General features: G+C 39.7%; 1 protein-coding gene and 2 pseudogenes across 1 annotated transcript; all 3 read left to right on the top strand.

Moving 5' to 3' along the window:
* The first annotated feature begins 13,217 nt into the window (after nt 1-13,217).
* Nucleotides 13,218-50,897, top strand: LOC144238530 (fatty acid desaturase 2-like protein FADS2B). The gene is made up of 12 exons (XM_077772332.1): nt 13,218-13,538; nt 28,017-28,127; nt 30,913-31,110; nt 32,606-32,707; nt 37,334-37,459; nt 40,017-40,077; nt 44,702-44,778; nt 44,973-45,070; nt 46,054-46,150; nt 48,051-48,130; nt 48,755-48,880; nt 50,454-50,897. Exons 1-12 carry the CDS (start codon nt 13,218-13,220, stop codon nt 50,533-50,535), a joined length of 1,479 nt encoding a protein of 492 aa, XP_077628458.1. The 3' UTR covers nt 50,536-50,897.
* Nucleotides 50,898-62,764: 11,867 nt separating this feature from the next.
* Nucleotides 62,765-63,944, top strand: LOC144238507 (olfactory receptor 5AK2-like; annotated as a pseudogene).
* A 5,733-nt stretch (nt 63,945-69,677) lies between these two features.
* The window catches only part of LOC144238508 (olfactory receptor 5AK3-like), a 6,062-nt pseudogene continuing 3,650 nt past the window's right edge, over nt 69,678-72,089 (top strand).

The following is a 72,089-nucleotide window of genomic DNA, read 5'->3' on the forward strand; positions in this document are numbered from 1 at the left end:
ACTACTGATATCTGACTGGTTTGACATGCAAAAAAATGGAAATTATATATAGTTAAATTTAATACAAATTCTGATACGATTAAGCATTAAACAATGTGAGAGAGCAGTGAAATAGTTACATGGACCAAAGAGCTGACTTTTGAAAGTTCAACTTTTAATATTTTTTTTTTCTGGTCAGAAAAGCAATATATCAGAGAAAAATCTTTCTTTGGTAATAAATGCAGTTGTATGCAGAGGTCCAGCCTCTGCAAGCCAGGGTTGACCTGGAGAGTGAGGGTAGGAGTTTACAAAGAAGACACAGAGCCAGCCTGTTCAGGTGTACTGCTCAAATTTATTTTTCAGCTTAGGGTATTTATAGAAAATCTAATCAATCATACTTAAACAATCTGCATTTTTAGAAAGCAGTCATTGGACTTAACCTTACGAAGTTTTCTTGGCAACAGTGATTTCACTGTACATGATTTCCACTTAAACCAATAAAGTTTAACCAGGTAGTCATAACAAAGTTCTACATATTCTTTACTACGTATGGCAGGGTATCCAAGAATAAGTGAAGCATATAGCCAGAATACATGAGAACAAAGTGCCCTTTAATTGTGTAAGTTTAGTGAGCAAGCAAGAACAGGATATACTTGGACCTACAGTTATAGATGATAGACTTTCACAACCCCTTACTAAGAAAGAACAATATCAACATTTATCACAGAGGACATGTGGCATTGTTTTACATGGATCAACTAGAGTTCTGTCTCTGCATTTACAGGTCTCATTCTTTGGTCTCAGAACAATCTGTAAGTTGCCTCCCAGGCTTGAAACTGGGGGCAACAGGCAAATATTTCTCTAACACTTTGCCAAGAAAGTCCTCTAAAACTAATAAGTTTTGTTTTGTCTCTGCTTAAAGCATAATATGTAGTATTATTGGCAATTAGACCCCTACAAGGAAAATGAGTTCCAGGTCTCTCATAGACCCCATACACACCGGACTGTCCCCAATTTTGCTAATTGCTACAATATTCATTAGACAACATCTGATTGAGGGCGCGGACATGATATTTAGGTACATTCCATTTTGGAGGAAGAGGGGGAATTTGGGGCTATTCTGTTTCATATTAACCCTAGAATAGACTAACAGCAGAAGTGACAGTAAAAGGCACAGACTAAGCAGAGAAGAAGAATTCTTCAGGGGGTTCTTCTGATTGCCTTGCAGTCTTTTCCCACAGGTTTTTCCCTGGGCCTTGCCATCAGGGGATGACCCGTGCAGTTTCGGTCTCCGGCTGTTGTACAATCTATGTCCACGGTCACTCTTCTTATCCAATCTACCATCACCTCGTACCTAGATAAGGGCCACCAGGTCATCCTAACTGGTCTCCCCAATTGTATTTATTCTCCCCTCTTTCTTTTTAATTTAATATAATATTTAAGTTTATTTATTTAATTTGAGAGAGAGAAAGAGAGGGTGAGGAAGCAGGGGAGGGGTAGAGGAGGAGGAATGGAATCCCAAGCATGCTCTCCACCATCAGCACAAAGCCAAGTGGGGCTCAAACCCCCAAACATGAGAGCATGACCTGAGCTGAAATCAAAAGTCAGTCTCTTAAATGACAGAGGCTCCTGGTACCTTAACTTCTCCCCTCTTTGTACGTAGTATCCACATGAATAAACTTCGAAAACTCAAATCAGATCATGTTGCTCAACTACTTAAAACCTCCCAACATGGTGACCAGTTATGCTTCAAATAAAACCCATATCCCATCAAGGATCTGGCATTTGTTACATGTTTGATTCTCCTCATGCCACTGCTCCCCTCCCCGTCAGAGACCAGGCACACGGACCTTCATTTTCAGCTCTCCCCACAAGCCTTTTTTACGCCTGTGGCTCAAGCCTCAGAAGAAAGTTGTTTCATTTCAAGAATAACTAAAAATAATTAAATAAACTTCAACTCCATGTCAAAATGTTATTAAATGAGAGTTGTCATTACTTATGCTGCACCAGCAAAAAGCAAGGACACATACCTTTTTTATGAATCTGAGGGTAAAAGTGTGTTTACCTTGAGGTATCTTGAATTGTGGAAGATAGCTCTACCTTCTCCCCTTTGTATTCCCTTTGCTCCAATGTTTGTTGCTTTGGATTTTATGCCCAGAATCAAAATGACAAAGGGCAATTAATGAGCTGTGGTCTGGTGATCTTTCCTTGCCTCCACTCCACCTGTCTGACCTACACTCTCCTTTGGGCCTCTTTCTGATCTCTGCATGGAGGTATTGGCTGTTTAGATATCAGAACTCACTTCATATCCCCCTTGCATTCTGTAACATCATGTGCATCAATGAGTATTTATGGAAAACAGATTATGAGTTCATCTCCAAACCATATGTATATGGTCCAATATGTGAGATGAAGACCCACCTTCTAAGATTTTTTTTTTAGCTAAGTGTGTTAGGGAGAGGTGGATGAATACACAAGGAACAAAACAATGATTGGCCCCAGCAAATACTGAGCACCTGTTGAATCCATGAAAAGTCCAAAGATAGCCATCAAGGACCAAAGTCTTAACTGGCTGATCAGGTACATTGATGGAGAAGCATGAGTCTTGGTGTCAGAGGCCTATGCTTGTGTTTCCATGTCAACAGGATGTATGGGTTTAATCAAGTGCCGTTGTAAACCAGTTTTCTTAACTCTACAATGGTACCAACACCTACCTCCAAAGCCTCCTGTGGGTTGGGAAGATTAGGTGAATGTGAAAGAGTTTTCTAACTCCAAAACACGTGCTGTGATGAGGATGAGGAAGAGGGTGTGGATGACAAGATGTTTGCAGGGTGCAGGTGCTGTGCTAAACAATTTAAATACATTATTTCAATTAATCTTCACCAATGTATTTATGACTTCGATTCTATCGGAGTCTTCATTTCACAGATGAGGTTCAGAGAGGGGATAAATTTTTGTCAGGGTCACATAACCTATTTAACTGTGGAACTGACAAGAGAACTCAGATCTTCTAGCTCCATAACTAATACTCAGCTATCAGGCTGTATCACTGATCAAAACACCTTTGTCTTTGGAAAGTACTTTTATTAGAAGGTCGGTGTTCCTGGGTTAAAGACCCTGGAGAGAGCCCGGGTCTGTAACTTATTGCGTGTCTGACACTGGATAAGTCCCAGTCACCTGTTTGTGAAGAGGTTGAATTCTAGCCTCCCTCAGATCATTTAGGTCATTCTCTTTTGGTCATTTGACATCTTATGGTTTTTGTCCTAGTTGATATTCTAGATATAGTCTATCAGGTGATTAAGAATCCATGTCACTCTGGCTTTATGCCAAGGAACGAAGCAGACTACAGATACCAGGGAAGTTGAAGAGGAAGGTCTCCAGGGACTATAAAGGTAGAGAAAGCTTTTTGTGGAGGATGGTCCTGAACCATTTACTTTTTTCCTTCACAGTCACTGTATTTACAAATATTAAATTTTTATGTAACTAAATGTGGTGGCATGGCCTGGCAAAAGTGGGCAATTGAAGTCCCTTCAGTAGAGAAGAGGAATCCCATACGCCCCAGACTGAGTCAGGCAGGGAGACAAAATTGGCAGCTGCAGACTTCCTGCAGGACCACCCCAGGACAGGGACAGCATTTTGTCATCAGCTATGACTTAACTGGAAATTGTAGTCAAAATCTCAAAAGTAGCTTGGAGTTGAGTCTTCTTTCCTTCATGAGGCCTATGGGTGCTTTGTACAACCACACCATCCTTGTCGTTGTGGGAATAATCACACAAGGCAGTGATTCTTTGCTGTGGGTGATTCTGTTCCCAATGAGTAATGGAAATATCTGAAGAGACTGGATGTCATGATTTGGCAGAGGTGTAGGGGTGGCTTTCTACTGACACAGAGTGGGTAGAGGTCAGGAATGTTACTCAACATCCTACAATGCTCAGGACAGCTCCACTCCTATATACCAACCCAACAGTAGAGAATTACCTGGCCCAAAGGGTCAATAGTGCAGAGGCTGAGAAAGTGTGATACAAGGGAATGGGAATTACAGAAAATGTTCTCCTTCCCTCTCCAACACCAAAGGGGATGGAGGTACTGGGCCAGCTCATGGGAGGTTTTGGGGAAGTGTTGGGAAAGCTTTAAAATGAATATGAGGTTGATTTTTCATGACTTTTTATTTTAAAATAGTTTAAGACTCACAACAGTTGCAAAAATTATAGCACAGAGTTACCATGTACCTTCCACCTTGTTTTTCCCACTGTAGATAATGTTATGTAGCCACAGTCCATAGTCAGAACCAGAACATTGGCAATGGTACAATACTGTTAACTCAGATAAAGACATTAATTGGATTTCACCAGTATTTACATGAACTCTTTTTGTTTCTTTGTTTTGGTTTGGTATAATTCTGTAATACTGTATCACATGTGCAGACTCAGGTAACCATCATCATAATCAAGATAGATAATTATTCTATTGCAAGAAAACTCCTTCGTGTTACCTGGTAATAATCGCCGTCTTCCTTCAGCACTAATCTCTGATAACCACTGGTTGGTTTCCATCACTATAATTTTGTTACTTCAATAATGTCATGCAAATGGAATCATATGGTATACGGCCCTTCTTTTTACTTAGCATAATGCTCTTGAATGTCTTCCAAGTTTCTTGCATGTATCACTTATTCCTTCTTACTGATGAAGAATATTCCTTTGCATTGATATACCACGGTTTCTTTACCCCTTTACTTATTGAAGGGCATCTTGTTGTTACCAGTTTGGAGCTCTATTTAATAATGCTAGCATGAAATTTGTGTTAAGTTTTTTGTGTGAACATCAGCTTTTATACCCAGGAGCACAAGTTCTGTATCATTCATATAATAAGTGTATATTTGCCTTTATAAGTAACTACTAAACTGTTTTGGATTTGGATCTGTGCCATTTTAAATTCCCTTCAGCAATGTGCATGAGATCCATTTATGAGACTGAAGTTTTAAAATGGAAAGTACTGTATCTTTAGAACGGTAATGAGCCTGTTAATACCTACAATGATTGCACAGCTAAGGCATAGGACTGCAATCATATTAATGGAACTCACTGCCCACCTAAAAAAGGGAGGGTCCAAAGAGCAGAGGAGGTGACAGTTATTAAAAAAAAAACCTACAAGCTTCATCTTTGTATCTCAGCAGATAGATACTCCTCCATCAAACATTATGTCAGGAAATATTATTTTCTCTGAAAGTCGATTTCTGTTTCCAGGGCTTGTCTCTCAGCACATAGGTAACTGCCACTTGAAGCTACTGATCACCATGTGAGATAAATACATCCCAGCCACGTATAAAGAACCTGACTTCTCAGTGAGTCTTGTTGACCTTAAATGAAAAATTAGTGCTTTTAGTGAACCGGGAAGCAATGTAGCTGCCAATTCATGGTGTGGGTATATTATTAAAACTACTTAATCTCTCTAACAGATCACAAGTGGTAACAAATGACAATTTCTACATTTCGCTCTTATGCAATTTGATAATGTATATAAATCACTTAATGCCTGAGACTTAGTGAAAACTTAAACATTTACTATTCGTGGCATGTAAGTGGGTGGGATAAAAGAGACAGAAGTTTTAATTCCTGGTGGTGGATAATGCATTACTATTAAAAGAAATGTTAGGATATGGTTCAAATATTTTTGAGGCAGATTGAGTTTTTTAAAAAATTAATATTTATTTATTTTTGAGAGCAAGAGAGGGGCAGAGTGCAAGCAGGGGAGGGTTAGAGAGAGAGGGAGACACAAAGTCTGAAGCATGCTCCAGGCTCTGAGCTGTCAGCACAGAGCCCAATGCAGGGCTCAAACTCACAGACTATGAGATCAGGACCTGAGATGAAGCTGGATGCTCAACCGACTGACCTACCCATTTTTTGAGTCATTTTGATTAATGCATTATAAGAAATGATGTTTAAGAGATATCTTCCTGAAAACCTACAAGAAAAGAGACAAGCCCTCTTTCTTTAATATCTGCTCTGGTTCAGGCATTGTGTGCTGTGTCAACAGAAATGAATCCACGAGCATCCCATGAACACCTACTAGAAACTCAGCACTGCCCCAAATTCTGGGAAAGGGTGTAGTCATCAGCCAGTGAATCTGCTAGTAAAATGGAAACTTCTCGAAAGTAATCTAGCCCCAGATTTGTGACAATATGTATCCAGAGTCTTAGAAAAGTTTTCATACATTCCTTCACCTTTGTTATTATTAAACTTTTAACAAAAATGATAAGCCTAAATTCTCAAAATCAGTTTGATAGTGGTTGTCAATAACTATAAAGATAATTATATTTTTAGTTGTCAAGAACTATAATGATAGACCCTGTATTTCCCATCCAAGGCATGTTTCCTTAAGAATTAATTCACATAAATACTTATAGAAAGAGATTTTGTTCTTAGATTTGTTGAATTGTATGCAATAGCTCTCTGAAACACCCCTAATCTGTCTTGATCTCCCATTTTCTGGATCTCAGTTACCCCCACATCTTTCTTTCTTTCTTTCTTTCTTTCTTTCTTTCTTTCTTTCTTTCTTTCTTTCTTTCTTTCTTTCTTTCTTTCTTTCTTTCTCTCTCTCTCTTTCTTTCTTTCTTTCTGTGTATAAGTCTTTCAATAGAAAAATACACGTGTAACAGTGCACACATCTCTCACAATCCAGATGGTCCTGGGCTTCAGTTCTTCACTTTGCGGGGTGGCCCGTACACACTCACCAGCACTGTGTTGTCTCTTTCTTATGGCTTTAGGGTCAACTGCTCCTGGGGCTTCACTTTCTCCTGCTGCATCTTTTTCACTTCAGAGGTAAACATGACCTCAGCAGAGGGTCTGGTGTCAATGTAGTTGGCCTTGATGGAAATCACAAACTGTCCTCCAAATTACCTGAAAGTTTCACCTCCACCACCTACCTAACTGAATATATTCTTAATTTTTTGAACTCATATGGAATCTAGCTCCAGACCCCAAATGTTAGCAAGAATGACTCAAATCAAGCATTGTTAGTGCGACATCTTGTACACATGGAACAAGAGCCTCAGGGTTTACTTCGTACTGAGGGAAATGAAACAATAGTGGATGCCCCTTCTTCACGTATAGCAACACCCTCATTACTGTTGATCTTTCTGTTGCACAAAATTATTTTTAGCATCAGTATTTATTGATTCTTCCACTGTGCCATGCATTGAGCTAAATGCATTTTCTTACTCACCATAACAAACTCCTAAGAAAGGTGGCCAGTACCCTCATTTCTCACATGCCTGTGTAACTCAGAAGTCACGTACCTTCTCTGATAATCAGCTTCCTCCTACGAAGCAAGATGAAATCTCTACTCTGACATTGGATTTTTCTTCCTCTTTACTACATATAAAAATACCAAACAAGAAACTGTAGTAAAGAAGGGAGAAGGATTCCATTGTGTAACTTGGTTCTACTTTTCTGAACTGACCATGTATTTGGGTCATTTACTGGCTGAAAATAACTATTTCTTGTTCAACATACTGTGACCTTCTTGGGACCCATTGGGATCCTGAGAAATTCTCTGGACACATAGATACATTCAAAATCTTGGAGACTTCCTCATCACTCCAAGATCTTAGTTTCTGAATACAATGTCTCATTAACGTGAATTAAATATCTGCTTCCAGGGCTGGGATAAGTAAAAGTGAGATCAGGACATTTTCATGTCAGGAAGCAAAGAGTTCCAACAAGGTTGGTGAGAAAGTATCAAAAGGACAAGAAGTCAGCTTTCCTTAGCCATAATTAGAAAACTTTGCAAAATGAATATGGGTAGGAATCTAATATAAAAATAATTCATGAGTACTTATTCATATAAATAAAGATAGATAGATAGATGATAGATAATTTTCTTATACATGCATGAAAGAGATGAAGCAAAAGTGATAACATTTTGACAGTGGGTGGATCTAGATAATATGTATATGAGTGTTAATTTCTCTATTCTTACAACTTTTATTAGGTTTCTGATTTTCAAAAACAGAAATTTGGCAGAGGAATTGAACTAAGTGACTCTGTTCTTAAATGGCTGTGAACTATGGACTTCAAAAACTCTTTGAAAATAAAAGATTTCATCTCTCTTTAAAACCAAGGGCACAATGGTCACTGATCAATACAATCTCACCCTGATCATCCACATTAGTTTTGAAATTTAATGAACTCTCACAGAAGCTGTTGTGTTCCATTTTGTCAGAATGTTAGATTTGCCACCTTAATTCCTATAAAATGTAAATTATTTTGATATGATGGACAGTATGTAACTCTACTAGTAAGTTCCTAATGCTATGTTCCAAGCTGATATAATAGTGGTGCTGAAAATAAGGGGAAAATACTTGAATCCAAAATTATCAATAAATTTAATTTATACAGTGAAACCTTGGTGTGTGAGCATAATTTCTTCCAGAAACATGCTTGTAATCCAAAGAACTTGTATATTAAAACAAATTTCCCTATAAGAAACCTTGAGAAACACAATGCTAGTTTTCTTTTCACCTGAAGAGATATACTTTATAAATCTCTGAAAGGTACACAGAAAGGAAGAAAGAAAGCAGAACAGAGAAAAGCAAGAGGAGGAAAAGAAGGGGATAGTTCAAGATGAAGGAGAAAAGGAAAAGGAGAGAAGAAACATCAAGGCAATAGCTGTGGGATGGCATCTGCTTTAATAAATCAGCGTGTTACAATAACAGCTGCCCACAAACTTGAACCCACACATGCACAGGGGGAGTAGGTAGGAAGGCAGTGTTAGTACCTACAATTGTGGTTGCTGCCTCCTGGAGGCCAAATGACATTACAGGAGGTTCAGCAAACCTGGGGACCATGTCCAAACGGCTCACAAAACCACATAGTAAACTTAGATTCTTCCAACATTGAAATGAGACTGCATTGGATATTCCTGAGCAGAAAAGAAAGTTGACGGGAAGTGTTAAATAAAACTGTGGTGACCAGTATGTGAAGCCACTTGAAGCACGACCACCAAGGCACATGTTTACTCTTCTATATTAGAAAGTAGATGCAAACTATCTCCAACTTCATCACCAGTTTTGAACTTTGTAACCCCTGGTGCGGTATTTAATACATCCAATCTCTCTGAATCTGATTTCTCCTGCCTCAGGAAGAGAGCTAACAGCATGTCTCATTCTACTCTGGTAACAAGTAGGTAAACTGAGGTAAATAAACTGATGGATATGTGCAAATGCTTAACAAATGTCTCTTTTTTTCATGTATTCTCTTCACACACAATGTACGTACGGGGAGAGCCAAAAACCCCTGGGAATCCTGAAAATAAGTCCATTCTCCTGATCATTCATTCATGCATTTATCCATGTGCTGAACAAATACTTCATGAGGATCTAATACTAGGCTGGACTCTATACATAGGGTGATTTGGCATACGTTGCCTATTTAGCTATCTTCCCACTTCCTCTAGGAAAACAGAATTTCTGTATTGATGCTATATCTGGCAATCACAAGTGCTTGTTGAATATTTGCCATGGTTAAACACTATGCTAACTCAGATAAAGAGAATAAGACCAGTGGCTAAAATTATTAGAGAACTTATACAGGTCAGGCACTCCCTCCAGCACTATATGCGGGTTAGCACATTGAATCTTCGAAAAAGAAAATATATGAAGTTTCTGTATTATTAGCATCAGACTTACTTTACAAATGGGGAAACAGAGTCATGGAAAAGTTAAGGCATTAGTCCATGCTCATGGCAATAGGAGTAATAGTCCTAGATTTTGAATCCTGGAAGTCTAATTCTACCAAAAACTAAATGCTTAGGTATGGAGGCGGTGGGGAAGTGCATTTCTTTCAGTTGTGACAGAGAAAAGGAGACTTTTTCTTTTTTTGTCCGTTCCTTGTCTCCAGATTGTCTAGATGGCAACTGGAAAATAATTCAATTCTCTGTAAATCTTCGATGAATTATGTAAAGGCAAAAAAACCCTAGATGGCAGGAAGAACTTGTACAAGCTTCTGACAAGTTCCAGGCTGAGAGACGGGGGTGGGGGGGGGAGGGATGGATTCTGAAAAGCCTTCATCGATCAATCTAGCCTGCCTGACCCAGGATGGTGTCTTGAGTCTCCCAAGTAACTAAGTGCATACATTCAAATCACTGTAACTGCTACTCTAACTTCATGGAGCAATGATATCAAGAAAGACTCACATTGTATTTAAGGACTCTTGAAAGATCTGGAGGCACGATGCCAGCACATAGAATCTGCTCGATGGATAGATCTGTAAATACATCAATGACTCGCCCTCCCCTGGTAAAAGAGCTAGCATTTAGAAAACTAATTGCGGGATTGACATCCCAGAATCATATTCTTCTAGGAAGTTTGGGGTTAAGTACACCTTCTTATAAGCAGAACCATCTTTAGCATTCCCTCTGAGGTGAGGCATTTACCTCATTTTCCCCAAGGAAGACTCATAGCATGATGAGGAAGATGGTTACTGGGAGTGAACCATACACTTTCTAGGAGGCTGGAACAAGCCCCTCCAAGTTTGGGGAGGATTTGGACACAGCCACATACACCCGTATTCTGACAGAGTTGCATCCATTATGAAAAAGAGTGTGTGCTGAGAATTGACTATGCTGTTGGCTGTTGCTAGGAAAAACCTCCAACCAATACTTTCCGAGCCTTCCAGACACCTTGCACATGAGGGAGGAGAAAAGCCATGCCAATTACCTTATTTACAGAGATTCTGGTCACAACTAACAAAGGCTCATGTGTTCTCCCTGTGTGACGAGGCCAGAATAGGAAATCATTTTAACCTGTCCCCTGAACCACAAGAGATCCCTCTGGGGAGGACATGTTGATGCCAGGTGGCCAGCAGCAGGCCTAGGGCTATTTACGCACAAACTGTTCAGAACTCAATCGTTATACCTCCTTGTGAAATGAAGTACGGGCACTTGCTCTCTCCTTTCATAGACTGAAAGTTGAAGGGTTGCTGGAACTCATCAGTTTCAACATCTCATATGACAGATGAGGAAACATCTTGTATTGCAGATGAGGAAATAGTCCCATTGAAGGAGCAAGATTTGTGGAAGTTGGGGACCAAGCTGGGACTTGGTCACCACTGTCAGACGGACTTCCTATCTCTACTCCTTACCACCCATTGTTTCTTATCTACTCTATTTTTTGTCTCATATCCTTCTCTCTGTTTGACACTTTCCTTCTCTCCCACTCTCTCTTTATGTCTCTCTCTTTCTTCTACAGAATTGAGTAAAACAAAAATGGAGTGCACTGGGAGCTAGTGTCTCCTAGCCTGGAACAGAACTCCTAGCCTAGAAAGTCACAGATATTGGGCCCTTTTTGGGAGGTGGAGAAAATGGAATCAAGAAAGACTTACTTCCATAGTCAAGTACTCCTGGTCTCTTCTCCTGGGCCTTAATAATGATGGTTATTTTAATGACAACATTAATAAAACAAAAAAAACAAAACAAAACAAAACACAACAAGTAAAATCGGGGATCCTGGGTGGGTCAGTCAGTTAACCACGACTCTTGATTTCAGCTCAGGTCATGATCTCATAATCATGAGATCAAGCCCTATGTGGGGCTGTGTGATGGGTGTGGAACCTGCTTGGATTTCTCAGTATTCATTTTACAGATAGGAAAACTAAGACCCAGAGAAGTAAGGTGATTAGCATGGTGCTCTACAGCTAATAGTAGAAAGAAATATGACCCCAGGATCATCTAGCTCCAAAATCATCCTCTTTATTTTTCTTCCTTTGGGTCCTTACTTTTTCTTTAAACTGCTTTTTTCCACTAAATCATTGAGTAGCATTATTCGTTTGTATAACATCTGGGAAATAGTGTTAAAAATACAAATGGAAACATGTTTCAATGTCACTATAATCCAAACGAATGCCAACACTTTGACATTTTTATTTACAATCAGACACTATTCAGTAAATACAATTTTTAGACTATTTTTTCACTTTTTATATTGTAAACATGAGTCCATGAAATTAAAAATTCTATAAAAACTTCTTTTTAAATATCTATATAATATTCAACATATACAGAGTTCATCAGCCTTCTTCCTTTTGCTGTACATTTAGGCCATCTCTGATTTTTATCCACTATATACAGTACTAGGATTAAACACCTAGTGTATGAATCAGCTGAATTATTGATGAGTTACTTAAGACTGATTCCCAAATATGAGAATGGGTGTTTTCTATTATTTCATGCTGCTTCTTTTCCAAAATGAACACCTTCCCCACCACTTCCACTACACTACCCGAGAATCTCTCCTTCTGCCTCATTTCTAAACCACTGAGTCAAGTTATTATGTCTAGACCCTAGGTTTGGAGAATGCAGTAGAAAAAGCCAGGGATCTGGAATCAGAAAGTCTAGGTTTATGCACCAACTTACTTGTCACTGAAGTGAGGTCTTCAGCCTATGTTTTCTCACCTGGGAAATAGGGCCTTCCTCAAAAGTTTGATGTGATAAACAAATCAGATGAAACATGTGAAAAGCGCTTGGCAAATCATCATGCAATCTGGGAAAGATCTGTTGCTATTACCTTTAGGAGTGTGCCAGATTTAGACAGCTTCAAAGAAAAGAGAATAACTACTCTCTTTTGCTCAATGGCTTTTTTGGTAAATGTAAACTTTTCTTTCAAAGAATGTTGTTTAAAAAAGTGAAAACCCTAGGGAGAAATCACAGTTGCCATATAGAATATTTCCCAAGTCCACCAAGCATTCACATCATCCTGTCGATTTGGAAAGTTTTCGCTCACATGTAGAATTAGCAAACCTAAATGACTCCATCCACAGGCACAATAGAGGGCTGCGAACCTAACCCCACAAAGTGACAGTGTAGGCCATCCCTGTGACCTGAGCCTCACCCCACAGCCCTGGGGCATGTCACAACTTTCAGACCAACTCTGATTAGATCAAGCTCTTTACTAGAGGACATTTAAAGATGAAGGAGGAGGATGCTAGGACACCAGCCAGCAGAGAGAGGGAAGGTGATCCAGTTTCTATCAGGATAGAGAAGATCAGGACAGGCAGAGACATGTGAGGCTGGGGATGAGCTCACTGTCAGGTTTGTGAAGAGATAACTGGGCTAAAATATTTTCTGTGCAGGCATCACACTGCACAATAAGAGAGAAGGAAAAGTGTCTTTTTATGGTCTAATCAGAGGCAAATATTAGAAATTTAAGGAGTCGACCCAGAAAATTCAAGGGGGCAGTGATAATGAAGTTTGAAGACAAGCATGCAGGTAATGGGAGCCTTCTGGAAGAGGGTCAGCAATACCTGGGTGAGAAGTATCAAGCCAATGGGAAACCAGTGGCAAATGGGAGAGGCGAGGTCTCCGTAAAGCAGGAGGCAAATGGGAAGTGTGGCATGCCCAGAAAAAGTCTCAACGTGTACAGCTGGCAGGAGATCCAGAAGCACAATCAGGAGGCTGATCAGTGGCTGGTGATCAATCGCAAGGTCTATGATGTTACTGGCTGGGCCAACAGGCATCCAGGGGGGAGCCAAGTCCTCAACCACTGTGCTGGGGAAGACGCCACGGTAAGGAACTCAAAGCTCTGCCTTCTGTCTTTCCGCTGGTGGGTGGTTGGCTGCGTCTTGGCTCTCTTCCCAAAACCATTTTGAGTATGTGCTCAAACTCCACAATTGCCCATCTCCTCTCAAACCAATTCTTCAGGATTCCTATACAGCAAAAATCTGAAAGCAAATTAAGCCTCAAGTTCTAGCTCTTGCTTTGGGATGAGCTCAGATGTTGACAGTGGATACTGTCCATGAACTTTGGATTTGGTTTTGTTATTGGTGTTTTGTTTTGTTTGATTTTGAGTCATTCTTTCTTTCTTTAGTATAGTTGGCAGACAATGTTACATTAGTTTCAGGTGTACAGTATAGTGATTCAACAACTCTATACATTATGCTGTGCTCACCACAAGTGTGGTTACCATCTGTCAGTGTCTTTTAAGAAGAAAGTTGCAAATGGCTGAGTAAAAGCTAGGAAAAATAATATCTGTTCCAAGCTAGAAATTTCTCAACTCTTATAAATGGGGTGTGTGAAAGAAAGGCAATAATTCATCTGATAGGCATCAAACTGCTGCAAATGACAATAAGGTAAACCTACAATTAAGGATAGTGCTTTTCTAATCCAAGACACAGAATCAGACTCGGACAATGTGTTGGCAAAGATGCAGGCCTTCAACCAACTTGGAAATAACTATCAAGCTCATTCAGCTTTAGACAGCTGAGCTGATGGATCTGTAGATATTTATGATGTTGATCTCCCAGAGGTTAGGAAAAGAGGATTCAGCATCCAATTCTAGCCAACAAGGAGGAATTAACTAATAAAATAGAAATCATCAGGACTTTAGAAGAAAATACCCATACCTTGTTCGTATTCATATCTTAAGAGGAAGTATCCTAAGCATAGTTAGACGTGTACTTTAGGTAAGTAAATCCAAAATGTTCAGCAAAAAGATTCTTGTGAAGGAAGATGGTTCAAGAGGAATGGGAGGCTCCCGAAGAGTTCTGACAAATGGAAAACCCCATAGCTACTTAGAATTCAGGGAGCTTTGGCTTTCCTACTGGTTATGTGAATGTGGGAAAGTTATTGACATACTCGCAGCCCCTGTTTCATCATTGGCAAAATGGAAATGACTTTACCAATCTAACTGGATTATGGTATATGGGACTAATGCTTGCAAACTGTTTAGCACAATGCCAAACATTTAATAAAGTTTCATCAAATTTTAACTGTTATGATGTATCTCGCTGGTATCCATAGCCTCAGAGGTGTGATTATTATTTCCTGTTTACCACCAGCTTAGAAATCCTGATTATATTTAATTTCATCCTATTGGGAACAGAGGGGCCCATGGTGGAGAAGTATCATGCTCTCTAGTGAAGGAGGGCAGGACAGAAGGGACCTACAATCAGAAGCTTACTCTACAGCCTAAGAGGTGTTTGCAAGGTGTGCCCTGAAGGTGTGCTTTGGACCTAAGAAAAGGATAGTCTCTGTGAGCTGGCCTTCAACCCATGGCAGCATCAGCCCAGACGAGAGCACCATTCTTTTATTTGCATGGAAACTCTCCTCCGAGCTTCCACCCTCCTTATAAAAGGTGAATAATGATAGTCTTTCCCACGAGATCATTAATTAACTCATTCATGTAGTCAGCCATTCTAAAACCCTTGTTAAAGGCCCAGCATAATGATTAAGAGTACAGATTTGGGAATGAAAAAGGCGCTGCTGTTTCTGAGGTCTCCCACTTACTAAGAATGTCTTGAGGAAGGTGCTGAAGCTCTTCAAGACTTGGCTTTTTTATCTAGAAAGTGGGGATAATAATACTTACATGTTAGTCTTGTGAAAGTCAGTAGTATTGATGGTGTTTGGGACTGATTAGGCACTGAATAAAATGGCAGATCTTCTGTTTTATTTTCCTTAGTTCTTCTGAGATGGATTTTAATTTCTCCAAAGAAAAGATTCCATAAAACAAAATCGGTACATCAACTCCAGTTATTTCCCATCTGAGTTGTCTGATTGTTTTTAAACTATATGATTTAAAACTAAAGATGCAGTGGTAAAAATTACAGTCTTGGCCCAGTCTTCTAATGTGATGAGAGTTTTCTGGAGAAAAGCCAGAAACAACCTGTAAGTCCAAGAAGAATTGATTATATAGTTATCAATATATCCATTTCATGGGCTGTTTTGCAAGTATTAAATGAAGATGGCAAGGCATTTGAGGACAAGCCATGCATATGAAACAATAATTGGGCACAAGCTTCATGTAAGGCAATAATATGTTCCTGGACATGAAAGGAATAAATACATGCGCAGCATTTCCAGAAGAAGGAAAGCAAGTTAAGTATCCTGTGTGGTGGTCAACCCACTTTTTATCTCTGGACACCACATTCTACGTAGGACACTGAGAAACTTGAGTTCTTTCTAATGAAGGCCAAAGGTCAATATGACTGGGAAAGGATGACGACCACTTAGAAGAAATATAGAAAAGTCCATCCAGCTATTCGGAGGGGGTACCATGTAAAAGACAGCAGAGCCATGTGCATCTCCCAAAAGATGGTATGGGACCGATGGAGGTAAGGCTAGGGCAGGAGGAAGAGGGGATGTGCACATACGTGGAATGAAAATCGGATTCACGTTAGGAGTAACGACCCAGCCAGAATGAGCATCCCAACTTATTCACTTTCTTTTTAGGACAATATTGGTATGTAGCAAGTGCTCAGTGACTATCATGCCATGGGGAGGAAAGAAAGAAGGGAAAGGAGAGAAAGAAAAAAGGGAAGCAGAGGAAGGGTGTTGAAATCTGAGCCATGTCTTCTTCTTCTACTTCTTCCACTACACGTAATGACACTACCCTAGTCAGCATCCCTCTTCACCCCCAATCACCACAACAAAACCAACCTGTATTTCTAAGTATTAGTGAAAGGAAAGTAATAATCAGTAATCATTAGTTGTATCTTCTCTAGGTTGTCAACATTTCTTAAAGAATCTGGTTCTCACTGGAACAATGATTAATGCAGAAAATAGGTGGAGAAGTAGAGTGGGGTGCTGAGGTGCTAACAGGTGAAGATGGGCCATGAGGAAATACCTTCTTTCAGAAAGGCCAGCCTGGCAGCCAAGTAAAGGCTGAACTAAAGAGGAGTCAGCCAAAATTAAGGAGGGAGCCTAGGGAATGTATTGACAGTCTGAACAAGGCATTGACCACAGGAAAGGAACAGAGGGGATGGCTGCAAAGGATGTCTAGATGACACAATTTATAAAATGTGGTGAGTGACTGGTTTAGTAATCAGGGAGAAGCAGTCTGGCTGACTTGTGCATATGTGACATAGGGACTAATGGCTACATCGATGACAGGATAGGGAAGCCAGGAGGATGAGCAGATGGGGGGGGAGTGTGGAGAGAGAGAGAAAGAGAGAGAGAGAGAAACAGAGAAACAGGGTTGTAGCTCCACAGAAATTATTACAGAAAAAAATTTCACTTGGTAGAAGCTTTCAAATAATGAAAGCTCTTGAGCAATAAAATGAGTTGCAACACAAAAGTAACCCTCTGTTTATTCCTGTGGGTGAAGGGGAATCTGAATAACTTCAAGTGACCATTCTCCATTGCAAAATGGCTTTCTCCCAAGAAAAAGGGTAAGAGGGCATTCCTTATGAACTGACATATTCACAACTCATGCTCTACCCAAAAAATGCGGGGACTAGTTCTAGTCTTTGCCTTGGTTGGAGCACATGAAAAATGAGAAGGGTAAGCATAACAGAAATCACTCAAAGAAGTGAGAATGAGTACGTGGTTGGGTGCTGACTATTCTGGTGAGCTTTTCGAAGGTGAGTAAATCAAAATCCATGTTGTAGTTCTCTTGCTTTGTGACTGTGTGTATATATGTATTTGCCAATGGTGTTTTCTTTCCTGAATTTGGAAAATTTCAACCCACACCAGACAAACTGAATATAATACAAAGCATACAATCACTTATTGATTTATTTGATCTTATTTTCAAAGCCTAAACAGTTAGCTAGTATGCTAGATCCTCCATAAGGTTTTAGAATGCCAGAATTAAAAAAAGTCTTAAAAGTTATCATCACAAGAAAAAAATTAGTTACTATGTAAAGTGGTTGATGTTAACCAGGCTTATTGCGGTGATTATTTTCCAATACATACAAATATCAAATCATTCTGTTGCACACCTGAATCCAAATAATGCTACATACCGATTATACTAAATTTCGGATGAGAAAAATACCGAAACCACTAGAGAGGGGACAAGTACACAATTTCATTACAATACAATTTTAAAAGTTCCAGGGGCTACAGGCGTCTAGAAGAAATCATAAATAACTTTCCTGAGCTAGAGGGAGACAATATTAATATGAATCTTGAAGGGTGGGGAGAAGTTTTTATAGAGAGAGGATGGAGGAAGGCAGTCAAGACCAAGGAAATAGTATATGAAAAACTTCAGAACAATAGACACGCATGGAATATTTATGGAATGAGGAGAGGTCAGATCTGGTGGACAAGATGGTTCATGAAGGGTAGTGGCAGTGAAAGGTAAGCCTGGAGAGGTCGGTTGGAGCCAGAAGCAAAGTGATTCAGGGGATTAAGACCTCATGCGGAGAGACGTCATTACTATCTGCCCCGCAGATACATACTGATTTCAGCATCATCCAAACAATCTGGCATCACTGCTCTCCTGAGAGGCCTTTCAGACACAGAATTATATGTGTTAAGGCTGGAATAAACGTTTATAGCTTCGTGGCTTTTAAAATCACATAGCCTTTAGTTCAAATCCCAGCTCTACTATTTACCTATTTACTGTGGCGTTTTGCATAAGACGTTTCTCTTCTCTGAGACTTGAGATCTTTATTTTTATAGCAGAAGCAATGGAACCTCAGAGATCTAAGGTGATGATTAGGAGTTGGACCATACAGTGCCTTGTACACAGGATATACTCAACAGGCATTACCTTTATCCCCTCTCCCCTTCATTTTACCCCTTCCTTCCTTTATTAGGAATATACTTATCCAAGAGTGTCTATAACATAGCTTATTTTTACAGGTCTTTCAAAAAGAGGATTTCAGGACTTCCACAATATCCAGACTCAATTAGGAAATTCTTTTACATTGAATATCTAAAACTACATAAACTCCTTTGTTGTGCTGTTTATCAGATCAATACCATCTATGATGGAAAACTCTGTTGGTCTTCAGGATCTGTTACCACAGTGTTGCTTACAAAACTTGCTGGGAATCAGAAAAAAAAAACAAAAAACAAACCCACAACAACAATGACCTCAAAAGAATGTTATTGTCAGCACACTGTTCCAGGACTCTGCATGACTGTTCTGAGTAAAACAAAATTTCAATGGCTTACCTTCCTTCTGCACTCTTATCTTGATCCATCAGAATGTTTTCCATGCTAACATTCTCTTAGCAAATAGAGTATGATTTGCCAATATGGATTATCTTGAAATATTTTAATCACCTTTTTTTCTGTGTCTGGTTTTGTTTATTTAATTTTTAAAACTTTATTGTCAAGTTGGTTTCCATATAACACCTAGTGCTCATCCAACAAGTGTCCTCCTCCATGCCTATCACCCTCCTTCACCTCTCCCCCACCCCCATCAGCCCTCAGTTTGTTCTTGGTTTTTTGTTTTTTTGTTTTTAATTTTTTAATGTTTTATTTATTTCTAGGAGAGATAGAGAGAGACAGCGTGAGCAGGGGAGGGTCAGAGAGAGAGGGAGTCAGACTGAAGCAGGCTCCAGGCTCTGAGCTGGCAGTCAGCACAGAGCCCGACGCGGGGCCCGAACCCACGAACCGCGAGATCATGACCTAAGCGAAAGTCGGACGCTTAACCGACTAAGCCACCCAGGCGCCCCATTTTGTTCTTGGTTTTTAAGAGTCTCTCATGGTTTGCCTCTCTCCCTCTGCCCAATTATTTTTTCCCCTTCTCATCCACCATGGTCTTCTGTTAAGTTTCTCCTGTTCCACTTATAAGTGAAAACATATGGTATCTGTCCTTCTCTTCCTGACTTATTCCCTCAGGATAACACCCTCAAGGTCCATCCATGTTACTACAAATGGCCAAATTTCATTCTTCCTCACTGCCATGTAGTATTCCATTGTATAGATAAAGCACACTGTCTTGATTCATTCGTCGGTTGATGGACATTTAGTCTCTTTCCATGATTTGGCTATTGTTGAGAGTGCTGCTATGAACATTGGAATACATGTGCCCCTATGCTTCAGCACTCCTGTATCCCTCAGGTAAATTCCTAGCAGTGCTATTGGAGGTCCCAGGGGAGTTCTATTGTTAATTTCTGGAGGAGTCTCCACTGTTTTCCAGAGTGGCTGCAACAGTTTACATTCTCACCAACAGCATAGGAAGGTGCCCATTTCTCCACATCCTCACCAGCATCTATAGTCTCTTGATTTGTTCATTTGAGCCACTCTGACTGGCGTGAGGTGGTATCACAGTGTGGTTTTGATTTCTATTTCCCTGATGATGAGAGAAGCTCAATATCATTTCTTGTGTCCATTGGCCATCTGGATGTCCTCTTTGGAGAAATGTCTGTTCATGTCTTCTGCCCATTTCTTCACTGGATTATCTGTTTTTAGGATGTGGAGTTTGGTGAGTTCCTTATAGATTTTGGATACTAGCCCTTTAAACTGATTTGTTATTTGCAAGTATCTTTTCCCGTTCTATCAGTTGCCTATTAGTTTTATTGATTGTTTCCTTTGCCGTCAGATGATTTTTACTTGATGAGGTCCCAATAGTTCATTTTTGCTCTTGATTTCCTTGTTTTTGGGGATGTGTCAAGTATGAAGTTGCTGCAGTTAAGGTCAAGAAGGTTGTTTCCTGCTTTCTTCTCTAGGGTTTTGATGGTTTCCTGTCTCACATTGAGGTCCTTCATCCAGTTTGAGTTTATTTTTGTGTATGCTGTAAGAAACTGATCTAGTTTCATTCCTTTGTATGTGCTGTCCTGTTCTCCCAGAAACATCTGTTAAAGAAGCTGTCTTTTTCCCATTGAATACTCTTTCCTGCTTTGTCAAAGATTATTTGGCCATACATTTGTGGGTCCAATTCTAAGTTCTCTATTCTATTCCATTGGTCTACGTGTCTCTTTTTTGTGCCAATCCTATAGTGTCTTGATGATTACAGATTTGTAGTAGAGGCTAAAGTCTGGAATGGTGATGCCTCCTGTTTTGGTTTTCTTCTTTAATATTTCTTTGGCTATTCGGGGTCTTTTGTCTTTGCATACAAATTTTAGATCCTTTTTTCTAGTTACGAGAAGAATGGTGTTGCATTTTTTATTCGGATTGCATTGAATGTGTAGACTGCTTTAGGTAGTATTGACATTTTAACAATATTTATTCTTCTGATCCATGAGCATGGAATGTTTATCCATTTCTTTGTGTCTTCCTCAATTTCCTTCATAAGGTTTCTATAGTTTTCATCACACAGACCTTTTACACCGTTGGTTGGGTTTATTTTTAGGTGTTTTATGTTTTTTTCTTTTTGTGCAATTGTGAATGGGATCAGTTTCTTGATTTCTCTTTCTGTTGCTTCATTATTGGTGTATAAAAAGACAACCAATTTCTGTACGTTGATTTTGTACTCTTCACCTTTGCTCAATTCATGGATCATTCTAGTATGCTTCTGGTGGAGTCTGTTGGGTTTTCCCTGTAGAGTAAGTATCATGTCATCTGTGAACAGTGAAAGGTTGGCTGCTTCTTTGCCAATTCCGATGCCTTTCATTTCTTTTGTTGTCTGATTGCTGATGCAAGACTTTCAGCACTGTGTTAAGTGGTTAAGTGTGTTAAGGTGAGAGTGGACATCCCTGTCATGTTCCTGATCCCAGGGGGAAAGCTTTCAGTTTTCTCCCACTGAGGATGATGTTAGCTGACAGCTTCCATAGAGGGGTTTTATGATGTTTAAGTAGTTTCCTTCTACGCCGACTTTCTCGAGGGTCTTTATTAAGAAAGAATGCTGTATTTTGTCAAATGTTTTTTCTGCACCTATTGACAGATTCATACGGTTTGTATCTTTTCTTTTGTTGATGTGATATATCACATTGATTGATTTGCGAATATTGAACCAGCCCTATAACCCAGGAATGAGTCCCACTTGATCATAGTGGATAATTCTTTTCATATGCTGTTGAATTCGATTTGCAAGTATCTTGTTGAGGATTTGTGCATTCATATTCATCAAGGATATTGATCTGTTTCACTTTTTTGCTGGGTCCTGACTGGTTTGGGAATCAAAACGATGCTAGCTTTGTAGAATGAGTCCAGATTTTCCTTCCATTTCTATTTTTTGGAATAGCTTGAGAAGATTGGATACTAACTTTGATTTAAAAGTCTGGTAGAATTCCCCAGGGAAGCCGTCTGGCCCGTGGCTCTTATTTGTTGTGAGATATTTGATAATTGGTTCAATTTCTTCACTACTAATGGGTCTGTTCAGATTTTCTCTCTCTTCCCGTGTGAATTTGGTAGTGCATGTGTGTTTAGGAATTTGTCCATATCTTCTAGATTGTCCAGTTTTTGGCATATAATATTTCATAGTATTTCTTGATAATTGCTTGTATTTCTGAGGGATTGGTTGTAATAAGTCCATTTTCATTCATGGTTTTGTCTATTTGGGTTCTCTCTCATTTCTTTTTGAGAAGCCTGGCTAGAGATTTATCAATTTTGTTTACTTTTTCAAAAAAAAAAAAACAACTCTTGGTTTCATTGATCTGGTCTATTTTATTTTTGATTCTATGTTGTTTATGTCTATCCTGATATTTATTATTTTTCTTCTTCTGCTGGGATTGGGGTGTTCCTGTTGCTCTGCGTCAAGTTCCTTTAGGTGCGCTGTTAGATTTTTGTATTTGCGCTTTTTCTATTTTCTTGAAATAGGCCTGGAGAGCAGTGTACTTTCCTCTTAGGATGGCTTTTGCTGCATTCCAAAGAGTTTGGATTGTTTTGTTTTCATTTTCATTTATTTCCATATATTTTAATTTTCTTCTCTAATTGCCTGATTGGCTGTTTTAGTCTTTAGTAGGATGTTCTTTAGCCTCCATGTTTTTGGAGATTTTCCAGACTTTTTCCTGTGATTGATTTCAAGTTTCCTAGCATTGTGATCAGAAAGTGTGCATGGTATGATCTCAGTTCTTTTACATTTATTGAGAGCTGTTTTATGACCTAGTATGTGATATATCTAGGAGAATGTGTCATGCGCACCTAAGAAAGAGAATTCTGTAGCCTCAGAATGTAGGGTTCTAAATATATCTCTCAGGTCCATCAGGTCCAATGTGTCATTCAAGTCCATTGTTTCTTTAGCGATTTTCTGTCTAGTTGATCTATCCATTGCTGTAAGTAGAGTGTTAAAGTTCGTTGCCATAGCACATTCTTATCCATAAGATTGTTTCTGTTTATGATTAATTGTTTTATATATTTGGGTGCTCCCATATTCAGCATATAGACATTTAAAATTGTTAGCTCTTCCTGTTGGATAAACCCTGTAATTATTATATAATGCCCTTCCTCATCCCTTGTTACTGCATTTACGTAACATCCAATTTTTCCAATATGAGTATTGCTACTCCAGCTTTCTTTTGGCTTCCAGTAGCATGATAGATATCTCTCCATCCACTTAATTTCAATCTGATGGTGTCCTCAGGTCTAAAATGAGTCTCTTGTAGACAGTAAATAGATGGATCTTGCTTTTTTATCCATTCGGCTACCCTATGTCTTTTGATTGGAGCATTTAGTCCATTTACATTCAGAGTTATTATTGAAAAATATGGTTGGAGAGTCATTGTGTTCGGTGTAGGATTCATGCTTGTAGTGGTGTCTCTGGTACCTTGTATTCCTTGCAACATTTCCCTCATAGAGTCCCGCTTAGGATTCCTTGTAGGGCTGGTTTAGTATGATGAATTTTTTCTATTTTTGTATATTTTTGAAGACCTTTATCTCTCCTTGTATTATGATTGACTGGCTTTCTGGATAGAGGATACTTGGCTGCATATTTTTTCTGTTCATCACATTGAAGATTTCCTGCCATTCTTTTCTGGCCTGCCACGTTTCAGTAGATCTGCAGCTACTCTGATAGGTTTCCCTTTGTATGTGATGGCGCTTTTATCCCTAGCTGTTTTCAGAATTCTCTTTGTCCTTATATTTTGCCAGTTTCCGCATGATATGTCATACACAATATTGATTCAAGTTATGTCTGAGGGCAGTTCTCTGTGCCTCTTGGATTTCAATGTCTGTTTCCTTCCCCAGATTGCGGCAGTTCTCAGCAGTAATTTGTGCAAGTACCCCTTCAGCGCCTTTCTCTCTCTTTTTCTCTTCTCTCTCTTTATTCTGTTTGATTGTATCACTCAGTTCTCGAACTCTCCTTTTGTGCTCCTGGATCAGTTTATCTCTTTTTTTCTTGGTTTTCTCTTTTTCTATTATTGTGTCTTCTAATTCACCTATTCTCTCTGCCTCTTCAACCCGTGCATTGGACGACTCCATTTTGTTATGCATCTCTTTTATAGGATTTTTAAATTCATCACAATAATTTTTAAGCTTTATAGCCTTTGTAACAATAGCTTCTCTTATGTCTTCCATGCCTTTTTCAAGCCCATTGATTTATTTATGACTATTGATTTAAATTATTGTTCAGTTATGTTGCTTATCTCTGTTTTCTGCAATCCTTTAGCCATCACTTCTTCCCAGAATTTCTTTAGAGGTGAGTTATTCCGTTTGTCATTTTGACTAGCTTTCTTCCTCTTGTCAGTTTTTTTATAATGTTTTTTTTTTTTTTTAAAATTTCTGAGAGAGAGAGACAGCACGAGCACGGGAGGGTCAGAGAGGGAGGGAGACACAGAATCATAAATGGCTCCAGGCTCTGAGCTAGCAGCTTAGAGCCCTACGTGGGGCTCGAACCCATGAACCATGAAATCATGACCTGAGCCGAGGTCGGACACTTAACTGATGAGCCACCCAGATGCCCCTTTCTTGTCAGTTTTAAAAGATTATTATGTACTCTGTACCTGAGAGTTCTGTTATCTTAAAGGAGGCTTATTGACTGTCCACAGCCTTTCTGTTCATGTATTTCTTTTAATGGTGTCTCTTGGTGTCTCCTTTTGGGACTTTAGTTATTTTATTTCTGTACTCGTAGGGTTATTTTGTTTCTGTACTCATACTCTCTACTCTGTGTACTTTGGCTTGTTTCTTGAGGTTGTCCTCGAAAAGAACACAGACAGACAAACAGGGAGGAAAACACGCACATGAACAAACAAATCAAACCAGCAAACGAAAGGAAAAAAGGAAAAACAAAACAAAACAAACAAAAATACCACAAAAAACAAACAACAAAAATAGCAAAAGACAAAGGACAGCCTAAAAGCATAAAACCAGAAATCTCATCTACAAATGACGAGTAGTGTGTTGAGGGAGAAGCATATACAAAGAGAGAAATAACAAGTGTGTGAAGAAAGAGAAGTTGAATGTTGACCAGGCAGAGAGACTAAAAGGCTTATTTCAGATAAAGAGAAAGGAGACTACTGCAGGAGATAAAAATAAAAGAAAAGAAAGAAAAAAAGAAGGAGAAAAAAATGAAAATAATGTTACCCAGAGAAACTATATATTCTGATTATTTCAGAGAGAGAGAAAGGTAGGTAATGATGGAGATAGAACATGCATCAAGCGAATGGATTCTATATGCCTGTTTCAGCAAAACTATAACCAGAAAACCGGGCCCAGAGGAAGGGAGAAAAATGGACCGGATAAAGGAAAATATTTGTCTGAATAGCAACAATTGATCTCAAGTTAATCCAGCAATGCGTCAGTGTTGCTCTTGGGGGAGGGCTGCTTCCATATCCAGGTTCAGGTAACCAAGCAGCTGTGTAGTGCAGATGGGCATGGTTTGGTGCAAGCAGGTCTTGTTTCCACTATGCTCCCTCGGCCCTGCCTCAGTGGTTGTGGGGAGAAAAATGGCAACCCCACTCTCCACTCTCAAACCAGGCGTTGCAAAGTACTCTTTTGGGTCCGATTTCACTGTGCTGTGGACGTGGCCAAGGTGGGCCGTGTTTTATGTCCCATGCCCAGCCTCGTTTCCAAATCTTACTCAGTTTGCAATAATAATATGCCTGGGAGTATAATCCTGCAAGCCCAGGTGATTTCTACTAGGGGATCGGAGGATCGACTATGGGGCTGGCTCCTCTTGAATCTGACTGCGACTGCGATCCCCCTGCACAAGCCGAAAGAAATCTCCGTGACTAGAAGCGGGCTTTCTCTCTGAAAGACTTGCAGCTAGAGATGGAGTGATACAATTCCTCTCTGTCTCAGCCATGCTTTTTTCCTCCCTTCCAGGGACTGTTCTAAGATTCCCCAGCTATTTTATTTTCTTCTTTTTGTCTCTCCGCAGATGGGACTCCCTCCCCTCCTTGCCTCTATGTCCCAGCTAGTTTTTGTCTTCCTGAGTTCACAATCATGCACCTATGAAGCTGTCTTTTTAGTGGACTCTGTCTCCTTTCCTCCCAGCTTCTTGCGTTCAGAGTTTTTTGGCCTCAACCCTTCTTTGTTTGAAAGATGCAGACAGAATATAGCAAACTCCTGACTTCTCCGCCATCTTGCCCTCTCTTTAATCACCTTAATCTCTGAATGGCTCTCTTAATGGTTTGGGGAACTAAGTTTTAGACTTGGAGAATGTGACCGTTAAGAAATACCTTTGAAATTATATAGTGCATAATTTCCCAAGTGAGTCAGAGGAAGTATGCAGAAGCAGAATGGACAGTAGAGACTGCACTAGTTCTAGCAAATACAAAGCCCATTTTTCCTTATTGAATCTAGAGACCTTTAAGAGAAGTCTAAAGAGTTGATATTGCACCCTTGTAGTTAATGGTATTCATTATATAAATGCCGTCTTATAAATTAGGCTTCTATGTAGTTCTTAGGTGTATCTAATGTTGCTTTACACGTTGTAGATGGAAGATTCATTATATTTACTAAAATAATTCAGAGTTCATACCACATTAGGTATTAGAGTATAGGAAGAAAATCTCTGCTGTATAGAAGATAATGTAGGTATTCAGTTCTTAGCACTAGATGTATACACACAAGAACTATGGCTAATATGTTGATTTGCTTAATTCCTACAATAGCTTTATGAATTGCTTGGCTATTACCATCACCCTTATGTTAGAGAAGATAGAAGCACAGAGAAGGTCAAGAGACTTGTCCACAATTCCAGAGCTAGTGAGTATAAAACCAGAATTTAGGGGCAGGAAGACCATTCCAGGATTCATTGTCTTAGTCAGTACTATGGAACACTAGAGCTTTAGAGTCATGTGTTTGGCTTCGCATATTCAAGTTATGATCTTGGTTATATTTCCTCATTTGCAATCACTCCTGTAGCCAAAGCCACAATAGCAGAAAGTCTAGCATCTACCTCTTGGAGAATTTTCCTTTTCCAAAAATGGTTTAAATCTCTAGGAGTGAAGAGAGTATCTCTTACTTCTAAATATGAGTAGTATATGAGAACCACCACTGCTTCTCAAAGCCTCTATGAGGTGCTACTTAACATGGACCTGAGATAGGGAAAAGCACAGCTGGTCACTTGTTTGTACCTGGCTGTTACAACCCTCGAAGAGACTGCCTTAGCATTTTTGGGTTTTTTTTAGAAAGAGCGATGAGTTACCATCACTAAAAAACTTTGCCAAGAATGTGTTCTTTAGACAATCCAGACCTCAGGGGGCTATGCTCCAGTGCTATCTTGTGCATTTGTCCTACACTACCATTGTCAACTTTCAATTGTTTTGCTGTTGTTGTTTGGTTGGTTGGTTGGTTTTTTGGAAATAACTTAATTCAAAGGCCTCTTTCCTCTTGATTCTGGCCAAGAACCAAGAGGGAGGTTTAATGGGAGATATGATTTTCATAGCTACTTGTGGTTGCTTTGTGCCTCTGTGTGAGCAACTTCCACCAAGCCTGATGTTGGCCTTAAAAGATTCACCGTGGCTCATTAATTCAAGAACACTACATCTTCTGGTGCTCTATAAAATAAACCGTGATATTTCCAATGTTTAATAATATCCTGGCTGTGTTGGGGAAATTAGGGGGATCTCCAGCAAGAGGCTTTCATACAGGATTTCAAAAGGTAATTTTCCGGGGGTCTGGGTGACATCCAGATACGGCTAAGGTCATGATCTCAAGTTTTTGGTTAGAGCCCTGCATCGGGCTCTGTGCTGGTGGCTCAGAGCCATGATCCTGGATCTTGGAGCTTGTTTCTGATTCTGTGTCTCCCTCTCTTTCTCTGCCCCTTCCCCACTCATGCTCTATCTCTCAAGAATGAATACATGTTAACAGAATTTTTAAAAAATCGAAAGGTAACTTTGACTATTCAAGTTGAAGCATCAACCTGGGATTAGAAGAAATCTGAGAGTCTGCTGATTCCCAAGATGGGCACAGGATGAGGTAAGGAAGGAAACTGTTCTATAGATAAACACATGTCTCTTAAGCCTCTATCAATTCTCTGTCATTTATAGGATATCTTCAGAGCCATGCACCAGGACCTTGACCTCGTAAAATTGTATCTTAAGCCACTGCTTATTGGAGAGCTTTCCCCGGAAGAGCCCAGCCAGGAGAGAAACAAAAGCGTGAGTGAGGTCTCAGGACTCAGGAACATGTGGAGGGATGTGGACAAGAGCCAGTTGATCATTTCCTCATATACCCAGGAATTGATCATTTTCTGTGAGAAACTTGCCATTATGCCTGGGGGAGCCTGTAATAGCAAAAATGAGTAGATTTTGCATATTTCAGAACAATGTCACCCTCCTTCGATACTCAGCGTTTTAAAATCTCTGTGTAAGAAAGGAAGGAAAAGTTTGGTCTTGCTCCAAATAGAATTCCCATGTCTCTAGTACCTCCTTATGCCAGGAAACATCCAGATACAATTTTTCGCCCAGTGGCTTCTTGTAACTGATGTCTGTGTATGTGTTTTCTGCTCAAGTATGTTCCGTGAAAACAAGGAATATGTATATTTTTCTTATCTCTGTGTCCTCAAGAACCCACCTGCAGAGGATTAAGCATGTAGTAGGGACTCCATAAATAGCTCTTGAATGAAAGGTGTGATACCCCAACAGTATCCTTTTTTTACATTTGCTGAAATTATAGTTCAAGGAGAAATAATAACTTTCTGAAAGTCTCATAGGTAGTGTAGCAAACAATGGGATTCCAAGTCCTTCTTTCTGGACCCAATCCCTTAGGTATTCCCAAGGAAGGGTGCCACTCTTTCTTTCTATAATACTTGGCTACCTGAAATACCGCCTTCCAAAGTTCAGTGTCTGTTTAAGATTAGACATTCACTACGATGATTTTGCATAAAGCTTAAAGGGATTTTATCTAATAGTGAGCATTTCGTTTTTTTGTAATTTTTAAAAAACTGCTTACATTCCGTGCAATTCTTCCAAAACAATTTGTACCTAGTGCTGTCCCATGTATCATTGGGGGATGGATAGAATAAGGATTCTATTTCTGCTTCAAGAGATGAGGAAACCACCTTGTCAAGGGGCAGGCAGTATCTGAGGACACAGAACTGGTTTTGTGTAGAACTCAGACACTTAGCCTCACCGCTCAGGTCCATGTGCATCCCACACAGCTGGGTGTCAGGAAGCAGAGCTCTAAATTTGGCAATGAGGGCTCCAAGGGCTCATAGCTTAGATTCATAGCCCAGCCCTGCCACCGGTTGTATGGGTTCAGGCCAGTCCCCAAACCTCCCCATGGCTTAGTTTCTCTCTCTGTAAAATAGCAACAACAGTAGCACAACCTCTAGGAGATATTGAGGGATTCTTGAAAGAGTTAAAGGCACTTCAAGTGCTTAGGAGAGTGGAATGTAGTAAATGCTTAATAATGTTGAGATACTATCATTATCATGAACTCAGCTGTGGCACCAGAAATTCACACACCTCCCGATATGTCCCCATCATTTACAGTAGGAGGGTATATAGATTAAAAAAAAAAAGAAGGTGATGCAAAGCGTGTTTTTCGTAAAATTTTCTTGAAGGAAAAGAAAAATCCCTAATGGCTGAGAATTATAAGGCAATCATTCATATCTAAAATAATATTGGACTTTGGACTTTGGGCTAAAGGTTTGCTGTGTATTTTGTTTAATCCATGTGTGGATACTCAGGTGTGTGTGTGTGTGTGTGTGTGTGTGTGTAAATACATAATACTCAGTTATATGTAAATACATAATTAGTTTGAGCATGACACTTATGTAAGGAAGCATGGGTTGAAGTCGTGTCTGTCAATGACTTGTTGATGATTTCAAACCAGTTGCTCTTTTGGACTTGCTGACCACTTACTCTGTACAACAAATGAGTTGGAAAAGATGGTCAGGTTGGTAGGCACTCTAGAAATTGCCTCTTAAACTCATCCAGGGTCACCGACATTCCAAAGTTGATGGGGGCTTGAGAGATGACCCCAGGCAGAAGATCTTTTAAAACTTGGACTTATGAATTTTGCGATGAAAATTTTGCAGTTAGAATTTTGTTCATAGTTCTTTCTTTTTATACTGGAAATTTCTCTCCTTTTCTGTATCTTAACCATCTTGCTCTAGTTCTTACACCTTGATCATTGTGTCATGTGTCCTGGGTTCAAACTCATCAGTCACTAAGCTGAGAAATATTCCTTCCCAGGCCTTGCACTGACTCTCCAGGTCATTGGCAAGCTTGTAAACCAATGCTAGCCTTGCATGTGCACACACATGCACACATGCATGTTACAGAGACACTGGACCAGATAACCGCCCCCCCCATGCACACACATACACATCAGCAGACATTCACTAATGCCACCAGAAAGCCTACCTTTTCTAGGAATCCATCAAGTAGCTCATAAGAAAGTCACCCTTTGAGCTCATCTAAGTTGACTATATTTTTCTATGCTCATTATCTTTAATGAAAGGACTCTTTGCACAAATTGAACTGTGCTGATGTAGAAAATTCTATACCACTAAGTAGTGTAACACAGGTCCATGTAGACAACACAGTTCCCCGAGGCATAATTGATCAATCAACCTGAACCAATACTGATGATTTAAAAGGCAACTGTTAGACACAATAATCTCCCAGACACCCCAAACCCCACTGTTTCTGAGTTCCAAAACAGTTTAGGAACCATTTACAAATCATTAGTCATCTTTCTCTTCTCCTGAAAAAAATATTATCGTAACCTTTTTAAAAGGTTTTGTGTGTTCATGGTTTTTATGTTTTTAATTTTGCCCAATCAATACCCTTACATTTCTATTCATAAAATTAAGGTAATTAAATTTTAATAAAAAGTAATAAAAAGGTAATAAAAAATAATAAAAGAGATTATTAATTGTGTTCATTTGTGTTCCCTTGCGGGAACTAATTCTTTCCGTGAATATTTATTTCTCAGCCCCAGTTGGTGGAAGATTTCCAAGAACTGCGGAGAACACTAGAGGCCATGAACATGTTCAGTGTCAACCCGGTGTTCTTCTTCCTTCTCTTCACCCAGATCTTGATTTTAGAAACCCTGGCTTTGCTAATGGTGTGGCATTTTGGCAGCGGCTGGCTTGTGACAGTATTCATTTCTCTCCTTCTCGCAATTTCCCAGGTAAGCAACTGTTCTAAACCCAGGCATTGGTTTTACGGGGATGTTCAGGGTGTCTTCTTCTCCGTGTAGACCAGTGCCAGCTGCTGCCTGACACTTCCTGGCAAGCTACCAATCAGTGTCTGGCACCAGCAAGTTACCACACCTTGCTAGACCCAGACTCTGGTCTGTAGAATGGGGAAAACAATTTTTTATGGAAATATTCTCTACCAAACAAGTTAATGTGTAAAACACCTAGCACAGTGACTGGCACATAGGAAGTATATAATTTATGACAGATGCTAATCTTTGCCCAATTTTATCCATACCAGTTCAGTAACTGAAGTCATTTCTTAGCCATGTAACTCTCGTCTTTTTCTTTTATTCATCTTCCCAATCAATAAGAAGAAAGAGAGGCAAACCAAGAAACAGAATCTTAACTGTAGAGAACAAATTGACAGTTACCAGGGAAGAGGTGGGTAGGAAATGGATAAAATAGATGATGGCGGTTAAGGAGGGAGCTTGCCATGATGAGCACCAGGGGTTGTATGGAAATGTGGAATCACTATAGTGTACACCTGAAACTAATATTACATTGCATGTTAAGTAACTGGAGTTTACATAAAAACTTAAAAAAAAACATATGGATTCCACCATAAATGATCATCAACAACTGGCACATAACAGAACATTGGATAAATCCTTCTTGAATGAAGTGTGAATCTCTAAACATGGCTTTCTGTGAGCACAACGCTGTGTTGTGGATACCAAAAGAAATGCACCTGGTTCCTGCCCTTGGGAAAAGGGTCTTCCACTGTTGGAGATGGATGTTCAAACTTGTAAACATACTATGTGACAGAATGACATTGATATCAAAGAGAGGAATCAGCATGTGTTGTTGAAGCAGAAAGAGGCAATTAATTCTCATTGGAATAATTGGAGAAGTTTTTATGGAAAATTAACATCAATGTTAATTCCAGAATTTTATGTTAATTTTCTTCTTGAAAAGTCAACTTACTTTATTTTTTGAAAAACAATTCTTTTGGAAACTGGAAAGGAAAGAAACGTTTGTTTAATGCTTAGCATAAGCCAAGCGCTTTGTAGGTATTTAAGTTGTCCAATAGTCCATGAGTAAAGTATGATTATCTCTACTTATCAGACAAAGAGCTGGGGTTCAGAGGTACATTGACTAACTTGCCAGGATCTGTGCAATACATACAGGTAAAGAATGGTTTAGAACCCAAATCTGCCTGACTCCAAAGGCCATACTCTTTCTACTCCTCACTGGAGGGTTTTGCTAGTGTCAAGGAAAGTGTTCTAGGATCAGAGAATAGTGCAATCAGAGAACCCCATGTACAAAGGTACACAAGTGTGAAATAATAGAAAGTGAACTTGGCTTGGGATCAGATGAGATCCCCCACCGTTCTTCTCCAATGGGCCCTGGAAACTATGAATGGGCTCATATATTAATTTCCTCTTGACTCCTCAACTTCTCTAACAACAATTTCATCTCTTCTAGGTTCAATGTTTCTTTCTGCAGCATGACTTTGGACACCTTTGCGTGTTTACTAAGTCCAAGTGGAACCACCTGATGCAAAAAATTGTGATGAGTCATTTCAAGGTACAGGAGGTTCATGGAGCATGATGGGATTCTCAAACATCATTTCATTTTTTAATGTTTATTTATTTTTGAGAGAAAGAGAGAATGAGCAGGGGAGAGGCAGTGTGAGAGGAAGACACAGACTCTGAAGCAGGCTTTGGGCCATAAGCTGTCAGCACAGAGTCTGATGCGGGGCTCGAACTCATGAACCGCGAGATCACAACCTGAGTGTAAGTCGGACGCTTAGCTTACTGAGCCACCCAGGCGCCCTTCAAACATCATGTCTTAAGGCAGCGGTTAACAAGTTGGTTTGTGCACTCATATTAATAGAAAAATGTTTGTGTACAAATAGATGGGCAAATAAATGTCAAAATGCTAAAAATGTAGAAACTGTATGTATATATACTATATATACACATATATACTAATATGTGACATAACTTTAAATATATATGATAAAATTAGGATTTGAAATTTTTATGAGAAAAGGCTTACTTTTATTTAGGAAATTCCAACATTTCTGGAACCCCAATGAACTCTTTGGCCCAGGCCCTGGTACTCCATTAAGAAACGACCTCACAGGAGAAGAATTGTGCTTTTATAAATGAAGATGTGTTCTGTAAAATCTAAATAGGAATGTTTGTAGAAGGGGTCTGAACATTTAGTGCTGGGAACCTACTGGAAGTCAACAAGGTTGATTAGTCTTGGAAGGATAAGGTTATGAAGAAGTAAAGGGAAGGATGCGGGATAAAAAAAAGTGAAGAGAAAGAAAGAGAAAGAGTGGACAAGGTCAGGTGGCACTGTTCAAGTGTCACGGGTTGCAAATCCCAGTAGTCTACTGGAAAAAGCAGTGGTGATGATGGCAGTTGGTCATGTACCCCCCAGCCAAACTCCAGAAAGGCAGGCGCTTTGTCCTATGTGCCACTGCAGTGCAGTGTCTAGTGGAGTGTTTATCACATCATAGGCCTTCAATAGCATTTATTGAGTAGATGGATGGATACATGGACAGGTAGGCCAAGGTAATGGCACAAGACTGCTAAGGGCTGGCTTTAGCTCTGACTCTGATGGGACTCCTTGTGTGATCTTGAATGAAATATATTTTTTTAAAAAATTATTTACTTATTTATTTCTGAGAGAGAGAGAGAGAGAGAGACAGCATGAGCAGGGGAGGGTCCGAGAGAGAGGGACACAGAATCTGAAGCAGGCTCCAGGCTCTGAGCCGGCTGTCAGCACAGCACCCATCATGGGGCTTGAACCCACGAACTGTGAGATCATGACCTGAGCCAAAATTGGACGCTTAACTGACTGAGCCACCCAGGCGCCCCAAATGAATCATATTCTATCTCTGGTTCTCAGTATTCTCATCTCAAACATTAACAGCTAAACTGGATGTCTGTTTTTCTATGACATTCTAGGATTTAGTGACTCTGTAGTATGATCCACATGGTGGGAAATGCTTCTGAGCTTTCCACTAAGCCAAATCATGCATTCAAGCCAGCCCATTTTGGGAAAACTCATAAGCACTGACTCAGAGCTTATTTGTTTTGCTTTAACACAGTGGTTTTATATTGAACTGGAAGATACTTAAATTCACAGTCTTAACAACCCTCTTTCCAGCTGAGCAAACTAAGTCTAAGTAGAATAAGTAATACAAAGCTGGACCTCGATTCATATTAGAATTTTCTGTTAATGAAAATAGAATGAATAACACATTGTCATTTTATGTGATAAGTTTCATGTAACTGGAATATTCCTGTAGGTACACACTTCTGTACTGTGTCCACTAGCGCTAATTTGTCCACTAGATGGACAAATTGTGTTTGTATCCACTCAGAAATCTTTGATAGAATAAAAGCAAAGACAGTTTCTTATGTCCTGGTGAGAATTAAGCTAATGGACCTGCCCACTCTCCCAACCGTATTTTGAGGAACTCAGAGGAAAAGGAGACTCATGTGTCCTGGAGGTAACTGCTGTTTGACTTGGTGCCAGTAGATGTCATATTTCAAGCTCCACCCTTGCTGGTGCCTTAAAAAATCACTGCTTTCCCATTTGTTCAAATTTGTACACAGCTCTCTTTCTATAAATTGTGTTGCCAGAAACAGTTTTACATGAGTTGAAATGAATATAACCTTGATGCCTCATGAATAGAATAAATGGGTAGTGCTCTGAAAGTAAATCGAGAATACTCTGCATTTCCAGGCAAAAGCAGGGATTTGTGAGCAAAATGAATATGGGCTTCAGTCATGTGCAGCAGAGAGAACTAGCTGTAGGAAGGAAAAGTGGGTGAGAGGGAGATAACAAGGGAGACTATAATAGAAGCAGCAACATCACCTTCTACATACATCATAATTTTAAATTTCAAGACTTGATGTCACGCCAATTTACCCTCCCCTGTGGAAAAGCACAGATATTAAGATTTTTTTGGAAGTTTCATTCACTACATGTGCTAGTAAGTATGTATATCTGGCCTTTGCAGTGTTTGCACAATAAAAGAGCCCTCCTGCAAGCACATCATGAAATATCTGCACATATTTCAGATTTCTGTGCAATATTCAAATCAAAAAGGACTCGCTGTAGCCTATTTTTCAACTCCCCTTCCCCAACACCCAGCATGCACAGTTTGAAAACTATAAGAATCAAGTATTAGTATAGGGACAAAGACATAGAATATTTGATATTAAGGTCTGCCTTGAAAATCTGGCCTATCCTGTTTCCATGACTGCAACCTAAAATAATTTAGGGGAGAGGAGTGTCAAGCATGTTACTTCGGGTAACCTTTTTCTCATCCATTTCACGGAGGAGGAAACTGCCTAAGGCCACACATACCCAGTAGCAGGATTTGAATTCAGGCCAAAAAATGGCTTTCAACCAAAGCTTAGATTCCTTATATTGCACCAAGAAAGGACCTAGCTTGGAAATGAAGAATGACTTATGGAGGTTAGTTCATATATGCAATTTATGCAGCTGATAATCTTCACTTGCCTCTTGCCTCCAGGGCAATTGTTGCTTCCAGACCAAAAGGCGTGAGTGGAGCCAGCTGCTTTAGATCACACCCACAATTACTCTGACCACTGTTCTAAGTTCCAGGACCTTGAGCTGTCAAGATCTGCTCCCTGACCTATCATGAATGGAACCTGTCTCTCCTATTACCTATTTCCACAGATAACTGTTGACTGAGAGGCTACAGTCAAAATGTTGTCTCCTAAAGGATTTATTTATCAAAGTGAATCATTGCCTATCACACTGTCCTTTTTTCTGTATTGCTATTAGGTTATACATTTCATAAGTATGGGAACCCCATTTTATCTTGTCTAACTTTATATTCCAAATGCTGGCTCTGTGTCTGACACATGGGATGCACTTCAAAATAAATGACGAAAAGAGCAAGTGCACAATTGTGAGTGGGTGGTAGCAGTTTGGTGGGAGAAGAGCAGAGTGTAATGGAGACCCTGTAAGGGGAATAAAAATTGATGAGTGCATGTTCAGTTTGACATATCGTGACACACCCACAGAGAAATTTTTAGAATGTGATTTCCCATTCTTTCTTTTTTTTATTAGTTTTTTAAAAAAAAAAATACATTTACTTATTTTTGAGAGACAGAGAGAGAAGGAGCACAATGGGGGGAGGAACAGAGAGAGAATGAGTCAGAGAATCTGAAGCAGGCTCCAGGCTCTGAACTGAGAGCACAGAGACTGACTCGGGGCTCGAACTCACAAACCGTGAGATCATGACCTGCGCAAAGATGATGACCTGAGCTGAGGTTGGAAGCTTAACCGATTGAGCTACCCAGGCATCCTGAAAATGATTTCCCTTTCAAGCATGAGAAAGGAAACTGAATATCTCAGTAGGCCAACTTTTTACATACATCATCTCATGTCTCCCCAGACACCCCATGAAGGTAAATTTCATTATACCACTTTTACTGAAGATGGAATAGGACCTCAAAGAGGGTGAAATTTACCCAAACCACACAGCAGTGTTTATACATCCAGCATATGAAGCCACATTGATGTGCTTCCAAACCTAGCTCTATTGAGACCTTCACACTGTCATTGTGAGAGATAAAAATCACCCGCAACCTAACTACAGAGGATTTGAGTTCAGCACCATTTAACATATTTTTATTCTCAGGGATTTTATATGAGATCATAGAAGCCTGAACATGCAATATTCTGAGCCAAGACCCTTGAGAGATCATTTCAGATTCATGATTCTTTGAAATACTGATTAAAGCAGGCTTCCCAGGACCATTTTTCCCCCCAGAGCTACTTAAAGATTTAGAGCTGAGTTTTCTTTATTTGTAAAATAAGAATATTCTCTGTCCTACTTATTTTAAGAAATTTTTTAAATGAGGGACCCCCCCCAAAAAAAAGAAGAATGGAAAAACATTACATTTCACAGGTTTTTGTGAATTGTCATGATCAGGAATTAGTCTGAATTTGTGTTCCTGAATTGCATAATTATTTGTTCATAGATTTGGAAAGTCTCTGCCCAATAAGCCATTCTGTGACCCAGCAGTCTGGGGGGCAAGTTCCAGAAGCTCAGATATCTTACTTTGACTTTGGAGATACATACAGAAAACTCTGAGAGTGAAGGACATTTCAGGAGAAACAGCTTGCAGCTAATGGAACCTCTCTTCTCCTCAGGGCTTGTCAACCTCCTGGTGGAATTACCGACACTCGCAACATCACGTAAAAACAAACATCTACCCCAAAGACCCAGATGTTGATATGGGTGCACTTTTCGTGCTTGGAGAATTGCAACCTGTCAAGGTATGTTTAGAATTCATGAGCACATGAGAAATGTTCCCAGAAGTGGTTCCTGGAAATGTCTATGGTCTTGTCCCAGAAAGATTGAGTTGGGGGCTCCCACTTCAAGCACCTTCTCAGAGCGGGTCTCCTTCTTTTAAGTCCAGGATGTAGATGTGAAATAATTGAATTTGGGGCTGTATGGATATAAGTAGGTGTGGAGCACGTGATTCTATGGCCTTAAAGGACATGACACAAACCTCATATAGCAAAAGGTATGATAACATGTGTATCACCTGGCTAGAGCAATTCTGGTGACAGACAGGTCCTTGCCCAGTGGCCGTCACCACCCTTGAGGCAACACAAGCTAGTGTTCGGTAGTGAAACCAGATTGGCAATGACTCTCCAAAGCTTATTCCTTCAGAGAACACATACCAGTATATCCAATAAGTACTAAGTAATAAATATCTGAGTAACTAGTTATCTCAACTAATTTTAGCTCAGTGAGAAAAGGCTGTGCTGGTATTCTGAGTTCATGTTCACTTGGTTCATTTATACATGAACCACAGCCCAAATGCTTTGTATGACACTTGGAGATGTCACCCCTTATTTGGATTTGTTAAACAATAGAAACGGAGAGTCGACTCCAGAATTTCTCAGTTGTTGATTTTTTTTAACCTCAACTTAAAATCATTATGTAAAGGACTATTCCCAAAATTTTAAGGAGAAAATCTTACTTCAAAAAAGGACGTACAAGGATAACTACAGAAAGATCCCCTCCCCCGGAGAAATGGTAGGTCCTGAGTCAGGTGCTTAGAAAAAGGCTGCCATTTTCTGAAACAATTTAGGAGTTTTATTAAAAATAAGCATGTAGCTCTGTCAGTTGCTGCCTGAACTTTGTGCTACAGAAACCAAAAACTGCAACTTTTTGTAAATAAGTTTTCCTAGTTTCAGAAGACTGAACCTTCTTCTCCAGCTAAATTAGGAAACAATCTCTTGACTAGATTAAAAAAGAATCTCTGGCTGTGATTACAAATCAGTTGCTTTTGACAACGGCTCCACAAATAAGTTGGACCTCTCTGATGTTTGTGGACTCCTATGCTCATCAACAAAAGTATGAGCATGACGCTTTGAATTTTTTAGTCACCCCCACAGAGCAAGAAGGATTTGTCTGACTGAATTTTATGAAGCAGGCTGACCGTACCCAGAAGGACCTCTTTAAGGCTATGTTCAATATACATGCTGCCTCTTTACAAATGATACATTTTATAGCAGATTTTGGGACATGTCCCTAGGCCTTAGGGTTCTGTGTAATATGGTTTCAGAGCCACTGTCTGAGACAATGCTTGAAATTATTTAAACTTTAAAATTCAGTTGTTTTACATTACAAAAATGGTTCTAGTGAATCCTGAACTTTTTCTTCCATCTCACTTTGTTGCCAGTCTTTCTACCATTTTCTTCAAACACTCTACATGCCACGTCGTGGGCTCATGTTCTGGAAGACTTAGAGCCCTCCTTTGGAGTGATACTCAAAATCAGTCCTCCGTCTAAGTGTGCTAGCTCCCAGAAACTTCCACCTGCTCTTTTTTCCCATGTTTTCCACTACTTACATATCTGGAGCTTTGAGAGTAATTGCAAATAGCTCTTTTAACATTATCAGCATGCTATTTCTTTTTATCTATGATACTAAGGGAAGGAAAGGTCAACCTTACTATCCAAATATGACAAGAACTCTATCTGCAGGAAGGGGGGTATCAACAAAATGGAGGAGAGCAGATATCGAGCACTGCGCCCAGCGTTGTGACCAAGTAAACATACAGTGAAAATGTAGAGCAGAGGCAAATTTTCATTTTCATTCATTCAACTAAACAGTTACTGTATGTTTACTACGTACTGAAGATATAACCATTACCTCTATGGCTCCCCTCAAGGTGTTTGCTGTCCTTATGCACTGAGCACATATTAAAGTAACTAAAGAGATTCCTAGAAAATTAATCAAATTCCCAGCGTTTCAATTTTATGTAATATCATTACACCTTAGAAATAATACATCACAGTGTGAGATCCATGATGAGAACACAAAGAAGGAAAGATGGGACAGATAAGAGGGGCCATGCCTATATCTTTTATCACATGAACATTTGATAAAAATCTGTTGAATGAATGAATGGAGATGGAAACTAGCTTCAAGCAGAATTCTAAACACGATAGTTAAAAGGGGCTAGGAAAACGTATGAGAAACGTATGAGAAACATTTTGATCACCACTTCACTGCATAGAAGGCAAAATGTTTTAAAATAGCTTCTATAGGATTTTAAAAAATCACAACCCCCATAGTCAAATGCAAAAATTACCCACATTTAATTAATGCAGAAAGATGCTGCAATATTTCCTCTTATTCCAATTGTTGTCCTAGTGTCTCAAGTTTGACAGCCAACAAATTCTGATCATATGACCCTTTCTATAGAAGTTTTAAATACACACACACACACACACACACACACACACACAGAGCAATATTCTTGAGTATGATGATAACAAGTATTGTCTCTAATTTTAGCTTTATGCTCTCTCCTTTCAGTTTGGCAAGAAGAAAATCAGGTACATCAACTATGAAAAGCAGCACCTGTATTTCTACATGGGTGAGTCTCCTTGGAGCCATTTTCCCTAACATTCATATCCTTGAAGCAAGCCAGACGGCACAACAGCAATGGTCTCACAGAGAGACCGGTCCACGTTTTATTGTGACTTGGAAAAGCAGCATGCCTTATTTTGGACTTCCTGGCACAAAAATCTGAAAAACATAGAGGAAAAGCAAATAGGGATTTTTAATGGCCTGGTAGATGCTCCAAGAAGGATGGAAGTCAAGATGCCATTCAAGGGGCGTTGTATTGGGGACTCTCATCCAAGAACGACTAAACACCTGCTAAGAAGAAAAAAATTAGTGGTATTTGGATAGGGAGGAAAGAGAGAGAGGAAGAGAATGCGAAAACATTGACATTATGAAATCAGAAAACTTAGTGGCTCAGGTATAAAAAGGCATCTGTAGAGTGTGTGAGAAACAGAAAGCTGGTTGTTCCCATGACCTATATACATCTGCAGAAGATATCTAGGTGGATATATGTATACACACATACACACACACGTACATATGTACACATATATATAGTGAGAGAGAAAGAAAAAGGTATATATAAACATATAAAGCACATATATATGGTTTTTTTGGTTTGATTTGGTTTGGGTTGGGTTGGGTTGGGTTTTTTATTTTGTTTTGTTTTGTTTTGTTTTGTTTTAAGATAGTAACTGAAACTTCCCAAGCAACAAAATTTATTGATATTCTATTACATAGAGTGTAAAGTATCTTGATAATTTTTTTTACAGAAAGCCACTATTTGAACAATCAACTGTAAAGATGTTTTAACACAAAGAAACTTTCCATTGTTCAAATTGTATTTTGTAAGATGAAGAGCATTTAATTTCTAAACTGGTGTCATTTATATCACACTCAGACTATAATGACTGTTTACACATAGAACTTTGTTCCATTTCTCAGTGGACAGTACAGTGGCAATTCTTTTCTTTTTTTAAGTTTATTTATTTATTTTTTAGAGACAGACAGAGAGAGAAAGCAGGAAAGTGACAGAGAAAGAGGGAGCAAGAAAATCCAAAGCAGGCTCCATGTGTCAGTTCAGAGCTGAACACGGGACTCGAACTCATGAATGGTGAGATCATGACTTGAGCCAAAACTGAGTCAGATGCTTAAGTGGCTGAGCCACCCAGGTGCTCCTACAGTGGCAATTATTTATTTTTTTTTAATTTTTAGAATTTATTTATTTTTAAGAGAGAGTGAGACAGAGAGCTGACAGGGAAGGGGCAGAGAGAGAGGGAGACACAAAATCCAAAGCAGGCTCCAGGCTCTGAGCTATCAGCACAGAGCCTGATGCAGGGCTTGAACTCATGAACTGTGAGATCATGACCTGAGCCGACTTTAGATGCCCAGCTGACTGAGCCACCCAGGTGCCTCTACAATGGCAATTCTAATCAATTTTTGAAGTTCAGCAATCCTCCAAATGTTTAAAAATCTACTTCATAACACAAGTCACATGGGGTGCCTGGTTGGCTCAGTTGGTTAAGCATCCAACTCTTATTTTCCGCTAAGGTCATGATCCCAGGGTCGTGAGATCAAGCCCTGAGTTAGGCTTTATGCTACATGTGGAGCCTGCTCAAGAGTCTCTCCCCATCTCTCCTTGCCCTTCCTCTGCTCACTTTCTCTCTCGCTTTTTCTAAACAATAACAACAACAACACGACAAGCCACTGGAAATCTTTGATGATAGTTGCATCCAATATAAGTGAAAATCATATGTATGTACGTAGATAGATAGATCTGAATCTATTACATATATGTATACACACACGTGTGTGTGTGTGTGTGTGTGTGTGTGTGTGTGTGTAATAGATCTGAATGTGGATTCAGGCTTGAAAGAAAATAGGAAAGCTAAATAATTCTGATAATGATAATATATCATAAGCAAAAATACTTTACTTTTAACCAATATTAAACCCATGACAGGTCACAAAGTGGGCTTTCATGGAACCCCAAAATATGCTCATTTAAAACAAGCTTACATGATTGAGAAATAAGACAAATCAGGTCAGGCCCCAAGCATTTCCTTTAGATCAGTGGTTCTCAACTAGAAACACATTTGTCTATGTGTCTATTGGGATAGAGACAAAAATACCTACAGACATTTGTGGATAATACAATGGAGGAGAAAGGATGCTGTTGGCACCCAGCGGGTAGAAGCCAGTGGTTCTGTTAGACACCCTACAATATGCAAGACAGCTCCCCTAACAACAAGAAATTACCTGGCCCCAAATCCTACAGTTCTAGGTTTGAGAAACTGTTGCCAATTATCTGATTTGCTCAAATGCTGGGCCCCAGTATTCACCTGTAACATGCCTGACCAGGATGGCCTATGGGCCTTTTTCGGACGTAGGGGGGTCAGTCCCCACTGCTACCCCTTCTACTGCTGGAATTCTGCAACCTCACCTACTATAGTCACCCTCTCCTTCTCCTGCATGACCAAAAGAAGGAATGAGGACATTGGTGGCCATTTTGAAAGGTAGCTGATCTCTTTTTTTGTGGGCACATCACTTTATTTCTTTGGTTTTCCAACTTAACTCTTGGACAGTGTAAATTCAGTTACTCGCCTGCCTGGCCACTGTATGGTCCCCTCACTGACGGAGCACAGGCTCTGAGGAGAGGATCAACAAAAAAAAAGCGGTCCCCAAGAGCCAACCAGGCACAGCAAATGGGCCAAGCACCATGCTGAGCCTGGTACCCTCCCCCTTTGGGGGCACCAGACAGAAGCCACCACAGACCTACTCCACATTTGATTTCTTTTTTTACAAATAGTTTATTGTCAAATTAGTTTCCACATAACACTCAGTGTTCATCCCCACACGTGTCCTCCTCCATGCCCATCCCCCCTCCCCCCCACATCCATCAGTCCTCAGTTTTTGTCAGCATTCAAGAGTCTCTCATGGTTTGCCTCTCTCCCTTTCCCCCACCATTTCCGCCCTTCTTCTCCCCCTTGTTCCTCCGTCAAGTTCCTCCTAATCCTCCTATACGTGCAAACATATGATATTTGTCCTTCTCTGCCTGACTTATTTCGCTCAGCATAACACCCTCAAGGTCCATCCATGTTGCTACACATGGCCAGATTTCATTGTTTCTCATTGCCATCCACATTTGATTTCTAATGTTCCTTTGGAAAACAGCTTTGAGTAAGGAGGGTGCCAACCCCAAAAAGAAACTGAAGACCTATATTCTGCTTAAGGGACAGCTCACTATGTTACAGTACTTCTTTTGTCCCCAAGAAAATTTTCTTCACATAAGAAAAAGGTTGTTGGAATTGCTTTTCTGAACTTTCTGTAGTGGTGTAATATGCCCTTAGCTCATGAGGAATGAATGAATGGTGTGGATTCACCACACGATGCCCAGCTCACATAACTCTCTGCCTTGGGGCTGTTTCATTGTGTCTTTTCCCTTCAAATGCCAGCTTAGCATCTCAAGTACAAGTAAGTCATGTTCAAATTGTCAAAGAGAAATGGAGTTGGACAATTTTTTAAAGGTGACAGAGAGACTTTATTAAGACTTCCATAGTAGGAGAAATGGACTCCAGTATAAACTCAGCTCAATTCTGTGAACCAAAATGTAGGAGACCTTTTAAACACTGGGTGTGCTAAGGGAATTACCAAGAGACCTTGAAAGGAAGAAATGTTGGTCAGTGTGATTAAGCCATCTGGGTCTGCTGCCCGGTGCTTATGAAAGTTAAGTTCCCACCACTATACAGAGGATGGGAGACAGGTCCTCTCCTGGACAATTATATTCAAAGGAATGACTCCCAGGTCCTTGAGAAAGATATTTCTGGACCGTAGAAGATCCACCAGGAATAGAAGGAGAAACATTTTACAATTGCAAGTTTTCTAACAGAAATACTCTAGGAAAAGGCAAGTCTGAGGCCGATGCTGAGGCTTGAAAAAACAGTAAATTCTTTTGGCAGTGTTTAACTTTCCCAGGAAGAACTGTAAGGGGGAAGGGGGTCATTCCAGAGGCTTGACCTTGAGATTTTAGAAACTATGTGCATGTTTGTTCAAGTATCTTAGTGTGGGGAATGGACAAAATCATTTGTGCTAAGAGTTTGTAGAGTTTGAGATTCAGGAAGCCAATATTGAGTGGAGAAAGAGGGTTTGACTAAAGCCTGGTCAAGGACAGAGTCGTCAAAACTCAGAAGGATTCCAACACACTACTTTGAGCAGCTTCCCTGGTGCCAGGGAAGAAGCAGGTAAATAACCATCTGGTCAGGAAGTGAATATAGGTTTTAATACTTCTGCCACCAGGACATATCGTGACAGAACCCAATCCTAAGGATTCTCATGGCCTGATGGATTCCATGGGCCTTCAGGAAGTTTGAAAGTTCACAGCAGGAGCTCTTCTGGGTTGCCTCCCTAACAATGACTCAAATCTTCACAGCTTCCTCTTCCTGAGTGTCCTTGAGAGAGCTTGACCCAAAACCTGGTTCGGTCTCAGAGACTCAAAGAGCCCCAAGAAGTCCAGGATGTGGTTGTAGATCTCCATTTTGTATTCCTTTTCAGGGGCATCATTACAGGGGTGACATGTTCAGAGATGGACTCCTGCCAAATTGACTGGGGTCAAATTCTACTCATTTACTCACCATCCATTTTGTGTTCTTTTTCAGTTGGGCTTCCCCTTCTCACACCTGTATATTTCAACCTGGCATCCATGCAAATGATGTACCTCCGAAGATATTGGGCAGTGAGTAACTTGACTCATCCTCTGAAGCTAGATCAGGTAGAGCAGGAGGCATGAAAATGCTTGGCTCCTTCCAGATGTAGCTTCTTTGAGTAATAAGGCATACAATTTAGCCAGTATGTAAAGGGGCCCTAGCAATTGAAAGGGAAATGAACTTGTGTCCAGGGCATTTAACTGTCAATCACTTTTCTTTGCAGGATATTGCCTGGGTCAGCAGCTTTTACATCCGCCATTTTATCACATTTGGCCCTTTCTATGGTATCTTTGGAACCATACTGCTTATATATTTTGTCAAGTAAGAAAGTAAGAGTATTCTTTTATTCCCATAACCTAGATGATCCTCTTACCTTCCTTATCTGAGCTATTTGTTTTCAGCAGAAGATTAGGACACCATGCCCATTCTCTGTAACTGAGACATTAACATAAAATGTTTTTTTAAGTTGAAATAATTAAATAAGAGTTCTTTAGAAAAAGAATTTGCCCTTTTCCTCCTACATGCTTAATTCAAATTTTCAGAATTCCATTGGATCCTGAAGCCTTTTAGAAGTGGAATCCAGATGGATACTGTAATCCTTGGTAAAAATAATGGAAGGAAAAATATTTTTAATGTTATTTTATGGGTAGAGATTTTCTCAAAACCAAAATGACTTCAACTAAATAGCTCTCTTCGACTTCCCAATGTATTCCTTCCCCATTCTTTCACATTATATTTCTAAACCCTACATAATAACAAGGATACTGACAACTAATATGCATCCCACACTTCTATTAAGGATTAACCTGCATTATCTTACCTTATTTGATATAATCGTTGCACTTCCCTGTAATGTAGGTTGCATCGTCTTCATTAATCTCAGAGAGATTGAATCATTTATAAAAGTTATAGAGCAAGTAAGGGCCAGTGGCAGTACTTGAGCCAAGTTCTATCTGATGGCAAAGCCAAGGCTGTCAGTCACTTTGCATATGCCCTAGGTATCCTTTGATCCTTGTACCAATGTTGCAGAAAACTTTGGGGCCTCTGCACTCGTACTGCTACAGTATGGTCTTCTGCAGTGTGGAGCTGCAAGGCTGGGCTTGTGACCAGAAACCCAGTGTGTCATCCCTACATATAAAGGGTCTCCAAAGAGAAAAACAAATGACCTTCATTTTATAGGAATCCTAGATTCCCTTTCCTTTCCTCCAGAGCTCAACCAGATCCAATAGCAGTTGTGCAAACCCAGTGATGGGAACTGAAACACTCCCAAGGAATCATCACTGTCTCCTTTTATTTTCTGAAAGGTTTCTTGAAAGTCCTTGGGTAACACTTGTTACCCAAATGAGCCACGTACCAATGAAAATGAACAAAGAGGAGAACCAGGACTGGCTCAGCACTCAGGTAAAGGTGGAGATCCTAGGAGAAGATCCTTCAGCTATACTAATTTAGAGTGTGGCTACCACAGATAAGAATAATGATTTCTACTTACAGAATGCTTGCTAGGGGCTAGTGGCTGTCCACTGCTTTTCATGTAACTACACAACACAGGCACTATGATTATTACCGCTTCCTTCTCCAAGCTTATTCCCAAATTCAATGGACCATACATTAGGGCATAGAGTATTGGTTCTCAAACTTTTTGGTCACAGACTACCTTATATTCTTCAAAGTTATATTCCTATAAGTTTTTGAGAACCTCAAAGAGCTTTTTATCATGTGGGTTATATCCATTGATATTTACTGTATTTGAACTCAAAACTGAGAATTTTAAAACATTTATTTATTAATTAACTTCCAAATATCAAGAATAAAACCAATACATGTTAACCAGCAAAATGATGATGCCATCCTATGTTTAGAAGCCTCTGGAAAGAAATCCACTGTACGAGCATGAGAGATTGGAAACGAAGAGAGGCAAATGCTGTTTTCGAAGTATTCTGGGAAAGTGGATCAAGAAGATGTGGTTTATCTATACAATGGAATACTACATGGCAATGAGAAAGAATGAAATCTGGCCATGTGTAGCAACATGGGTGGACCTTGATGGTGTTATGCTGAGTGAAATGTGTCAGGCAGAGAAGGACAGATACCTTATGTTTGCATGTATAGGAGGATTAGGAGGAACTTATCAGAGGACCGTGGGGGAGAAGAAGGGGAAAAATAGTTGCAGAGAGGAAGGGAGGCAAACCATGTGAGACTCTTGAAAGCTGAGAACAAACTGAGGGCTGATGAGGGCTGGTGGGAGTGGAAGGGGGGTGATGGGCAAGGAAGAGGGCACTTGTGGGGATGAGCACTGGGTGTTATATGGAAACCAACTTGACAATAAACTATGAAAAAACAAAGAAGTATTCTGGAAAGCTTTGACCTTGCAGGTCCCCTGAGAGGATCTTAGAGAACCCTAAAGTGCTCTGAAATGCACTTTGAGAAACATTGACATAAAACAACCACAAAAGTAACATTCAAATGGCAACAACGCAAAATGGAATTAAACCTTAGAAAGGCATTGAGTAAAATGACATTCATAAGCGTTCTTAATCATAAATGTTTGGAGAAGCCCATGAACTCCTTCTCAGGATAATGGTTTTAAGTTCGTGAAATAAAATACATTAGATTGCAAAGGAAACTACTTAAACTGAAATGCTCTTCCATGCTCAGAAACCTCAGCTGAACAATTGAATGTCTTACTTCCCATTTAGAAGTCGTTCAAGTGTCCTCTATGCAAATGGTATTCTAACCCTTACAATCTCTACCAAAATCCTCTAATCCCACTTCCCATCTGCCAGAGTCCTCATTCATGACAGTTTATCCTTCTGTGTCTGACGGCTGATGGTGATTTAGCCCCCTCAAATCCCACATACTTCTTCATATCTTTTGCTTTCTATAAACTTCTTATCAAAATATCTTAGCACCTTTTTAAATTATAATCTTCTTGAGACCTGGCAAAGAGTATCTTTTATATCCCTCTTAGTTTCTTACACAAAATAGGAACTTGTTGAATGATTGACTTATTAAGGGAATAAATAAACACCTTTTTTTTTTGAGAGAGAGAGAGAGAGAGAGAGAGAGAAGGAAGAGAAAGAGAAAGAGAAGCAGGGCTCACCCAAAAAGAACTCATGCTCACCTGAAGTGGGGCTCAAGCTCACACAGTATGGGATTCCAACTCATGAACTGTGACATCATGACCTGAGCCAAAGTCAGATGCTTAACAACTGAGCCACCCAGGCACTTTGGGAATAAATAACCATCTTCTTTGTTTGACACTTGGGCTCACTTATATCTAATGTAAGCTTTTTCTTTGCAGGTCTTGGCCACCTGTAATGTTGAGCAGTCCTTTTTCAATGATTGGTTCACTGGGCATCAGAACTTCCAGATTGAGCACCAGTAAGTGATAGAAACAGTTCACGGTAAAAGGCAAAGGCTGTCACGTATAACAACTCCCCTATACAGTCCAGGGAAAGCCCTAACCTCAGGATTTAAGAGGGAAAAAATGAATTAGAATTCTCTCAATTCTATTAACAATGGTAAGGAAGGGAAGAAAGAAAGGAGGTGTAACAATTGTTAGTAAATGTAGGGAAATCTTGGAAAAATACCAAAGACTCAGTTTGTAGGTTCCTAAGGACTTAGGAATTAGTCACTGTTTTTTTTTTTTTTTTTTTAGCATGTGGTTCATTGGCAAAATCCAAGAAAAATCATGATACTTGTTTATCCAAACTGTTTTGAAACATAATTAAGATTTAATTTTAATCCCATTCTGTATCTGCATCTTTAGGGCTGAGGCTTAAAATAATCAACAATGAAACTCTATATTTTATAGAGGTAAATTTCTTAGGTCTTCCCTAACAATAGCCACCCACAGAGCATGCAGAGGGTTAAGAGATAAGATTAGAAGGTTTTGGCAAGATGTTTTTGAGCTTCCTGAGTAGAAGTATTGTACTTCTAGTGATAGGAGAACAAAAACTCCTTCTTTTAATCTAAGCTACATATCTCCTGTCTCTGATTCCCTAGTCTGTTTCCTATAATGCCACGCCATAATTATCACAAGGTGGCACCCTTGGTGAGGTCACTGTGTGCCCAGCATGGACTGCAGTATGTGAAAAAGCCCCTGTTGGAAGCATTTGGAGATATTGCCAGGTAATTAGCGTCTCTCAGCTCACAGCTCTCATTTCCCTCTCATTGCTAGTCCCCAGACTACTCACTGGCTTGTGAGTTATCTACCCAACAGCTCTTTGTTAAGGGGCATCTGTATGCCCAGCATGGACATGAGACCTTTCAGGGAACATCAACAATGCAATAACAGTAAATACTTCTTACCATTTACCTACTGTCTTCTAGATACTTCTTAGTGAAAATGTCTTGCGACCCTACTAAATCTCAAGCTTCTTAAAACCAGGGCTGCCTGTCATTTGTCTCTGCATCCTTCACAGAAGCTTGACATGCTTTAGAATTTATGTGCTGGGAGGGACTTTCAAATCATCTAGCCCAGGGTTGAAAACCTACATGCCATAAGGTCAAGAGACATACGTGTGTGACTGACCAAGAGCAGAGAAGCCTGCAAGGACTGAGAATCTGTACTCAGGTTGGTGCAATCACAGCCCTCTAGAGAGCATGAGCAGCGAATGATTTGGGTTTATTAAGTTTCTCTTTCTTTTAGAATTAGGGAAAAAAATACCAGTGTCTTGAATGATGCTGACAAGGCCAGGCCTGGCCTGAACTGACCCCTGGGCAGTGCTCCAGCTTTAGACTCTCCACCACTCCCACCTTCCTTCTCTGCCCTCCAGAGACCTAGCCTCTCTGAAGTTGCTACAGAACTCCCTGCCCTTGCCATTTCCTGTCCTTTGTCCCCTTAGTTTTGTCTAGAATGTTCTTCCAGTCTGTCACCTTTCCTTATATCACCTTGTCTATTTCCATCCCCTCCCCAAGACTCTTAAATGCCTTTCTTTCATCTTGGTCTTCCCTCAACCCAAGACTCAATCTGTCACATGCTCTTGCAGCACCTGCTTCTCTTCATTTTAACATTTATCACAATCATGATTAAATAACATCATGGTTAATAAGTTACTTAATATATTTTTCCCAAGAGGGGGAAATGGGTGAGATGGACTTTGTGGAGGGCCCTTGTTGGGATGAACACTGGGTGTTGTATGTAAGTGATGAACCATGGGATTCTACCCACAAAGCCAAGAGCAGACACTACAGATTGTATGTTAGTCAATCTGACAATAAATTATAATATATATGTCTCCCAAGCTAGACCAGGAACTCCATATAGGTGGGACTTTTGTCTCCCCTACCCACTGCTGTATTTCCAGAACATAGAAAAACATCTTTCACATTATAAAATATGATGTGGGTAGAAAGTAGGATGAGTTGATTTAGAGGTATTCGCTTATCTTACAGAGACTCAGAGATGCTTTTTTCTTTTTAATTAATGCTAGAGAAAAGGACAGTTAATGGTTTGGGGGACAAAAGAGAATGAAATGAAAGAAAAACTCAACCTCTTCCCTAAAGAAAAGGTGAATTGATCTGCTAAAACTCAATGCAGTGTATTTGACTCCCTCCACTGGGCAACAGAAAAGACGTCTTTCAGATATAGCTGAAAATGGAAATATTGCCTTGAACAAAGCAAAAGAGCACATGTTCCACAGGGCAGCTCCTTTTACATTAAAGTCTCACCTACTGGTGATGTTGTTTCTCCCTCCCACAGGGCCTTGAAGAAATCTGCAGCCCTCTGGATGGATGCTTACTACGAAACAGGAAGCAGAGTGTCAACCTCGACACACATGTAGCTGGACCTCTGAGGGGGATTAGTGAATGAGGAAAAGACCTTTCCTGGTTACTTGCTGGTGCCATGGCCATACCTGGTGTGTCAAGAGTGTGAATTCCAAGGACACATGATAACCCCTTCCCTGAAGATTTTCTCTGTAATTACAAAGCAATGGAAACACAAGATGGTTGGGGTGCCAAAGGGGTAATGGGAGTCAAATTCTTTTATTTCTTCTATAGAATTTTGAACTTATTCTTACCATGAGACCTAATCAGATCATCTCCATCACTGGGACATATACAAGGGAACAAGGGAGTCTTACTAATGAAGCAGGTGTAGGAAGAAGAGGCCTAAAGGAGAGACCTCGGATGGACACTTGGGAAAACAGCACAACTGCTCTTAGAAGAGAATAGTGTAGTTAAGAAATTTCTGTTTAATTACAAATTTGTGATCGTTCCTTATTTAAATGTTCTAGCCTCTTTTTCTTTAAACATTGACTATAATTAACATTAAAGTCTCCTCAAATGTTTTGATCTCTACTTCAGGTTTTCATTATTATACCTGCATATGTGTAGTTAGTGTGTATATGTATTTTGCTTCCAAACTATAAAATCTCTTAAAGGAGCCCCCTGCATCCAGGCCCAAAGCAGCTGATCAAAGAGGTCAAGTTGTGTATTTAATGTTACTGGTCTTCTACTGAAGCGTATCCCTGAGTATAAGATTGATTTGCTTAATCCCTGCCCACCATCGCAGGACTACCATGCCTTATTATTGAGTAACTCTGATGAAGGAAAGAGATTTGGTTTCTGTAATGTAGACCCCAAGCTGTGTCAAGATATTTTCCCAGCTTAGCCTTAGTTCACCATGTCTTAGGACAAGAGAGTTCCAATGCTAGAAGGGTGAGTGGACACTCAACACCATACTGATGTCTGGATTATGTGCTTTTGCTCATCTATCCATGAGGTCGTGTTACAGCTCACCTTAGCTGTGAGAAGGGAAAGTAAACAGTATAAACTTCCATCTGCAGCTCCAGGCTAGTCAGCATTATGGACCTATCTGTTGTCTGAAATGCTACCAGGAAGCATTTTATTCCCTTACTCCAATCCCTGTGAATACTCTTTTTCTTTGTTTCTTAATTAAATCCCCGGGTTCAGGAGCAAGCATCTTGTGACAGAAGTGACTGTGCTGAAACAGAGTGACCACGGTCAGAGCAGTACAAGATGGGGCAATGAAAGACAGTGCATGAAGTTACTCACAGAGGCAGGGGAGTTAACCATGTATATCAAAGGTAGGAAATCAAGGACTGTTTGGGAGGAAGGAGCACTGAAATGGTAATAATATTGAACAGGGAAGTTAAGCAGAAGATAGAAAGGAAGAAAGGTTTGTTGATTCCATGATTCTTCATAATATAAGGCCTAAATGGATGTGGGAAGAAGCCACATCTCACATGCTGGTGGATCTATAAGTGATTTCTCCTGCGTGAAGTCAGGGCTGCAAGTGGGTGTGGGGTACAGTTGTTGGTTTTCCATGCCTCATCTGGTCCAGCCCTCAGACAGGCTCAAGTGCTGTTTCTTACCCTGGTCACTACACATAGCAAGCAGATTTCTCCCTGGAGAGACTCACTGCCTCAGAGACATCCCTCCCTCAGTGTTGAGACCAGGCCACCTGGCAGTTGCCCAAATGGAGGTGGTTACTGTGGGACTGAATAAATCAGAGAGATTTTGACACATTTCGTAGGGAAAACATGTGAAATCAGTTCAAGCAAGTCGCTAAGTAAGGATAAAAATTTATGGTGGACTAAACTTTAACCTGCTTAGTGGGTCTCAAACAGCACGATAGTCATTTTTATGAATTATCTCAACTGATTTCTCTCCTTCACCCTGTGCTGACTGGTATTTGTAGGTGAGGCATGTGACTACATTTTTAACTGGTCCAACAAGCTTCCTAGAGAAGGAAAACCAAGGCCTGTCATGTTCACAGCCTCCCAGAACACTAAGCACGGAGGGAGATCTAGATGGCCAATCCTAAGCACATTTCATTTCTGTCCCCTCTGTTCTATGGCCACATGAACTAAGGTAGCTTGCTGGACCAGACTTCTGCTTCTTTACCCTAAATAACTCCTGAGAATTGAGTTACAGCCTTACTTGAAACTGTTCAATGGACTTTCATGACTCTTACAATAAAGACCAAACCCTGAGATGGCCATCAGACTTTGCGTGCATTGGCCCTTCTCCATATACCCTCCTCTCCCTTGTACCACTGTGGCCCTGGTTCCCTCTGCTTCAGCCCCGATGGCTTCTTCCAGTCATCATGCTTCCTCTGCCACAGTATCTTTGCTCCTAAGCCCAGTGTCTGAACCCCTCTGTCACCCTCCCTGCCCTCACTTCTTCTCCCCTGGTTACCTGCCACTCACCTGCAGATCTCAAGGCAACCTTCTCACTAAGTCAAATCCTAGTGCTCTATGCTCTGTAGCAATTACTACAGGTAAATTTTTACCTTCACTTGTGTGTCCTTAATTTGTTTGTCTTCTAACCCAGCCTGCAATAACCATGAGAGTAGGGACTGCTTGATATATTAGAATTATTAACTCAAAACAGAATAAACATCATGCATACAATTATCTTTCATTATTTTTCACTTATTCATATACACATATCTTCATCATTGCCTTTCACTTGGCAACAGTTATTAAGCACCTACCAAGTGACAGTCATTGGACAGGTGATGTGAACAAGAGGGACTTTTGAATTTTACATTTTACTAGAAAAGACGCTCAGTAAACAAGTAAATGAAAGAAATAGCAAGATGATTATGCAAAAAGAATATATACAGGATGTTGTAAGAGAGAATGATAAGTAAGGGACTAGTTTAGACAGAGGATCAGTGGAATGTGAGAAGAACATGAAGGAGCCTGCCATGAGATTGTGATGAACAGGATTGTCAGAATCCACAGTGCAAAGGCTCTGAGGCAGAAACAAGCTACTGTTCAACGAACAGACTAGGAGGTGTGTCAGATGGAGGACTAGTGTGCCAGCTTTTTCCTCATATTTTAACTATTTCTTAATAGGGCTAGTTTTCCTTGGCCTTTCTGCAGCATTCAAAAATAAATTCCTGATATTTATACAAGCATGGTTTCCTCTGAGACATCTCCCCAGACTTAAGTAAACAGATTAAGTCTCCCTTGATCATCTCTGATGCCCAGTGCACCTCACTGATACAGCTTATTCTTGCCTATATACCTGCTACACTGAAAACCCCATGGGAGCTGTCACTCATCATTTTATTACCAACTCAGCCTAGTTTTTGGCATTGAGTGGGTGCTCAGTAAGTGTTATAATGAATAATTAATTAGTTAGAGCTGTGGTATATAAGCCTGGAAAGTTAAATTGAGTTCACACTGAAAATAATCTAGTATTTTGCAGGCTGGGAATATATGCTTGGTTTAGTAGACTACATGGGTCCACAGGAATCTGTGAGCTGGAGAGCAATGTAATGGGAACTGGGCTTTGGAAAGACCCTCCTGGAACCACACAAAGGGAAGTTTGGAAGATGAGTGGCATGGAGGAGGGGAGACCAGTGAGGTGACTAATTCAACAACCTGGGTGGGAGATATCGAGAACCTGAGTTCAGCTGGTGGGATAAACACTGAAATGGAAAGAAATGGATGAAACGTGATGTAGAAGCTGGATCCCTGGAACATGTCATATAATTAAACATTAGGGGGATACAAAGACAGCAAAAGTTCCTATCGTAGTTGGTAATATTAGGCAAAGGGCAAACAGTAGAAAATCGAGCAAGAGTGAAAGGCTCTTTTGAAACATCTTGAGTTTACACTATTGCAGGAAAATCTAAGTGTGAATGGCTAGCAGATAATTCGAGAAAACGCCCTTTGGACCTTGGAAGGGCCATAAGGGTAAAAGATGCCAACTTGGACATCGTCCCCAGAGAGGTCACCAAAGAAAAAGAGCAGAGGCAGACACTTGATTTGACAGAGAATCTTACTGTGTTTTCAGTAAAGTTGGGACAAAAATGGGCCAGCGAAAACAACAACAGCAACAACAAACACACACAAAAAACAAACAAAAAAACAAAAACAAACAAAGAAAATCCCAGAAAAGGTATGCTGAGTACTCACAGGAAATACAAGGGACTGTCAGAGAGAGAAGATGGGAGAGAAGAAAGGTTAGGAGTGCAGCTAGGAATCAAGTTCAATACTGAGAGAAGGTGTCAGAGAGGGAAACCCATTTCATTTGATAGAACTTTGTTTAAATTGCAAAGTTGAGTTTGGCTTATTTCAGGAAGAAATGAAATATCTAAGCTGAAGAATGTGCCCTGAACATATTCCACTGTGTCTTTACCTCCTTGGAACCCTCTGGATCTCCATTAGCCTTTCACCATTTTCAATTTGACAAAGTCCCTCACAAAGCCTTGTATCAGTTATACTGAGGGTTGTTTTGTGGGTTTTTTTTTTTTTTTTGCAATGTCTTATCTGTTTCATCTGTGCTTTCTTTTTCGAAAGTTTTTTTTTTTTTATGAGAGAGAGAGAGAGAGCAGAAGCTGGGAAGGGGTAGAGTGAGGGAGGGAGACAATGAATCCTGAGCAGGTTCCAGGCTCTGAGCTGACAGTACAGAGTTCAACAAGGGCTGGCAGTCACGAACCATGAGATCATGAGCTGAGCCAAAGGCAGAAGCTTAACCTACTGAGCCACCCAGGTGCCCTGTCATCTGCACTTTCCTTTAAGCCACTCTTTCCCTCTTCTCCATCCCAGGTATATGGCACCACCATTCGCACAATGGATCAGAACAAGAATCTAAGAGTCAAACTTGATTTCTATCTTTCTTTCACTCCCTACATTCAAACCAAAATCAATTTCCTGTAAACTTTACCTCCTCAAAACACTGCAAGTAAGTAGCCTTGTCTCCATACCCATTATACTACCCTAGTTCAAGCCACTATTATCTTTCAAATGAAAGGCCATAAGAGCATCATATATGTCTTCCAACCTCCATTCTTGCTCTTATAATCCAAGTCCAATCAGCAGCAATAATAACCTGTCCAAAGCAGTGATATATCTAGTGCCACGTCTCCCACTGACCCTATGGTAACTCCTTTTCACACTAACATTTGAACTCCTGAGGGCTCTATGTGATAAGGTGTCTGCCTGGGTCTCTGACCCCAGGTGTAAGATGTCCTCCTTCAGTCCCTCCAGGCCGCTTTCTTGTCCTTGGAACACACAAACAGGCCACGCTCTTCCAGTTCCCACTGTAGGGACTGTGCACCACCTTCTCCACAGGTGGCTCTGCTTTTCCCACTGCGCCATCTCCAGAAGGAGGCCTCTCCTGACTGAGATGCTGCCTCCTGTCAGGCACCATGACGCCACAGCACTTTACTTTCCTTAAAGCATTTCTCCTTGTCAGAAGTTATCTTGCTTATTAATGGGCTTCTCTGTGTTTGCTCTGCTCTCCACGTACTGGGATGCAACTTAATGAGAGTTGTATCCATGTGTTCCTATATCTTCTGTGTCCCCAGTGCCTAGAGCAGGGCCTTCCATAGGGTTGTTGTAATAATATCCATTGAGCTGACATAGAACAGTTCACATACAATCACTGAACTTGTATTTTCCTCAAGAAGACAGAATTTGGCCATTTGGATTCTTTTCAAACTTTGGTTCTGGCTCAGACCCAGTTACTGAGGTCTTAAATTCTGGATTCAAACTGACCTATTATTCCATATTCATATTATTCTAGCTTTGTGGTCATGGCTGACTCCACATCTCCATATACAGTTCTTTTACCTATAAGATGCAGATAATAGCAGTTCTTAAGACATAGGGTTGTGTGCAGATTCAACAAGACAATGCATGTAAAACGTTTGAGCCCAATGTCTCAAAGTGGCAAACACTAAATACACACTATTACTATTATCAGTGTTGGTTTTGCGCTCTCAGTAGTCACCACCATAAAGTAGAAGGGGTAGATTTCTCCATCAGAGATTATGCCTCTTTTATTTGTATCCATTCATTTATTTATCCCATGGATTATCCTTCTAGTACAGTCAGCATTTTGTCAATCAAAGTACAAGTAGAACAAAGTCTGCTACTTGATAGGTAATCAGACATTGGATTCAAATTTATTGAGTGCTTTAATAAACATGGAAATAACTGAACCCATGATACTTTCCTTAAACACATGAGACTAGAGTCCAAGTCCCTAAGAGGTTTAACAACTTCTTCACGTTTACCTAGTGACTAAGGGATACAGCCAGGATTTGCACTCAGGCCAATGGCTCCAAGAGTTCATGCTGTAAACCCCTATGGCCTCCAGTTGGTCATCTCACCCCTCCTCCTGGGAAGAAGACCAAGACAGACAGCCATATAATACCATTGTTAACCACTGGAAGAACACCAAATATAAGAAGAGGCAATAGAATAAGAATTTCTAACAACCTGTTGTCATTCAGCCACCATCCCAATCAGGATATGAATATCTGAGGGAGAGGAATTTTAACTCTACAGAATGACTCACTGGGTACTTGCATTCAGGGAAGAATTCTAAAGAGCTCTCTGAAGTGATGGTCTAGAACTATAGGGTAGCGTCTGTGAACTTTCTTCTAATGAAACCATGGGACTAAAAAATGAGACTTGGAGATAATCAAGTTAGAAGGGCACGTGAATGTCTTCACTGCTGCTGCACACAGAGGTTCAGTTGAGTACCTTGGCTGTCTGTGCAAGACCCCAGGGAGTCATTGAGGTGAATGACAATGTTGACAGCCACAGCAATGTGAGGAAGGGGCTTTCTGATTGGGAGGAGCATTCTAGCAATGATAATCCTGAAAATTCCCTTGGTGGCAAAGCCCTTTGGTGTTTAAAAGATGTATGATGGGTTTGGGGGGGTAGGGGGAAAATGGGTATGGAGGAGGGCACTTGTGGGGATGAGCACTGGGTGTTATATGGAAACCAACTTGACAATAAACTATAAAAAAATAAAAAAATAAAAGATATATGCATGTGCATTCCCTTACTGGCTCTCCAACACCACTGAGGCAGCCACATCTGGAGTCATCAATTCTATTCAACAGATGGAGAAGCTGAGGTTTAGATTAAGAGAAAGGTCCAGGATGCAAAACTAGGTTTCCAGAATCCAAGATCACCCCCAGGTTGGAACAGATGGTCCCTAGACTCATAGAAGTAAATAAGATGCAAATTCTATAAAGGATAGAAACTTGCAAAAAAGAAAGTATTAATGGTCTCAATTGGGAAGCAGTTTTCCACACTCAACTCAGTGCCCAGTGTCTGAGATTCTCATAGAAATAGATAGATCATAATCCCCCAGCCTTCAACGCCCTCTACCTCAGTTTGTAGAAAAAGCAAATATATCACCCTACAGCAAGTGTTTTTCTAAGCAGACACTTGCTGTAGTGTCTGAAAGGAAAATCCAAGCCTAGGAAAAAAAAAAAAAAAAAAAACCTCTAGAAATTTTACCTCTGGTTCTTTGCAGATTCCAGGAAATCTTCCCCCAGAAAAATCAAAAGTTGAAACAGAGTTGCAGGATCTATTGATGGGGTGAGTCGGGAGCATTTTCAACATTCAGCTCATAAAACACTTGAATACTGTCAGTGCTCAGTAAAAGTTTTGTAACTAAAATAATCCATCTTGGTTACCCATTAACACTTTGGGAATGGGAGAAATCAGGTCTCCATGCAAAGTTTACTTTATTTACGAATGTCTCTGAGTACAATGGTAGTTGTCAGGGGCCAGAGGGTAGGGGAAACAGGGAGATGGTGGTCAAAGGGTACAAACTTCTAGTTATAAAAGGAATTAAGTTCCAGGGATTTGATGTACCTCACGGTGACTATAGTGAAACTTGCTGTAAAGTAGATTTTAACTATTCTCACCATAATAGCATGGTAATTATATGAGGTGAAAGATGTGTAAACTAACCTTATTGTGGTAAACATTTTGCAATATACATTTTATCAAATCACCACATTCATACCTTAAACTCAATTTTATTTTTAAAATATGATTAGTTTATTTTTAAATATAATTTTATTGTAAATTGGCTCACATACAACACCCAGTGCTCATTTCAGTAAGTGCCTTCCTCAAAGCTCATTATCCACTTTCCCCTCTCCCCCAACCCCCATCAACCCTCAGTTTGTTCTCTCTATTTAAGAGTCTCTCATGGTTTGCCTCCCTTCCTCTCTGTTTGTAACTATTTTTCCCCTTTCCCTCCTTCATGGTCTTCCGTTAAGCTGCTCAAGCTCCACATTTGAGTGAACACTTATGATAACTGTCTTTCTCTGACTGACTTATTTCACTTAGCAGAATACCCTCCGGTTCCATCCATGTTGCTGCAAGTGGCATGATTTCATTCTTTCTCATTGCCAAGTAGTATTCCATCGTATATATGAGACACATCTTCTTTATTCATTCATCAGTTGATACAATTCTAAATGTCAATAAAACTGGGGGTCAGTAAAATATCTCTGAAAGGTTTACAGGAAATGTCTACTGTAACTTAATGTAGAAATTTCTCTTAATTAGAGCAAAACTTTTTAATTATTTATAACGTGACTCTCTATTGCCTCTTTCTCTTAGCTTGTGGGGCGACATCACTGTGCATTTGTTCAAACACTTCCTATGCGTGGAGTTGACTCCCTGGTCATAGAGATCTCCACCTTATACAGTTACAAACATATTTCTAGAAACAACTGTAAAGCAACTTGTTTTTGGGAAACTTTCTATATAGTCTAGTAAAATGAGATTATAACACATGTGGTTTTTATCTCCTTTTGGACATTATTAACTCTCATTTTTGTCACAGAGAATGCAACATAAAAATTAAACTTGATGACTGCAGATGTATCTTACTCAGCACTTTAAATCTTAAGTCTCTGACCATTGATTTTAACAACTGAGATGCTCAATTTTTCCTTTGGACTGAATTAACTTCTTTTAACCCTTAAAATGGTAATACCCGGGACCCCTGGGTGGCTCAGTTGGTTAAACATCCAACTTCAGCTCAGGTTTCACAGTTCATGAATTCAAGCCCCACATTGGGCCTAGAGCCTGGAGCCTGCTTCAAATTCTGTGTCTCCTCACTCTCTGCCCCTCCCCTACTCATGCTCTGTCTCTCTCTGTCTTAAAAGTAAGTAAAACATTAAAAAAATATTTTTTGAAAATGCTAATACTCTTGTTTCTCTTATGTCTGGTAATGAGGTGCCTTTGATTAAAAAAAAAACTGGCAGCATTTTAACTTGCTGAGAGATAGTATGTCTGTAACTTATACTTTAAAGGCAATTTAAGGGGTGTAAAATACATACAAAATATTTAAAAATTATATAGAATATACAACAAATATGTGTAACCCCCAGATAGTTTGGATATTAAGTATCATCAATAACATGGAACCTCCAGGATTATATCATATTATAATTAGTCATGAAGCTATTTTTTCAACATTATAATTTCAAAATTGGGAAGAAAAATGTAGGCCTAGAGAATTCATGTTCACTGATGGATAATAGTCTATTATTTTTTAAGTTTTTAAATGTTTATTTATTTTGAGAGAGAGAGAAAGAGAGAGAGAGAGCGCGCAGGGGAGAGAAAGTGAGGGAGGAAGAGAAATAGAATTCCAAGTAGACTCCACACTGTCAGTGCAGAGCAACGTGGGGCTCAAATACAGAAACCATGAGATCGTGACCTGAGCCAAAGTCAAGAGTCAAATGCCACCATCTGAGCCACCTGGGTGCCCCAATTCTATTATTTTTGTACCATTATTTATTTAATCATAAGTTGTTTGGTTTCCTTTTAATACTTTGTTTATTATATCCCATGGCCTGATCTACATTTTTAAAATTGAATTTGACAATCATTGCATTTTAATGATGAGTTTATTCCATTTATATTTGTTACCTTCACTAATTCATTTAGACATAATTATGCCTTCTCAGGTGATTTCTGTTTGTCATGATTTTTCCTACGACATTTTTTATTCCTTTCTTTTGTTTCTTTAAACTGATTGACTTTTAAGTATCTGGTAGTGCCCTGAACTTTTAAATATATCTTCAGTTTTTTCTTTTGTAAATTTTGGAAATATGTACACCTAAGTACAAGTTGAAAGTACAAGAATTTTAAGACACCTTAAATATAATAAACCCTCCAATCTAATATATCAGTGTTAGCTGATATTTCAGTTCCTTGACCACTTCCCAATGGAAAATATTGTTAATAATTTATACTTCCTCTATTTATTCCAATTTTCTCACCTGTTTGCCAATATCCCTGCTCATCATATCTTCTTGTTTCTTTTTTTTATTATTTATTTATTTTTAAATAGTTTATTGTCAAGTTGGTTTCCATATAACACCCAGCACTCACTCCCATAAGGNAGAGGATCCGAAGCAGGCTCTGCGCCGACAGCAGCGACACTGACATGGGGCTTGAACTGAGAGACCATGACTTGAGCCGAAGTTGGGTGCCCCACCGACGGAGCCACCCAGGCGCCCCTGATTTCACTATTTATTGATGGAACTGGACGTGTTCCGTTTTAAGCAACTATGAATGACAATTCTGCTAGGAACTTTTTTCTTCTTAATACAGTTTATTGTCAAGTTGGTTTCCATATGACACCCAGTGCTACTCCCATAAGTGCCCTCCTCCATGCCCATCACCCCCCATCCCCTCCCTCCCACCCCCATCAGTCCTCAGTTTGTTCTCGGCATTCAAGACATATATTCTTGTTTCTGAGACTTTATAAAGGATCATATTACTCTTTCTGAACAGCAGCCTTTTTGAAAAAATTTTAAATTTTTTATTTATTTTTGAGAGAGAACGAGAGACAAAGCAGGAGCAGAGAAGGGGCAGGGGGAGGGGGAGACACAGAATCTGAAGCAGGCTCCAGGCTCTGAGCTGTCAGCACAGAGCCCAGTGCGGGGCTCAAACTCACAAACCATGAGATCATAACCTGAGCCAAGTCAGACACTTAACTGACTGAGCCACCCAGGTGCCCCTGAACAACAGTCTTTAGAAGCAAATTTAGTGCACAACTGCTGATGGTAAACTCTCTCCATTTGTTTTTGCATGAAAATGTTTACTTGATCCGTGCTTTTCATCAACTTCTTACATATAAATGTAAAACCTTCATAAAAGTTAAAACGATGGTGCAGTGAGCACTGGGCTACACTGCACCTAGATGCACCAATACTTTTTCTTTCCCTTTTCCTAGACCTCTACACAGACAAATGGACAGATAAGAGATATTCAGCATGTACCTTCTGCAAACAGAGAAAGTCTCTGTGATAACCTCCTGTTCCTACCGAAGAAACTTGATAGTGATGAAATCACATTATATTATATATACTCACTACTCTAATTCCCCCACTTGTCTCCACAATATCTTAAGTAGATGTATTTTCAGATTCAGGGGCCCACAAAGGATAGTATATTGAATTTACTTCTGAAGTCTTTCTAGTCTTAAATCTAGGATAGTTTCCTGCTTTGATTTTTTTGCTTGTTTGTGTTTTATGATATGAACATTTTTGAAGAGTCTAAGTGAATTGACTTGTAGAATTTCCCATAATCTGGAATTTTCCAATTTGCTTCATAATGATTAGATTCAAGATAAACTTGTTTGGCATTAAAGCAACACAGGTGATGTTGTTGCCCTTCTTCTATATATAAACATATATACACAGAAATGTGTTTATAAAATGAAAGGACTATAACGCATGTAAAGATGGGAGTTGTACACTAAGGATAGTTGTAGGAAGACACTCTGAAATCTTCAAACACATGTGTACCATAAACAGATCTCAGAAAATTTCTAATTAATGCTACTAATTTCAGGAACTTGACCAGGATTAGAACGATAAGTGGCTGAGAAAAACCGCAGGTGTTGAAAAGGTGCAAAATCATATTTGAATATTGTTTTCAGCAAATACAGATACTTGCTTAATATAGTGGAGACATGGGTTAGTCTATGTTTGTCAGAATCACACATATTAGGAGTCGATCTTCATCTATGAAATGTCTTTTATTTTGAAAATGAAAGCATGACTCACATAGCACTTTTTATATGATGATTATTTATCCAGGAAATAGAAGAAATATGGAAGGCAATAAATCCTGTTGTGAGCATTTGCTGAAAGAATCTAATTCAAAACAGGTGGCTGAAATATAAGAGACTTTCCTTCAAGAAAACACAAAGATTTTTCTTTCCTTTCTTGGTCCTTTCTAGACTTCAGTAGCCATGATGAGAAAAAATAGCACTGAAGTGACTGAATTTATTCTTCTGGGATTTGGTTCCCAACCCAACTTTCAATACCTCTTCTTCATTGTATTTATGGTCATCTATGTGACCTCCATTCTGGGTAATATTGGAATGATTCTACTCATCATGACAGATTCCAGACTTCAAATACCCATGTACTTTTTCTTACAACATTTGGCTTTCGTTGATATCTGTTTTACCTTCGCTGTCACTCCCAAGATGCTGCAAAACTTCATATTAGAAAACAAATCTATTGGGGCGCCTGGGTGGCTTAGTCGGTTAAGCGTCCGACTTTCGCTTAGGTCATGATCTCGCGGTTCGTGGGTTCGAGCCCTGCGTCGGGCTCTGTGCTGACTGCCAGCTCAGAGCCTGGAGCCTGTTTCGGAGTCTGTGACTCCCTGCCTCTCTGACCCTCCCCTGCTCACGCTGTATCTCTCTCTCCCTCTCTCTCTCTCTCTCCTAGAAATAAATAAAACATTAAAAAAAAAAGAAAACAAATCTATTTCCCTTGAGGGATACATAATGCAATTACTGGTTTAAGCAACATTTGCAATCAGTGACTGTTACCTCCTGGCAGCTATGGCAGTGGACCTGTATGTGGCCATCTGTAACCCACTTCACTACCCCATAATCATGTCCTGAAGAGTCTGCATCCAGTTGGTAGCTGGTTCATATGTCATGGGTTCAATAAATGCTTCTATGCACACAGGTTTTACATTTTCACTGCACTTCTGCAAATCCAATATGAGCAATCACTTTTTCTGTGATATTCCCACAGTTCTTGCCCTTTCATGTTCCAACACTGACATCAACATCTCATGTTCCTTGTTGTCTTTGTGGGATGTAACTTGATATTCACTGTGTTGGTTGTCATCTTTTCCTACATGTATATCATGGCCGCCATCCTGAAGATATCTTCTGTTTCAGGGAAGAAAAAGCCTTCTCCACATGTGCCTCCCACCTGATAGCAGTCACTGTTTTCTATGCAACACTATTATACATGTACTTACAGCCTCAAGCTAATGACTCCCAGGAGAATATGAAAGTGGCTTCTGTATTTTATGGCATTATGATTCCTGTTTTGAACCCTACGATCTATAGTTTGAGAAATAAAGAGGTGAAAGAAGCTCTAAAAGTGATGAGGAAAAAGTTCTTATAGGTTGGACCCAAGTCATTAAAATTCAGCATATCAGGGGCGCCTGGGTGGCTTAGTCGGTTAAGTGCCCGACTTCAGCTCAGGTCATTATATCACCATTTGTGAGCTCAAGCCCCGTGTTGGACTCTGTGCTGACAGCTCAGAGCTTGGAGCCTAATTTGGATTCTGTCTTACTCTCTCTGTCAAAACTAAATAAACATTATAAAAATTTAAAAAATAAAATAAAATTCGGCACATCAAAGCATCAAGTAGGGATGTTTGACCATTATTTAATGTTTCTGAAGTTGGGAACATGTTTATATCATAAACCAATGCTACTGATTTCAATAGATAAGTTATTTAAATGCAAGAAACATAGTAACATCTCCTGGGACTAATTTTCCCCTGAATATAGTTTAAAAATTTTTTTAATGTTTTATTTATTTCTGGGAGAGAGACAGCATGAACAGTGGAGGATCAGAGAGAGAGGGAGACACAGAATCTGAAACAGGCTCCAGGCTCTGAGCCAGCTGTCAGCATGGAGCCTGACACGGGGCTGGAACCCATGAAGTGTGGAGATCATGACCTGAGCCGAAGTCGACGCTTAACCAACTAAGCCACCCAGGTGCCTTCCCCTGAATATAGTCTGAGAAATATGTCTCATACACTCCATACTTTATTAAGATTATTTAAGATATTAAGAAGTACATAAAGATTTTACAAAGTAATGCGTTTCTTCAAATATATTTCAGACACGTACTTAAAGACTAAGAAAACCTCCATTTTGTATATAATAAAATTGAAGTTCATTAATTTCCATTCACTTAAATGACTTCTCTAAATTGTCTACAAAGAGACCATATGTTCTGTTCCAATTATTGCATAAACCTGAGTGGTAAATAAGTGCACTGCTTAAAAAAGTACCGGGGCGCCTGGGTGGCTCAGTTGGTTAAGCGTCCGACTTCGGCTCAGGTCATGATCTCACGGTTCGTGGGTTCGAGCCCCGCATCGGGCTCTGTGCGGACAGCCAGTTCAGAGCCTGGAGTCTGTTTCAGATTCTGTGTCTCCCTCTCTCTCTCTGACCCTCCCCTGCTTATGCTGTCTGTCTGTCTGTCTGTCTCTCTCTCTCTCAGAAATAAATAAAAAACATTAAAAAAAAAAAAGAAAAGTGCCTTATGACTCTGGCTATACTTCTTAATATTCTCATATTAGTTTTATTCTCTAGCACTTGAAAACACTTATTTCTTATGTGATGTTATGACTTATGCTTGTCATTAGTTACCCTCTTTATTCTGAGTCTTGAATAAAGTAAGGACACTTTTGAAAACATTTTCTATATCTCTACCCCCCAAAATAGAAAATCTAGTAGAAGGGTCCAGAAACATAACCAATTAATTTGTCAAAGGTGTACTGTTTTAGTCAAGGCAAATAACTTTGAACTATAGGAATTCAATGGGAAGTTTAAGGGAGGCCCACAGCCCTTCAAATCAGGAAGACAAACTGTTGACAAGGGAGCTTTAGTAGGTAGATTGAGGGTGAGTGTTGGAAACCACCACATAAATCTAGAGAGGCCATGCTAGCTACATGAAGAAGCAAGTTTCACATGAAAATAACACCAGACAAATGATCTGGTCAGAAAATCACAAAGACCACTAAGCAAGAGAAGAAGATATATTTTTCAAATATGATATCCTGCATTAATTCTGAAAGAAGAAAAAAAATTAACTTGGAGTTAATGTGGAATGACCAGAATCTTCTCAGCAAAGACTCTGCCTTTATAAAGGAGGAGACCTTCTATAAAAGGAAGGTCTGAGTACCTTCAAAGATCAGGATCAGGGACAATTGCTACAGAGTCATTGGCAAAGTAGACAAAGGGTGTCCTGACATCATGGAGTGGAAAACCAGAGACTAAAGTACAATATGGTGACTATTGTTAAAATACTTTACTGTATGTTTGAAACTTGTTGAGAGGGTAAAAAGAAGGTAAATGATAACCATGTAAAGTGATAAATATATTAGCAAGTTTGTGGCAATCATTTCATGATGGATACTTATATCAAAATAACAAGTTTTACATCTCAAATATATACAAACTTCGTCAATTATACTTATGTAAAGCTGGTGGGGAAAGATGGTAAAACAAAGAACTTAGTACATGTTGAGAAGTCTAAGCGACCAAATTGGAAATAAAGTGCAAAATGCATAGTCACATAGTACTCTTAATACCGAGGTGAAAAGAAATCTCAAAAGGAATTAAGTTCTGTGACCAATGTACACAAGCAGTGAAATTCCTGAAATTTATAGGAAGAAGGAAATGGTTGATCTGGGCTCTTATCAGGGAATGATTAGTGACTGTTAGCAATTTTCCAAAAGAGAGATTTCCTTTCTGACATCTGGAGTAGTAATAGTCTGATGTTGTAGAATCATACATTGCTTCATAAATTACCAGCTGCACTTACTGTTTCATAAATCAGTAGCAGCTCATGACTTATAAGAGCTTTTGGGGTCCTTATAGGGATGATCTCTAAAAATTTATGACAGAGGCTCAATTCTTCAACCAAAATTTGAAGTAGGTGATTATCAAGATAGTTAACTTTATAGAAGTTTGGAAAAAGAATGACTCAGAGACGAGACTACCTATGGAAGCTGAAAGTCAACGAATCTTCTCATCATTCCTTATGAGTATTCACAAGCTCCTGTAAAATGTAGCTGGTTGTCTATCCATTTTTCCTCTTACTTCTCCCTAAAAGAACGCTTATTTCGTGTGGATAATGATGCAGTCAGGCAAAAAGATATTACCTATTGTCAGCTTTCTTGGTAGCTATGATAGCATGTATCTTAGTTTGCATTCCTGAGATAAAGATTTGGGTAAAGTTAACATATTTGCCAGAGGTGTAGAGTGAAAAATGAACCTTCACCTAAAGAACAGTCTGATCTTTGCCTGCAGCTACTGGAGTGATCTGTGAGTCCCTGGACTGTCCTTCCTAATAAGAATGTCTTTGTTTTCCTGGAGGATTTAGCCATGGGATAATCTAACTTTGTGATTTATGATGGAAGCTTTGAGACATCCCATATCAGTTCCAACTACCAGGGGAACTTGGGACTAAAAGTACTATCCCCAACCTCCAGGAGAGGTTGAGAATGAAAAGTCAGCCACATGAACAAAATGCCATAAATAAAGCCATAAAGAAACTGGACACTAAAGTATCCTAAAGGTGAGTCTCCCAGGTCAGCAATACTACATGTGAGTTGCCACACAAGACATTCAGAAGGGTAACACATTCCTGAGAACGATGGAAGCTTTGTGCTTGCACCCTCAGAAACTTTGCCTTATGCATTTTCCCCTTTGGCCTCTTTTAATTTTTATTTTTTCATTATAATCAAACTAAAATTGCAGGTATAGTGCTTTCCTGATGTGTTAGCCTCTTAGGATTCCATTATAATTTACCATAGACTGAGGGGCTTCTAAACAACAGATATTTATTTCTCACAGTTCTGGAAGTTAGAAGTCTGAGAAAAGAATGCCAGAATGGTCAGGGTCTGGTGAGAGCTGCCATCTGAGTTATGGACTGGCAGCCTCTATTGTGTCCACAAAGCAAGAAAATGAGCTAGAGAACTCTCTGGGGTCTCTTCTTTAAGAGCATGAATCTTACACATCAGGTTTGGACCCTCAAGTTGTAACTCCTTCCGAAGCCCTCACCTCCATATATACCATCACCTTGGGGCTAGGATTTCAACAGGAGGATTTGGAAGGCCACAAATATTCAGCCCATATCAATGTGGTGAAATTCAGTGAGCCATTCTAGTGAATTATCAAACCTGAGAGTGATTGCAGAAAGACCCCCACATTTTTAACCAGCTACAAATGGGTGTGGCTCTAGGAACCCCTGGACTTTTTACTAATATCTGGAGTGACATCAGTCCTATGGGAACTCTTCCCCCAGACTGTGCAATTTGTTAGACTCTTTGAAGAGGGTGATCCCAAACAGCAGAGAGCAGGAGGGGTGAGCCATAGAAAGATGGAAACAAGGAAAGGGTGAATAACTTAGCTGGCTTACACCCTGGGAACTGGGATTCAGTCTCAGTCTCTGAAGGATGACAATTATTCCATTCTTTCCCCCACTGCTTAAAAGTCACATAAGAGATATTTGAGCTTCTGAGATCTTCCTGAGGCAGAGAAGCAGAGAGATACCATAGGAAACCAGATACTAGGAGCACAGACAGTGCTGTCCACCAGTCATGAAATGAAGTAACTGAGAAAATGTGGACCAAGACACTGAGCTCTCTGCTACCCATATAAAACATTTCCAGCCAGTGAGATGTGAGTAGATGTCTGCTGGATTTGAAGAAAGTGTTCATTTTCCTAATGAAGAGTGTATATCTCGTCACCCTACCTTCCTGAATCCTTTTTTCTGCTCTGACAGGGAATATGGTGTCTCACTATAGGAGACATGTTAGACTGTGGGGCAACCAGCATATGAGAAAGACTAGGCAAATCACAAAGTGCAAGCCTAAACTTTCAAACTATTGTAATGAAGGAAAAATAAGTCCTCTTTTTGTTAGCCAAAGTAAATTGTTTTTTTTTTTTTTATACCAGACTAGAACATATTCCTAACTGAGATACTGGTCATGCAATAAGTAATGTTGAATGTTGATTCACCATACCTTCTCAGGTATGCTTGTTAATCAAAAGTTAGAGGCTCCCTGAATCTAGCCTTCTACTCTAACTGATTAAAGTTTTCACCCTAGCAACTTTAGAGCCCAAATCTTCTCAAAATAGTTTATTCCACAGACTGTTATCCGAAACATTCTGATGACTTAAGGTGTGATTGGAAGAAAGGGTATCTTTATCCAGGACTTATTTTTTAAATAGGTACATTTTTAGAAAAACAAAAGAAGACATAATGAGTATTTTTCTTCAAGTAAGCAAACAATGATCAAAGTGCTAATATAAAATATGTTCAAATAGTAATAACCCTATTTGTCAAATTAGGGACATATGCCCCTAAATTTAGACTAGCTTTGATTTCTTTTTCTCAGAAAACCATTTTTTTTTTTTGCTGATTATTGTGACAAAGTCAATTTTCTTGACTTGAACACAGATTCTTAGACATATTAAAATTTTTTCACTTTGATTTGTCACTAGAAAAAATTTTTGAAAAGTTGCTTTATAATGAAACAACACACACACTCACACTAACACGTGCGTGCATGCACGCAAGCACACACACACACACACATGAGTCCCTAATGACAGGAGCATGAATTAAATTTATCCTTTGTAGAAAACTTTATATCTTCATTAGAAAGTAACTACTGGGGCGCCTGAGTGGCTCAGTCGGTTAAGCGTCTGACTTTGGCTCAGGTCATGATCTCACGGTTCGTGGGTCTGAGCCCATGTCATGCTCTGTGCTGACAGCTAGCTCAGAGCCTGGAACCTGCTTCACATTCCGTATCTCCCTCTCTCTGACCCTCCCCTGCTCATGCTGTCTCTCTCTCTCAGAAATAAATTTTAAAAAATTAAAAAAAAATTTAGAAAGTAACTACCAAACATTGCCTGTTCCAATTCAGCTCAGCCCCTTGGAATCTCAAATTCCTGAGGGAGCGAATATTGATCCCTTAGGCCCCAGCTATAAACTCCCCAATTAGAAGGAAGCACAGAAACACCATGGTGGTAATCAGCCTTCACCGGCTGCAAAAAGAGAATCTGGAGGCAACTCTGGTGTAAGTAAAACAAATCAAATTCCATTTTTCAACATGAGCCACATTATCATCCCAGTGTGCACTGGAAATGGTGGAGAAAAAGGGTCAGAACCAAAGTTCCAGTATGCTTCACCCAAGACCAAGAATAAGTCCTTCATCCCTGGTGATATAACAGCAATGGAGGGAGAGAACTGAACTGGGCTGGATAGAAATGAACAAATGATTGAAATATTGACTGACTGACTGACTGAATGAATGAATGAATAAATGAATGAAAAGTATGTTTTTCGTATATTTGCATGTGTTATTATGACCAATTCTAAGTAGCCATTCAAAGCCTTGTCCTGGGCTGGGAATTTTACATAAATCACTCACTTTGTCACATCATTACAGTGCAGCCTTTACTTCTCTCTCTTCCTCTTCCTTTTAAAAACAATTAGGGTGTGTGGGGGGAGGGGGGAGATGGGCATGGAGGAGGGCACTTGTGGGGATGAGCACCAGGTGTTATATGGAAACCAACTTGACAATAAACTATCTGTAAAAAAAAAAATTAAACAAATAAAAAATAAAAAAAACAATTAGAGCTATTTCAAAAAGGAACAGTGATAAGATTTATATTTAAAGACTCTCTCCCCACTCCCCTGCCTAAGGATAACCATTAAACATTTATGTGACTCCTTCTTGAGCTCTTTCATGGATAAATAAAGGAAATGAGAAAAAAGAGAGAGTGGGTTTGAGTAGAAGTGTTATTTTCAAAGGGACCACACATTATGTAGTTCTGCAGCCTGCTTTGCTCATTTGACAACAGGACAGGAGCACCTTTCCCTAAGAGCATATATTTATCTCATACTTTTTGGACAGCTTATTGATTCAATAATAAGATTCTTTTCTGATTTATTTAACTCTGTTCCCAAAGTTTTGCTTTTATAAACAGTGCTAAATAAAAATCATGACTTTCTAAGTAATTCTGTGATCCCATTTTATATTTGCTAGACCTGAGGCCAAGAGGAGTTAACCCTTTGACTCTATGAGGTGGTGTGATCAGAATTTAAACACAAGTCAACCTATTTCTTTTCCTTTCTACTTCATGGTGCTTAATATAAGGGAAGCTTCAGAAGCACCAGGGTTCAGTATAGATTAATCATGCTCTGAATACTCAGGTACTCAGCTTGGGGAGTTGTCTCTTGCACTGTTTTACAAAATGATTAAATTGAAATGATAAATGTCATGACTTTATCAAGATTCTAAGTTGAGTGGACCCATGACTAGTTTGAGCTTCCTCTGACAAGTGCTTTTACCCACTTGGATGGAAGCCTCCTTGAAAGGGCTGCATTTTAACCCTTAGTCCTCACTAAATGTTGAAGAGCATTGGTTCTTTTCCATCATGACAGAGTGAAGCCACTCTATTCCTCAAGATATTTCAATGAACCAGATTGCCCAAGATATAGTAACAACAGGTTCAGTTTTCTATAGAAAGGCACATTCTTATCTAAAATTGGTCATCTATGGAGCTACAGCTCTGCCTGGCATTACTGACATCAGATTACAGGAGCTTTCTACTGATGTACTGGGGACATGGTGTTTCTTTTGTGAAGGATTTCTGTTATTGCATAGTATTTAAGGCACATGAAAATAAATTTAAAATAATGTAACAACCAGGGGAGCCTGGGTGGCTCAGTCAGTTAAGTGTCTGACTCTTGATTTCAGCTCAGGTCGTGATCTCACAGTTTGTGAGATCGAGTCCCATGTCGGGCTCCATGCTGACAGCCCAAAGCCTGGTTTGGATTCTCTCTCCCTCACTCTCTGTCCCCCTGCCTCTCTCTCTTCTCTCTCTAAATAAATAAACTTTAAAAAATAAAATGGATATATCACTTTATAGCTATTTTCCTGGTGTAAAACTATTAAAAAATTCCAATGTTCACAAAAAAGTAAAAATATGGAAACCTCCATACACAATTAGCAGGGATGTACACTAGTGCCTCCACTATGCCCTGTTATCTGGTAAAGCTTGGTCAAGATAAATGTATGCATACCCTAAAATTCAAAAGTTTTGTCCCTATGAAAATTTTATGCTGAGTTATTTATAGTGGAGACAAGTTATAAGCAGCCTAGTATCCATTGCTAGGAAAGCACATAGGTAAATTATGACAGACAGACACCATAGAAGAGAGCTACTAAATGTGTGGTCCCTGGACTGGCATCAGTCTTTGGATTTTCTGTTTCCACTCTGTGTTATAGCCCCCTCCCCTGTTTATAGCCTTTGGCCAGTACATAAAGAACTAGAAGATTAGAACACTGTGCGCACAGCAAGCTAGCTTCACCCTTGCAAGATAAGTTTCTCAAGAACTGCACCAAAATGTTAGCCAAGAAGCCAGAGGTCAGTACAATAACTGCGCTGTCTGCCCCTATAGCCTACTTGCCACATAGGCGATATTTGTATCTTAGAGAAACAGGTCCTAGTCACAC

This window comes from Crocuta crocuta, unplaced genomic scaffold (genome assembly GCF_008692635.1).
Source record: "Crocuta crocuta isolate KB4526 unplaced genomic scaffold, BGI_CrCroc_1.0 scaffold405, whole genome shotgun sequence".
Classification (NCBI taxonomy): domain Eukaryota; kingdom Metazoa; phylum Chordata; class Mammalia; order Carnivora; family Hyaenidae; genus Crocuta; species Crocuta crocuta.

What these genes read in the sequence shown, in the direction of transcription:
- LOC144238530 (XM_077772332.1), top strand. Translation starts at nt 13,218, where the DNA reads ATGAAGTTTGAAGACAAGCATGCAGGTAATGGGAGCCTTCTGGAAGAG. An exon ending in GTGCTGGGGAAGACGCCACG is followed by an intron (nt 13,539 to 28,016) that starts GTAAGGAACTCA and finishes TGTCATTTATAG; the next exon opens with GATATCTTCAGAGCCATGCA. An exon ending in TTGTGATGAGTCATTTCAAG is followed by an intron (nt 32,708 to 37,333) that starts GTACAGGAGGTT and finishes TCTTCTCCTCAG; the next exon opens with GGCTTGTCAACCTCCTGGTG.